The following is a 72,089-nucleotide window of genomic DNA, read 5'->3' as shown; positions in this document are numbered from 1 at the left end:
TTACCTTTGACTCTAATTGTGTATTCTCAAATCAAATGCAAACTATGGAATTGTACTGTTTGCTTGTATTGTTTATGCTTTTGGGATTTTGGTGTTGATTAGATGTCGACCAGTCTAGAGAGTACACCAGAGGTTTTGTGAGATTTCTTGTACACTATTTATGGGACTAGATGTTGTGATGTGTTTTGTGATTCATATTGGAGATTATATTTATGAGGTTTATCTTGTGGAGAAATTATGTGTACTTGGATGGGAGAACCATCTTGTTATCAAGTTGCATGTTAAGGAATCGAGTTTGATCTTTATGGGTGTTGTGGTATGGGACACAACTGTGTTTTTATGTGCTTAGGAGAGGTTGTCTAGGTATATGACTTGGGAGTGGCTTGCATAGGGGTCTGGGACCCAAAGTGGTCAGTACCAGGGTAACCTAATGCAAGTTATGTAATAAGTGATAATCTAGTAATTAAAATTTATGGAGGGAAAATACACTAAAAAGATAAGTTAGGGATATTTGATCTACCTGCCTTTAGTGCTTGTATAGACCAAGGATGGGAATGAGATGAGTGCCTCGTCTTCTTGAGAGGGCTTTCTAGTTTCCATATGTGTGATGTTGAGGGTCCGGGGTTCAGAGTAACCAGTCCAGGGTAACTCAACGCTTGAGGGTCCGGGGTCTATTTAGAGATCAGTCCAGGGTAACTCAAGCAGCCATGTGATGACACTCCCTAGTATGTAGCTTGAGTCTCCTCTGTAGATTTTGTGTATCTCTAGTGGTGTACTTACTATTGGATGTGGTGTACTTACTGTTGGATGTGTTTATTGTGGTTATTACTTTCATTGAGGATGATTGGTGATTCATGGATGATGTACTCTTGATATGTGTTTTTTTGACTTGAGGTGATTATCTTTTGTTGACTTTATCTTGTGATCTTGGTATTTGGTTTATACTTGGTTTGTGAATGATGTTTGGTTATGTGGTGTCGGTATTGGATTGAGTGTTCTTACTTTTGGATTATTTTATCTTCTTCAGTAACATGTGTTACCTTTGAGGTAGTTTTGGCTATTAGGAATTCCATGCCTAGGAATGTTTTATGTTTGATAGTCGTATGTGGATCGTTCATTATCTTCCCTGCACGGTGGGAGTGGAAGCCTGACTAGGTAACCACGCGGTCGGGAGGTAGTGCCTTCTTACCATTTGGGTCCCCCTTTACATTGCTAGCTGTTGGATGTTCGTTGCAGAAGATGTACCTTTATCATTCTTATTTCTTATCTCAGAGACTTCTTTTCCGATGATGTATATATGTTATCATATATCCTGGTGTATTGTATCTATTTTCACATACCCTACGACATGTGCAGTGGATGTTATTTAGTGGATGTACTTTCATTGTATTAGATATACTTATGCTTTGTTTATGCGATTATGTATCTGTTATTTCTTTATGATCATGAGACATTGTACTTGGAAACTTAAACTAATTAATTTAAAATCTTTAAATGTGACTCAACATAAAGGAACTCTTGAGGAATTGAAACTATATCTGTAATTGATTATGTGCATTTGATGTGTATGTTCATGTTGCTTTCGCATTAATGTTATCTTGATGTTGTTTAAACTTCAAAAAAAAAATAGTTCAGTAAACATTGTAACATGTTAGGTTTATTTCTCTTAAGTTCCCGAGCGGAGCATTACATATGGTATCAGAGCCTGAGTTTCAACATTGGGAACTCTGGGCATTATGTGCGCCATCACTTGAGCAATTAGTAAACTTGAAACTTATTTAAATGACAAACTTATATTGACATCAAACTTGAAACCAAACTGTTGAACAACAAACTCTGAAATGATACAAAATTCTAAACATGGAACTAGAAAACTTATTAAAACTTTTTGGATTATTGCTTTATGTCAATTAGTTATGGCCCTATGGTTATGATGGATTCTTAGATGTCGTTGTTGTATGTGGATGTTTTAGGAGAGATGACTTCTAGTTCTAGATCCATTGCTAGGGGTCGTAGCTCAGGACGTGGTAGAAGTCATGGGAGAGTTAGTCACCATATTCCTTCCTTGGTCCATTCAGGGGACCCTATTCAAGAAGAGGCTAGAGAGGATGCTAGTGTTAAGCATCATGCTAAGATAGAAGGACCGGTCACTAAAGACTTGGTTAAGGAGATCCTAGCATGACTACCCTTTCTGGATAGAGCTCATAATTTAGAGCATGGAGATAGAGATAGGTCCATGAGTCCTAGAGGGAGGATCCTAGAGAGCATAAGGCGGTCTAGCCAGTCCATCCAGATGAAGGACCTATTACGGGTCAAGATCAAACCTTTCAATGGAGAAGGTACTAGATATGATGCTGAGAATTGGTTGATTGCTCTAGATAGATGTTTTTCCATGCAAGACTTTGACTCTAATGTCAAGGCAAGATATGCCATCACTCACTTAGAGCTCTTTGCAGCGAATTGGTGGAGTATAGAGGAGAAGAAACTTGGGATAAATATGCAGACTGTCACATGGGAGTTGTTCCTCGAACACTTCCATGAGCAATTTCTATCAGAGCAGTGGCAACTTTAGAGGGTAGATGAGTTCCATGACTTGAGACAGGATACCAAGACTGTGGTGGAGTATGAGCGTAAGTTCTTTGAGCTTATGTCTTATGAAGGAGTTAGTGATAGCTCACCATTGATGGTCCAACATTTCATTAGAGGACTTAATGCTAACATCATTGGGGGTGTTAAGGTTTTCCAACCTAAAACCCTTAAGGATGCAATATTGCGAGCTACTTTGGTTGAGGTGAGTGTGACTTCAGGCCAAGGTGACCTACTAGGTGTTCAGGCTAGAGGGGCACTTTATTTAGGAGCATTGAGGGATAACCAGTCTCAAGGGGTTGGAAGTTCTAGAAATTCTCCTAACTCCTCTAAAGGTAATCAAGAGGAGCCGGGAAGAAAGTTCTTCCATGGTAACAGTGGTGGTTCACAGTCAGGGAACTATCGCAACTAGAAGCGTAGTATGCACAATAGGTTGGATCAAGTTCCTCGAGCTCTCAGTGAGGATGCTAGTGTTGGTAGTTGTGATCAGTCGCGTGCACCTGGAGCTCAAGGAGGCTTTAGCGGAGATTGCTACTTTTGTGGACAATATGGTCATAGAGCGACCAATTGCCCCGATCGTGGACCTTAGTTTTGTGTTGATTCATGTTTCTTTGTAATGGGCTTCCAAGAGTAAGCCTAATTCTAGGGGGGGGTGAATGTAGTGCCTGCCCCTAGTTCGCATTTTTGTTATCATTGTCAAATTCCTTAGGCTGATTTTATGCATTGATTAGTTTTAGAGATATTGGATTTACAATATTATGATATTATTTCATGTCTTGAATTACAAATGTATCGGTTATTATTGCTTAGTTGATTTCATTCATGTGTTGTTAATGGTATTTTGATGATTCCTAGTTAGTAAATGTGGTTTCTTTCATAAAAATGGTAACATGATGTCTTTAATGATGATTATGTTGTATTGATAGAGATGCATTATTATATGTACGCATTTGATGTTAGACTTGTAATTTTTACGATACTTACCCCATACTTGCATGTGTATGGTGTGCGTGTTTATTTTATCTTTCTGTCTGACATGTTTGATGTGGTTAAGGGAGGGAGTCGTAGTCACCTGCTAGTCGGGATCTACACGATGAACCACTCCCTGCCATTGTCTGTTTAGTTTAGATATATTATATACATGTACATGCTCGTCTCTTATACAGGATGCAGGTACCTGGCATCGACTTCCCTGAATTGCCAGGATGAGCGTGCCCTATTACAAATACTCAAATGGTGAGAATGGGAAGATAATGATCAGGTCCAATCCTAGCCATAAGCCTATAATACTTGTCCTGCAAGGAGGACTCGTAACAGACTGTCTACCCTTTTTAAAATCCGTGAGTCTTTTGTGCGTATGTTGTTTTGTGAGTCTTTGATGAATTTCTATTAATTAAGTCTAATTAAAAGATTAAATTAATGATTTAATTTAATGAAGATTATTATGACATTTTAATATTTAATTTTATTTAATTAATTGAGAAATTAATTAAATATAAAGAATTGAATTGGAAGATAAAAGTTTTAAGATTAAATTTAGAACATGATAATATTTATTTAATTTAATAATAATATATTTAGAGTTTATTTTTAAATAAATGCTAAATATTATTGTTATTTAAGTTAATAAATATTTATCAAATTAAACGTTCAAAATATATATTAAAAAGGAAAAAGATATTAATTTATGGAAAAGATTTAAGTTCGCATGAATGAGTTTTAAATATAAGAGATTAATTTAAAAGATAAAATATGTGAACTTGATTAAGATATTTTATTATAGTGCGCATGAGATTAAAGTTATAAATTTATTAAAGTAAAGTAAAGTGAAAAGTTAAATAAAGTAATTTAACAATTCACTTAAAGTGCAAGGAATAATAAAAGAATATTTTAATTTAAAAAGGAAATTAATTGTGCATGAATGAATTAATTAAATAAGAGAGAATTAAATATTGGAGATAAAAGTTAAAGTTTAAATTTAGAACGTGATTATATTTATTTAATTTAATAATAATATATTTAGAGTGCATTTTTAAATAAATGCTAAATATTATTGTTATTTAAGTTAATAAATATTTTATCAATTAAGTTTCTAAAAATGAAATTAAAAGTGAAAAGATATTTAATTATCATAAAGATTATAGTTCGCATGATTTATGCATGAGTTGAAAATAAAAGAAATTAATTGAAAAGATTAAACATGTGAAATTAATAAAGATATTTAATCGCATTAAGTGCGCATGAGATTTATAAGTTATAAATTGATTAAAATAGAAGTTGAGTGGAAATTAAATAAAGAGATTTAATAATCCATTTAACGTGCATGAAAATATGAAAGATAAGATAAATAAAGGTTGATTTTAAAGTTAACAAAATTGATCAAGAGACCTCTCGGGTAAATGCACAATTAGTGCGCCGATTGTAGGAAGAGAACTCCTTATCAAAATTTGAGGTTCATTTTTCAAGGGAGATTTTTTTTTGGACACAAGTTTTCACACACAGGTCTCAGAGAGTTTTTCAGACACACAGATTTTAGGACACACACAGGTTTGTAGAGAAAATCAGAGGGTTTGGAAAAGAAGGGAAGTTTTTCGTAGCTTGAAGGGTTTCACTTGTAGTAGGAATCTTTATCTAGCTACCGCCGTTTAGCATCAGATCCAGGTAGGATCTCGTGGTTTAATTTTATAGTAGTTTTCACTTTTCAAATTTCTGTTTGCTCCGTGTCTTTTGCATGTGTTGTTTTCGGGTATGCAATATTGTTCTTGTTTGAGAAATATCTGTACATGGCTTAGATGGATACTTCGTTGAATTATTTTAGAGGATTGCATAAGATTGAATAAGAAATCAAACAATACGAGAATCTATTAGATAATTGAAAGAGGGTTTGAAGTTTAAAAGTAAATTTAATTGAGAAATTCGAATGTTAGACAAACCTTTTTATAGGATGGTTTGGGAAGAATTTGAAAATTAAAATAGGACTTTGTACATTATATATTTATATATATATGGTTAATAGAAAACTCTTCTATTAGACCATAATTGCAAGATATGAATATATATAATTTATGGGGAAATGTTTTTATTTATTTATTTTGCATATTAGAAAAAAAAAATTTAATAAAAAATAAATAAATATTAAAATTGGGGAGGGGCGGATTTTATCCCAGCCCCTACCCCCCTTACCTTTATGTAGGCGGCTAAGCTGCTAACGCAGCAGGGAGTGTTGCAATAGCAGCAGTACTATGTACTGCAGTTGCGGCAGCAGCCTGCTACGACAGAGCTGCCGCCGGCTCAACAGAGGCTGCGACCAAAAGCCAGCGACTTTATTATTAAGCGCTTGGTTTTTTTTTAGTTATAATTTTATTATTGTTAAATTTTAATTAAATTAAAATTTTAAATTATTAAATTTATATTATATTAATTTTAATTTATTAAATGATTTTTAAATCATTAAATTTAAATCATATTAATCTTTTTATATAAATTATTAAATTTAGATTATATTAAATTTAGATTGTTAAGTTTAGATTTTGTTAAATTTAAATTATTATTTGTTAATAATTTTATTGATAAATCTTATTAACATTTAATAATTTAATTAATGATAGTAATATAATTACTATTTTATTTGAGATTGTTAAATAATGGAAATTATTTAAGAAGTGAATTGATTTTATTATCAATTAATGACGTTGATTTTTAATAAAATCACAATTATTTTACTCAAAGATCAATAAATATTGCTTTAATAATATTGGTAAATAGTTATGCTAAATTATTACTAAAAATTGATTTAAATCAATTAGGGGTAATTCTATACTTTATTCGAATAAATGATTGGGTTAAGTTATAAGGGAGATACTGAGAATCTTCTATACTTAAAACGTGCATCAAAACGTAAACTGAAACTTTACCTTTGACTCTAATTGTGTATTCTCAAATCAAATGCAAACTATGGAACTGTACTGTTTGCTTGTATTGTTTATGCTTTTGGGATTTTGGTGTTGATTAGATGTCGACCAGTCTAGAGAGTACACCAGAGGTTTTGTGAGATTTCTTGTACACTATTTATGGGACTAGATGTTGTGATGTGTTTTGTGATTCATATTGGAGATTATATTTATGAGGTTTATCTTGTGGAGAAATTATGTGTACTTGGATGGGAGAACCATCTTGTTATCAGGTTGCATGTTAAGGAACCGAGTTTGATCTTTATGGGTGTTGTGGTATGGGACACAACTGTGTTTTTATGTGCTTAGGAGAGGTTGTCTAGGTATGTGACTTGGGAGTGGCTTGCATAGGGGTCCGGGACCCAAAGTGGTCAGTACCAGGGTAACCTAATGCAAGTTATGTAATAAGTGATAATCTAGTAATTAAAATTTATGGAGGGAAAATACACTAAAAAGATAAGTTAGGGATATTTGATCTACCCACCTTTAGTGCTTGTATAGACCAAGGATGGGAATGAGATGAGTGCCTCGTCTTCTTGAGAGGGCTTTCTAGTTTCCATATGTGTGATGTTGAGGGTCTGGGGTTCAGAGTAACTAGTCCAGGGTAACTCAACGCTTGAGGGTCCGGGGTCTATTTAGAGATCAGTCCAGGGTAACTCAAGCAGCCATGTGATGACACTCCCTAGTATGTAGCCTGAGTCTCCTCTATAGATTTTGTGTATCTCTAGTGGTGTACTTACTGTTGGATGTGTTTATTGTGGTTATTACTTTCATTGAGGATGATTGGTGATTCATGGATGATGTACTCTTGATATGTGTTTTTTTGACTTGAGGTGATTATCTTTTGTTGACTTTATCTTGTGATCTTGGTATTTGGTTTATACTTGGTTTGTGAATGATGTTTGGTTATGTGGTGTCGGTATTGGATTGAGTGTTCTTACTTTTGGATCATTTTATCTTCTTGAGTAGCATGTGTTACCTTTGAGGTAGTTTTGGCTATTAGGAATTCCATGCCTAGGAATGTTTTATGTTTGATAGCCATATGTGGATCGTTCATTATCTTCCCTGCACGGTGGGAGTGGAAGCCTAACTAGGTAACCACGCGGTCCGGAGGTAGTGCCTTCTTACCATTTGGGTTCCCCTTTACATTGCTAGCTGTTGGATGTTCGTTGCAGAAGATGTACTTTTATCATTCTTATTTCTTATCTCAGAGACTTCTTTTTCGATGATGTATATATGTTATCATATATCCTGGTGTATTGTATCTATTTTCACATACACTGCGACATGTGCAGTGGATGTTATTTAGTGGATGTACTTTCATTGTATTAGATATACTTATGCTTTGTTTATGCGATTATGTATCTGTTATTTCTTTATGATCATGAGACATTGTACTTGGAAACTTAAACTAATTAATTTAAAATCTTTAAATGTGACTCAACGTAAAGGAACTCTTGAGGAATTGAAACTATATTTGTAATTGATTATGTGTATTTGATGTGTATGTTCATGTTGCTTCCGCATTAATGTTATCTTGATGTTGTTTAAACTTCAAAAAAAAAATAGTTCAGTAAACATTGTAACATGTTAGGTTTATTTCTCTTGGGTTCCCGAGCGGAGCGTTACAAACACAAGTTGCTAGAAGGAACTATAGATGCTGATGAACAGTCATATCCGATTGGATCAGTTGTTATTGAAGGAACATATTATCAACAAACAAGGATAATGGGTAGTGGTATTGAATTTATTGAATACAAGCCTAGAGAAAAGGTTTTACACTACAGTAATCATATTATAGCAACCAAATTACAATTTGAAGCAGTACAAAGAAAAGGACGTCGTGGAAATCAAAAGTGGAAATTGCCTATTGAAGAACATGAAAAACTTCTAGAGATAATAAAAAGTAGAGAGGATCCTAACAATACATTGTTTGTGGAGCTCTAGTTTACCTATGTAGTTATTGTGGAGCTCTAGTTGAGTTATGCCTGTATAGCTCTTATACTTTCATATTTCATATTGATAGGATATTTGTTTTATAAATTTTAGTACATTGGATCATTTATCTTGCATATGCAAAATTAGACATGTATTGTTATTTTTATTTAAATTCGACATGGATATCTCATTTAAGACCAGGTCTCTTAGGACCTCCCCTTAAGACAACCCTTTTAGTATTTGTATGTATTTGTATGTACATATAATCTTTATATGTTCTTATATGATACATTCTTTATGTTTGTATATAATCGTTATGTTATTACATGTATATGTTATATGAACTATGTTACATATTACATGTACATTATATTTTATTAATTAAATGCTGTTAATTATAGTTAATTAAGAATGTATGTCATTAAATACAGTTAATTAAGTCATTAAATAGAGTTAATTATTAAGACATTAAATATAATTAGATTAAATATAGTTAATTTAAAGGTTAAATATGGTTAATTATAGTTAATTAAGGCATGTCATTAAATAGAGTTAATTAAGTCATTAAATAGAGTTAATTATTAAGACATTAAATATAATTAGATTAAATATAGTTAATTGGATTAAATATAGTTAATTGGATTAAATATAGTTAGTTATAGTTAATTAGGTTAAATATAGTTAATTATAGTTAATTAAGGCATGTCATTAAAAAGAGTTAATTAAGTCATTAAATAGAGTTAATTAGTAAGACATTAAATATAATTAGATTAAATATAGTCAGTTATAGTTAATTAGGTTAAATATAGTTAATTATAGTTAATTAAGGCATGTCATTAAATATAGTTAATACATGATCTACATTGAATATAATTAGACTAAATATAGTTAATTATACAATTAATTAAGACATGTCATTAAATATATGTTATATTGTTATGTACATCGACCATTAAAATTATATAGTTAATTACACTTAGATTAAGGCATTAAGATGAATAACTATACATATACATGTAAACTTGAATATTGAAAATATGAATAACATATAGAAACATGTGCATAACACATACATAAGTTACATAAAAGATGAAGACATCAAAAGATCAATAAAATAGACATCTACATTAAAAGATCAATAACATACATGTGCATATATCTAGAGAATATAATGTACCCATATCAAATGTATAAAAATAGATCATGTAGATCAAATGTCTGGAAATAACATGTATAAAACATCAAAATATACATATAAACATGTATCTGGAAATAACATATAAAACATCATTTAGTGTCCATGATATAAACACGTATCTAGAAATAACATATAAAACATCAAAGTGTCCATATAAACCATGTATCTAAAAATAACATATAAGACATCAAAGTGTTTGGATATAAAATGTATGCATATGGAAATAACATATAAAACATCAAACTGTCCATATAAATATGTATCTAGACATAACATGTGTGTAATGAAATAAAAGGCCACATATGATCTAATCAACTACATCCCCCCTCCTGATCCTGGGCCTTGTCCCCAAAAGGGTCTATCAGCTACATCTGAACCCTGTGTCAAATGATAAGAAGTGAACCATTTAATTATGTGTACAGACAAATTATATCAAGATCTACATGTATATAAATCAAATATACATATATATAAATTGTAACATACCTGGGACTCACAACGTGTAGGATCTGTCAGTGTCTGCAGATCAGCAAAACATAACATACTATCACTCAAACCCTATAACACAAACACAAACACACACATATACATTAATTTAAACATATAGACATATTATTTACTATAATAAAAATAAATCTAAACATATAGAGATATTTACCGTAGCATTATGTAATGCTCTGTCGATCTGACTGATATCTGAATCATGTAATGAAAAAATAGTATCAGCATCCAAGTCAATAGTGCGACCCTGATTTGAAAGCATGGAAGTAAATAGACCAGGCTGTATGGTGCCACTGAGATCCTGAGTAGGGGGGTGTGCTATAGGGTCTTGAGTAGCTGGGGCTGGTGCTGTAGCCTGGGCCTGTGTAGCAGTAGGAGTAGTAGAAGGTGCAAGAATGTCCTCCTACCTCTGTGAATCCTCTGGGACTGTTGTACGTGACAAAATATGTCTAATCTAAGAGCTCATGTCACGAAGTGGAATCCCTGAGACTATAGATAATGCTTGATATGCATCTAAAAGATCATATGCTAAATATGATGCCAAACGATGCAATGTATCCACCTCTAAGATTGCAGAAATGTCTATAGGAGAAGGTATGTCTGCAACTCCATAATCATCATCAATAGGTGTGCTAGATGATGCAGCTGTGGGAGCAGTACCTCGAGACCGTAGCATATATCAACTACATCGATAAGATGAAATCTCATGTAACTGTGTGGCGACGGTGGCGATGCTCGAAAAAATCTGTGTTATAATTGTGTCATCATGAACACTCTCACCTGCAGTAGCCATCTGTAGACCTCTCGGCATAACCAAAAGGTTTGGACCCACCATTGCCCATTTGTTAATGGGTGCAGGAGTGTCCACGGGTCTAAATCTGTTAGAAAGTCTCCCCTGACCCTACCCAACATGCCCTGGATAATCTGTATAGTCAACATCATAGTGTAAATGAAATTCTGCAAACAATTGTTTGCAAAAATATAGGGGGAACTCATCCTTCTATGGCCATCTATGATGAGTAGCCAACCAACGAGGATACATCAATGGTGAGATGAGTGGATCAGTACACTTTGTCGCAAAGTAGCCTCTGACTCTGCGACGATCTGCATAAGATGGAAACATGGTTTTCACCATGCCGGTGGAAACCTCAGTGTCAATCTGTGTGTACTTCACAGTGCCAGTGACACTGTGAGATAAAGAAGAATAAAATGTCTCAATGCTCATATCATCAAAAGGGTTGTATGATTCAACTATCTGAATCATACGAAATAACTCCTCTTGCATCGCTATGACCTTCTCCCTATTAGGGAGGGTGGTAGAAGAGGAAAGTGAGGTATCCAAAACCTGCATAGCACAAGATAATCTCGCAACTGTATCTCTAAATAACTGCTATCTATCATGGGTGGAGGAGGTCGATCTACGTGCTGTACCAGACTCAGCACTCTGACCCCCACCACAAACACTGGCATCCCCTGAGGATGTAGAAGCACGATCCCCAAAACCGGATGCCATAATGTATATATGAAAATAAATATGAGAATATGAATGTGAAGCTACAATCTAAGTGATAAATATCTAGAGATCTGCACATGCATATATATACAAATATAAACATACAAGTCTATTTAAATTAAAATAATTAAAAGTTAAATTTAATTTGAAACACATGTACATATAAATACACAACATTAAATGTATGGTGCTAAATTCAATCATGTAACATACATATGTATTTTAAAACAAATTATCTTAGGGACCATATCTAATGTACATTGTAATGTGCTCATGCAAATGTGAAAAATAAATATTCATACATGTACATATACATGCAATAAAAATAAAATAAAATTTCTTGATTAAATGATAACTAAGTGTACACATGTACATACATGCAATAAAAAAATATAATTCTTGACTAAAATCTAAATTTTGATGTAAATGCTTTGATGATTATGGGGAGTGTAGATGAGAGTTAGGACATAGGGATAGAAAAATTTGTTACTAGATAAGTAAATGAGTTTAGTTAGCAAATGTTAGTTTACAATTTGGAACTCATGACTTAATTTAGTAGTTTGAATTAGAGTTAAGAATGTTAATAAAGTAAATGGGATATAGTTTTATTAAGGTTGATATTAGGCCAGTCTATTATATGCTAGTAAACATATGAATACCTATTACAACCTATAACAGATGTAATGACCTAGTAGGAGTCCCTAGGTTCCCTTAACATATATATGGATAAAAATACCTAGAAATGTATCATGAGGTCGTTATGTGTCATTTGGTAATGCAAGAATCATCATTACCTAATATGACCTATTATATCCTAATAATACATATTAAGACTTATTAGAACCTATAAAAAATAGTATGACCTATTATGAATCCTATGTCCCCTTAAGACACACATGTATGGATAACGTATTGAAAAATGCAGTTGACATAAGTGATCTTAATGTGTTGTTTGGTAATGTAAGACTCATTATTACCTGAAAATACCTATTATGTGCTAGTAAACATATGAATACCTATTACAACCTATAACAGACGTAATGACCTAGTAGGAGTCCCTAGGTCCCCTTAATATATATATATGGATAAAAATACCTAGAAATGTATCATGAGGTCGTTATGTGTCATTTGGTAATGTAAGAATCATCATTACCTAATAAGACCTATTATATCCTAATAATACATATTATGACTTATTAGAACCTATAAAAAATAGTATGACCTATTACGACTCCTATGTCCCCTTAAGACACACATATATGGATAACGTATTGAAAAACATAGTTGACATAAGTGATCTTAATGTGTTGTTTGGTAATGTAAGACTCATTATTACCTGACAATACCTATTATGTGCTAGTAAACATATGAATACCTATTACAACCTATAACAAACATAATGACCTAGTAGGAGTCCCTAGGTCCTCTTAACATATATATGGATAAAAATACCTAGAAATGTATCATGAGATCGTTATGTGTCATATGGTAATGTAAGAATCATCATTACCTAATAAGACCTATTATATCCTAATAATACATATTAAGACTTATTAGAACCTATAAAAAATAGTATGACCTATTACGACTCCTATGTCCCATTAAGACACACATGTATAGATAACGTATTGAAAAATGCAATTGACATAAGTGATCTTAATGTGTTGTTTGGTAATGTAAGACTCATTATTACCTGACAATACCTATTATGTGCTAGTAAACATATGAATACCTATTACAACCTATAACAGACGTAATGACCTAGTAGGAGTCCCTAGGTCCCCTTAACATATATATGGATAAAAATACCTAGAAATGTATCATGAGGTCATTATGTGTCATTTGGTAATGTAAGAATAATCATTACCTAATAAGACCTATTATATCCTAATAATACATATTAAGACTTATTAGAACCTATAAAAAATAGTATGACCTATTACGATTCCTATGTCCCCTTAAGACACACATGTATGGATAACGTATTGAAAAATGTAGTTGACATAAGTGATCTTAATGTGTTGTTTGGTAATGTAAGACTCATTATTACCTGACAATACCTATTATGTGCTAGTAAACATATGAATACCTATTACAACCTATAACAGACGTAATGACCTAGTAGGAGTCCCTAGGTCCCCTTAACATATATATGGATAAAAATACCTAGAAATGTATCATGAGGTCGTTATGTGTCATTTGGTAATGTAAGAATCATCATTACCTAATAAGACCTATTATATCCTAATAATACATATTAAGACTTATTAGAACCTATAAAAAATAGTATGACCTATTACGACTCCTATGTCCCCTTAAGACACACATGTATGGATAATGTATTGAAAAACACAGTTGGCATAAGTGATCTTAATGTGTTTTTTGGTAATGTAAGACTCATTATTACCTAACAATAACTAGTTGTTAAAATGAACATCATCAATATCTAAGTGTGGTTCATTCGGTTAGTAGAGGGCCTATGTTATGGTTAGAATGTGGTATGGGTTATGATTGTAGTTAATATAAGGTTATGTTAGAAGGTGTATTTAATGTCAAATTTAATTTCACCATAAGATATTATTGTTTCACCTCTAGATCCATCAGGTTATGTTAGAAACTGAATAATGTCCCCTAAAGGTTTGCTACATTTTTTACTAATATTTTTTTATATGTTTACCTCATAACCTAATATTTTTCTATATTTTAACCTAATGTTTTTCTAAATCTTAACCTAATGTTTTTCTATATTTTAACCTAATGTTTTTCCTAATGTTTTTCTATATTTTAACCTAATGTTTTTCTACACTTTTAACTAATATTTTTCTATATTTTAACCTAATATTTTTCCTAATATTTTTCTATATTTTAACTTAATGTTTTTCTACGTTTTTATCTCATGTTTAACTACATTTTTGCTAACAAATTAATTTAAATACCATTCTAAAATAATCTAAAATAATTAAAATAATTTAAACATATTAAAAAATAAACAATTTTAAGCATTTCACTCACAAAATACGTCAAAAACAACTATTTTAAGTACGATTAACATCTATTAATCAAAAAATATGTTTAAAAAATATTAAAAATTGGGGAGGAAAAAACCACTAACCAGTTACGGCCGAAACCCTTAACCCGCTCTCCAAACATCCAGGAACCGCAACAGTAATAATGATAGTCGCTAGAGGTTTGCAACAGTTTTTATACCGGCTCAAGGTTTCGGCCGGAACCCTTTCGACCGAACGGGTTTCGGCCAAAATGGTACGTGCCACGTAGGCATGCAAAACCGCCACGTGTGTACGGCCGGAGCCGTTACGGCCGAAACTGTTACGGCCGAAAGCGTTTCAGCCGAAACGGTACAAGATATCACAAACGGTGACAGAACTTTGTGCTTTTACCCTATTATCATTTGAATCCACTTCAACACTAACATGGGTAAGGGTTTAGGGGTGCCATGGTAGGGCTTCAAACTATGGTTTTTGATGTATTTCTTTTTGGTGGGCCCAAGTAAGTCTAAGAGCCTAATAAAGGGAGATGTGGTATAATTAGGGGTCCCTTGTACAACAATAGGCCTAGGTGGATACATATCCAAATGGAAGCGACAAAGATATAAAATGAGACCTTAGTGGAGGGGGGCAAGCATTTTCCCTTGGTTTTTAGTAAAGTCCACCCATCTTAATTGAATTTTCTAGGGATTGGAGGAGAATAAAAGGAAATGAAATAATTATATAATTTTGGATGTGATTAAGTGAGGACATCTGGTAAAAAGTAGACCCCAAATCTTCCTTCTAGGGTGAAGTTTTGTTTTCTACTTGTTTTAGAATAATAAATGTAATATTCAAAATAAATATAAAATTCATATATTATCTTTCTATTAGTTAAGAATGGAATATCTTTTTACCATTGTATCAAAGATATTGGTACCATGACATGAATGCATCTTTAGGAGTGATGATTACATTGGTAGAAGTTAAAAATGTGAAAGAATTAAAGCCTATCAAAGTCCCCCAATATTAGCCTTATGCTTCCACAGTTATTTTTTTTAACCAACATACAACCAAACTTGTAAAATGTCATATGTACTCTATAATCATTCTTGCCTTACATACAAAAAGAAGGCTCATTGCAAGTATTGCAATGTCTAAATTATAAAAGACTTTCCACCCTCTTACCAATGAAACATAATTGGACTTTTATCTTACCAATAATTCAATATAAAGTATAGGAAAAAAATACTTCTCCTCTATCAAAATCTTGGTAGGATGAGAAGAAATCCTCATAAGGAGTCATTATCGGAAACTACAATTGGAACAATTTTTGTGTTGCTATTGATGCCAAACCTTACTAGCATGACATTTGCTAACAGTGTAGAGTGCCATATTATTTGATTGATGAAGATGATTTAAAAAGAGAGATAAAAGGGTGAACTAACTTAAGGTGGTTGAGCTAAAAAGAGTAGGATGATTGAACTACAAAGGGCACTTGATTAGTTGGTATTTAACAAGGTAATATGTCATTTGATCATTGTATTAAGTTTAGGAAAAAGTTGAGTTGAAGTGTAGAAGAGATGATTGATGAAAGTCAAGAAGTTAAGTAAAACACTAGCATTACCGAATGACATGTTACTAGGTCAATGAAGAAGTTGAAGCAAAAGATTAAGGAACTTAAGTAATAGCCAAGCAAAGTAGTATTAGCCAAGTGATGGTAGAGATTGAGTGAGATAAAGGTAAACTAAAATAATGATTGAGCACAGAGATGGCTGAGAAAGTGGTGTAAGCCGAGTGAGATAGATTAGTAGTGACCAAGCTACCTAGTGATGGCCAAGTTGAAGAACATAGTGATGATCAAGTGTAAGTAAATTAATAGCTTGAGAAAGAATCAAGATTTGAGGCTAACACAGTTGAATTTATGGAATAGTCAAAAATGTATTAAAGATAAGGATTAACGAGTTGATATATTTAATGCATGATTTGAGTTTGCTAAGTGATCTAAGGTGAGGATTCAAATATAAGTTTCTAGAAGTTTCAAGGAAAGAAGTAGAATGACAAAATGATGCACAGATTCAATGAATCTAATCAAACCCTAAGATCTGCGATTATCTTTATGCAACAAAAGATTAAATCTATCTATTTAAGGAGGCATATGAGATGTTTACAGTTGTTATTGGTTGGCAAATTGTCAAGTTGAAGAACAAGAGTTGCAGAGGAAAAGTGAGAAGTTGGTGAAAGCGAGATTGCTTGAAGAGTTTCCAAGCAAATCAAAGATGGAGAGTGTGATGAAGACCAACCAATGAACTAGGAATGAGCCAAATGGATATTTGAATATGCAAAGTGAACTGTATTTTATTAGATCAACCTAGCTGGTACTTCTAACCATTATGGCAATAAAATCTTTTAATCAAGGTTGATCTAACAATCATGTTGTAAATCTTTTAATCAAGGTTACATTCTAATGGGATATTTTAAAGACCTCTAACAAGGCCACTCCTAACAGGGTGATTAAATCCTTTAACAAGGTCACACCTAATAGTGTGTTTTGTAACTTTTAACAGGGTTGGCTCTTAACTGGGCTCACTTCAAAAGAGTGAAAAAGTGGTAGCATATTACTTGGTGGTTTTTCCCAAATTAGGTTTCCACGTTAAATCTTGGTGACATCATACTTGGGTGAATGTTGTTTTCATGTTTCATGCTGTTTATTGTTGTATGTTTTTGCAAATGGTATACACTAAACAAATAGCTAAGTGTTGAGATGAATAAGTTGGATGATTGATGATTTTCCATATGGACCGAGTGGATTTATGAGTTTGATTAAGTTTCTTGAAGTTGTTAAAAGTTGAATTGGTACAATTGGACCTAAGGATAATTGATTCACCCCCTTTGAGTTATTCTAATAATTCTAATAGTCATATGGTAGGACCAAATTGAATCAATGAGTAAAATAGTTTCATCATTGTAAATATTAGCAAAAAAATAAAATATCGTTCACCACCAACATCAAATAATTTCTCCATGGAATAATAATCATCATGAGTTTTGTTTTTTATTCCTTCTTTTTATTTCGACATTTTTTGTAATCCCAACATTTCACTCAAATCTTCGCAAGCTTTTTAAACCATTCTTTTAACTTGGGTCTATCTCTCAATTGTTATAATTTCCCATATAATTTTTTAAAATTTTTTTTACACTTGTTCTTATACAATATCTTGATATAGTAACATATTGATAAGTTGCACAATACTCATTTGGTTTTATTCCTATTCTTATAGAATTTCTTGATGCATTAACATATTGATGAGTTGCACATTCTTGTGCAAAGTTGGGTGCATTATCCTACACGTTATCTATCCACATAACATTGGCTCGCTAAGATGAATCAAGATTTCCATATTCAATGACCCTTGAAAGGCATTTCTAAATGCCACCATCCAATATTCTTCAATTTATACTTGTGCACATGAAATCAATTTGATTTGTCTATATTAATATTGGAGAAAAAATATTTTCATAGATTTATTTTTGTACTTTTTGACATTTTCTTTCATCAAGTTAATCAACCATCACATAGAATTAATATTTTTGAACACAATTCTTATAACAACTTGATGAACGACATGAACACCATTGCATTTTGATAGGTAATGGATTGAAGCCTAGATCAATTATTATTATTTATTGAAATTGATTATTGTTATGTGTTAAGTTCAAATAGACTCAACCCAAGATTTCACACACAAGCTGACAGATTAAGGTTGTGTTATAGGCTCTTGCCTTTTTGGTTGATTTTATAAATGATCATTGAAATTTGTGGTCTATTTTTTATTAAAATAATTGTAAGCTTTGAATTTTAAACTTTATGATGAATTGTCAACCATCATCATTTTTTAAAACAACGTAACAAAATAATTTAATTTAATAATAATTTTTATCTACAATTTTACAATTTACAATAATTTATTGATTTCAATTCATCCAATCTACATATAAATATTTTCATTAACATTTTACTATGTTAAATTATTTTAATTATTTTAATATTCTCACTTTTAAAAATATTTGTATCTTTTGTGATGTACCATTATTTGAGATTTCGACTATGACAAATTAAAATATATAAGAAATATAAATTAAGTTTATTCTTCAATGATATGTAAATTTAAGCTCAAAATAGTCTTACACTCTATATAGATTTTAAGTGCAATTTAATATCTTCCACACGATAGGCTCGCAACAAACATTAGATTTTCACGCGCGGACACGTGAAAAACAATACAAGTGTTTTTCTTGCCACGAGGCCTCGTCATTTCCATGTGTACTGTTTTTCAAATAAGGCATGTGTGAGAAGTTTCCTAAATAATTTTAATTTATATTTATAATAATAAGTAAGATTTACATAATATTTCGTGTATATATACATATATTTCAAATATTGATAAGAAAAAGTCAAATTTTAATATTTTATTAGAATTTAGTTTATCATTTTTAAGTGAAATTAATTAAATCTACGTTAATATTATTTATAGATATTGAGAAGAGAATAGTAGTTGATGCCAATTTTGATTTGATCGATATTTTATTTTAACAAAACTCAAATCGTTTAAAAATCAATTAAATCATGAAATTAATAAATAAATTGAATCAAAATTGAAAGCTTTCTTTTGTGAGGATGTCATGTAGATGGAAAGGCTTGTCCAATTTTAGTAACAATTTGTTTTTTAAGTTTAATACCAATCCTAACTTCAAAAAACAATTATTGTTTTAAATTATGTGCCTATTAACGAACTTGCTACGACTTATCGCTTCGATCAATTTTGTCCGGAGTCCACGCGGACGTTACGCGTTCGGATCGACGCCTGATGAAATATCGATCTCTATATGTTGTCCTAATTTCTTTGCTGGAGACGGATTCAATTTTGGCTCTCTGCTGTCAGCCGTCAGCCTTCGAGTTTACGAGATAGCAAACTGGGCAGTCAAACCAGGTAATTTGTTGTTTGAAACGCACAAGTTTTTGATGGGAAGTTGAAAATTGATTTTTTCCGGCTAATTTTTTTAGACAAACTCGGATAAGTATAAAGGATACATCGGTGAAATATATGAAAATCGGACGCAATGAAGGGAAAAAAGTCCGGGGAATTTAGAACCCTTGACGTGAAAATAACCAGAGGCTCCATAGGTTCTGTAGTAGCCTTCTTTTTAATGTTTTTCAACTTGTAAGAATCTATTCAATCCTAAAACAATTTTCTTTTTAACATTAAGGATTGAAATCTTGTAAGCTGTTCATGCTTTTTTGCTTGTGAGTACACGTTTTGTTTTACACGAATATGTCTGCCACAGTTGTGCGTATCTTCTTTCTATTGGAGGGATTTGAACATGGGTTGCTCTTTCTTTAAATACACAGGACATAAGTTTTTCTTGGATAAAAAGAATATGCTTCCACAGTCTAATATGAGTAAGATAAACAATTCCTTTGAAATATCCGTGTCAATGGAAACTAAAACTCAAGAATTCAAGAAAATTGTTTATCTTTCGTTGGTTATTGAGAAAGTTGTTCACAATTTTTTTTATCTGTTTAATTCTTTTTCGGTGTAACCTTTAATATATATGGCGTATAAGGCATGGTGGGATGGAATAGGCCCTTCCTATTTTGATGGCGCTGCTGGCCTCATGAAAGATAAAATGTCTAGCAGTCGCAAATTTAAGTAGGGATTGGCTACATATTAGGAACAAGGACTTCAGTTGACACAAAGTCAAGGAACTGTATAGGTTTTTGAGGGATGATTTGTTGTACATAACAATTGTGGTCTACTTCTTGTTTGTTAGTTTTTATAATTTCTTCACATTTTAATTTTGGCCGTGAGAATCCTGAATGAATGAATGAAGGTATTTTAATAGCATCCATGAGGCCAACCTGCCTATGGGACCCCTTCATGTTCTTTTCTATGTCAGCCCGTCTGTTATGAATCTGCTTCAAAAAACTAGTTGTTTTGTGTAGTCTTATTTCCTCAAAAAGCTGATGTAAGTGGTCCTCCTAGGACCATGCACCCTGGCCAAAGATTTCATTATAATTTCCTTACATTTTGGTTGTAGCAATTCTTGAACCATGCCGCATGGCCAAAAAATTCATTCTTAATCTGACAGTACAACTATAAACTGTAAATTTTTACGGAGTGACTGATATGGAACACTCTGAGGAGATTTCACTATGCTCCTTTCATTGGACTGTTAGGGTGTATATCTTTCCTGTCAATTTTGGCCTACATTTGTATCCGTAGAAGCCTTAGTTGTAACTATGATTGACTTGAAAAATCAAAGTATAAATGAATTTCAATTAGTATGGATGTAATTGGGAAGACTGTGGGATACTAAACATTTTAAAAATATTCATAAATTTAAAGCACAGAAAAGATTTCCGCTTCATTTCAATCCAAATGAAGGGGGAAAATATTGCTTTTCAATCAGGTGCAGCTCAAAATAATCCTTATGAGTGGAAGTCTAGGGGCTGCCATAGGAACCTTATCGTGCATACTGTTTTTCATAATTTTTGACTCAAGCTCCAAACTTCCCAAAATGCAGCTGCTGTGGCCATGGCTGTAGGAGCAGCAATTAGGATTTTACAATCACAATCCATGGCTTCTAGGAAAAATGTGCTCAAATTTTTTCATACAAGTTTAAATCTTTGCATTGTACTCATGCTTGATGAAATCCTAGCCTGCAGTGGAAACATATAAAAAATTGAAACAAAGAGTGTTTATAATCAAAATTGAAAAAAACCAATTTTAATCACAAATAAATTCCAATATGTCTAGTGTTGGCAAACATGCCCTTGAATGGTAGGAAATCAGAGGACAGATTTGTGTTGGTTCATAATCCATCTTATATGGCGATTAACTTTGATAATTCACATTTTTGGCAGATTTCTGCTTCTATTCTTTAAACTGCCCTTGGGTGGTATGATGCATAACAGCTGGTAAGTTGGATATGAAATTTTATCCATTTTTCAGTTTCTCTGTCAGGTTTCCTGGGGATTTTGACCTCAAATTCTTCTGAATGCTTTAGTACTTTACCTCTTGAACGTGTCTTGTTTAACAAATCATTCACATTTACTTTTATGGATTTGTTGCTATTAGGCATGTGTTCAAATTTACTTGTCCTTGTAGCTTGTTTCTTGAATATTTATGTATTATTTTGTTTGAGGATGATTTATTCAGAAGGATTTTGCTTCTTCGTATTGTGAGACTTGTCTGATTATGTATACAAATCTTTTAGTTTAATAGGGCTTGCATTGTCTGCACTTTGTTCCTCGGGTTCCTTTTCTTTCTATCATTAAAATAAACTATAATTTTGAAATTTGAGGATTCAAATTTCATAATCATGTCTGGGTCAAGCAAATAGGAAGTATTTAGCACTAGAATAGCCGCAGCACAGGCTGGAGCAATCTTACTGTTAAATATATTTAATCCATTTGGTTCTATTTTGTCAAAATTCTCACACATTATAAACATTCAGATGCATATTTGGCAGGAGGTCTGTTGATGTACTACAACATGCAAAATTGAATTCTTAGTATTTTGAGATGAAATGCCAAATCATCTCTTGTATAAAGATGCTCATATGCTAAACAATGTATATAGAATCATAGATTGCGCGATCAAATGAGGCAACGTCAAGGTTCCGTCTTATTATGGAATTTCACTCAGTTATAGTGATATGATATGCTGGTTATCATGAAGGGACTTATGTTATTCTTTCAGTGGATACCAACTTGACTTTAACATCCTCCATCACACCAAACAACTTGCAAAGAGATGGGGTTTATAAATTGTAACTCTTAAGAATGTAAGATAATGTTGATGATGGGGTGAGCTCGAACCAGTTCTTGCTTCGCTTTGCCAACTACGTAGAAGTTGATAAAAAGCCAACTTCACAGTGCGCCAAGATCACCTGCATGCAAATAGCTTGCTGAAGAGAAACCAAAGAAGAAGAAACAAGAGCTTGGAGCAATTCAACAAAGTGAGAAAAGATATTTCACAATCAAAAAATGAAATTGCTATGTGAAAAATGATATGAATTTACAATGAGTGAGACCGAATATAAAGGTCTCAAGGAAGCTTGTAGAAGAAGCTGGAAAGTGCTAGAAGATAAGGTTGACAACTAAGTATACATCCACAAAAGGTGGAATATCCTCGATCAAGGTGAGGAGATAAGTATGACTTAGATAGAAACAAACTCCCGTGTTGTCAATAACTCATCAACTACAGCTAATAAATAAATGCATTAGCCTAAGTAAATTTAAGTAAAAGAATAAATAATTAATAAATAATTATTTACTCTTAACACCCCCCCTTAAGTGCAATTTAGGGGAATGCCTTAAGCTCACAAACTAAGATGAAATGCAGAATGGGTTCCAGCAACAAGGCCATGTTAGGTACCCATGTACAATGCAAAGAAATGTAACCTCTAAAAATGGGGAAAGAGAGAAAACCTCACGGGAAAAACCCTTCCCAAAAAAGAGGTAAGAACAAACATGTTGAAAAAATGAAGGAAGGAAGGAAGGCCTCAACAAGATCCCCCAAGGACAACTTCCACAGAAATGGCTCAAGAGACTCTCTTAAAACCATAAGTACAACCAGCCCCCCCATCAGAGATAGAAAAGACGCCAAAACCCCCCCAGAATAATGGAGCCCTTGGAGAAAGAATTGAACCAATGAAACTCCAATGCGGAGTAAATAAGGGAACAAAACAAGGGAACCCCTGAATGAGAGGGAAAACTGGAAGGCCTAGCTGATGCTCAAAGGAGAAAGTATGAGGATCCTAAAAGGGAATACCCAAGGCAGGTGTAATGGCACTGTCATGAATATCCTCTATAGATTCCGCAACAGGTGAACTTAGAGGCTTGATGAATGGAGCTGGAGGATCAAACAAAGCAGAAGAAGAATCCTGCTGAAGAGAAAAGACCTCAATTGGATGTGGTGTGGAAGTCAAAATAGGGATCTCAGGAACAATACAAAGGTTCAAGTATCCTAACTGCACCACATGATGCTCCTACGAAAGAGAAAAAGTATGCTCTGACAATGGAGATGGTGGACCAAAGTGTGAGAAGGTGTAGAGATGGGTGAAAGGATCAACTGCCCCTATAGCAATAAGAGCTCCTGTTGCACGATCCTCAATGAAAACTAAATCTGCAATGAACTCAACTGTCTTCCCTGATCCACTGCGTGTAATCTGAGAAATTGAGAGAAGGTTTGCAGACAGAGATGGAACATACAATACATCATTGAAGGTGCCATCGTGAATGCTAATTGAACCTTTCCCACAGACTGGTAGGGCAATGTTATTCCCCATGCAAATATGAGGAATGGGAGAAGCCTCAAGAGTAGAGAAGACACCATGAGAAGATGTCATATGGTGAGAAGCACCTGAATCCACTATCTAAGGGACCTGGGAATGGGATGCAATGGATGCCCGTAATGCATGACCCTGTCCAAAATCTGATGTAGAGGATGAAGATATGGAAGAAGACTGAAAGGAAGACCCTTGTGAGGTAGAAGAGGATGGAGAAGAAATAGTGCTCTTCTGAAGAAGAGCTTGCAAATGTGCAATCTGTTTCTCATAGCCATCAAATCTCTTCTGAAAACAATGTGCCTCATCATGAGATCCTTTTTGACAATAGGAACAAGTAGGAGTCTCAGTCTTCTTTTTCTCCTTCTTAGAAGAAGATGATGAACCAGTAGAAGGAGAATCTGATATCGGCTTCGGCTTCTGCTCCTGTGTATCCTTGGCAAGCAATCCTTGGGACTGTGAACCTGTAAGTGAATCCATCTGATTGATCTTGGACTATTCACGAGTTAACCGATCACAAAATGTCTCAAAAGATGGCATTTGATGTCTGTTACCCAAGGCATCCATAATGGAGTAGAAAGTGGAAGAGAAGATTTGATACTACCCCCTCAACTTTGAGAGTATCAAAAAGATATACTCATCATCTGTCTTGGTTTTCCCACATCCTTGCAAAAGTGTACGCAAAGATTTGAACTTCATCAAGAAGTCCTCAATGGTGGGAAAGCTGTCAGGGGTCAAAGAAGTCAACTCTGCATCAAGTTGCAATGCCTAGAATTCATTCGCTGTGCCAAATAAAGATTGGAATTTTATCCAAATAGCTGGTGGAGTGGTCAAACAATCTAAGTGAAATAGAAGACTATTTGAGATGTTCAGTGCAATCAATCCCATGGCCTCATCCATTTTATTCCTGTGCTGAAAAACCTCAAAAGGGCGCGTTAGAGTAGGTTGGTTCTCATCCAAACATGACCATAAGCCTCTTCACATGAGAAGCCTAGTCATTTGTGCCTTCCAAGTGTGATAGTTGTGCGACATGAGCCGGGTCACAAATCGATTTGACATTGAGAGAAGAAAACAGAAGCAGAAGGATCTTATTTTGAAGTAAATTATAGAAAAGAAAATAACCCCCCACAACTGATAAAGATATCCCTCAAATACCAAAGAAAACAACTATAGAAAGCACAAAAAACTAAGAAAAAAACCTGGATTGCAGATGCAGAGAGGGAGGAAACTGAAGCCTCTACTTCAACACCAAAAATAGGAGCTCAATATTACTCCAAACTGATTCCAGATCTGGAAATTAGACAATAAATCATGCACTTTTTAAAAAAAAAGCATTGAAATATGTGTCCATATGAGCCCGAATGAAGCCTTTGAAGGTGCAAAAAATGAGATTTTCAAGTTGTAGAAAAATTGAGAAATAGAGATGTCAAACTTCCTGCACTAATGTGTAGATTACGAAATTCTACCCCAAAACAAAAAAGAATGCTCGAAAAAATGAGTCTGTATGAGGGAGATATCGTTGTTTGAAAATCACCTCTGTAGTTATTTTTTCTGAAACGCCGCCATTGCACTTCCAAAAAATAAAGAAAAAAGCCCAAAAAATGTCAAATCTGTTATGCCAAACCCTCTTTCTCATTTTTCTCCAAATACTGAAAAATGCTCTTCCTCTTGATTGAAGAAAAATCACAAACAAACTAGGGTTTGTGTCTCCGAATCGCAGCTTCAAAAATCCTTCAGCCAAGAAGCAGTAGGGAGGCTCTGATACCATGTAAAAGTTGATGAAAGCCAACTTCACAGTGTGCCAAGATCACCTGCATGCAAATAGCTTGCTGAAGAGGAACTGAAGAAGGAATAAGAGCTTGGAGCAATTCAACAAAGTGAGAAAAGATATTTCACAATAAGAAAATGAAATTGCTATGTGAAAAATGATATGAATTTACAATGAGTGAGACCGAATATAAAGGCCTCAAGGAAGCTTGTAGAACAAGCTGGAAAGTGCTAGAAGATAAGGTTGACAACTAAGCATACATCCACAAAAGGTGGAATATCCTCGATCAAGGTGAGGAGTTAAGTATGACTTAGATAGGAACAAAGTCCTGTATTGTCAACAACTTATCAACTACAACTAATAAATAAATGCATTAGCCTAAGTAAACTTAAGTAAAAGAATAAATAATTATTTACTCTAACAAACTAGGCATAGGAGGGTTCTATCTTCTAGGGATGCGAAAATGGTTTTTAGATTGTCAATACTCGTTCAAATACCCTAATAAGGCACAATTTAAATGAACATTTCCATTAAAAGTTAAACACTTGCAATTTAGTTCAAGACTAACCTCACATTGTTACTTACAATCAACGAGTACCAAAAGGTATTAGCACTCGATCCACCATTAGTCACTATTTGACAATATATTCCATCCATCTATAACTACCTCTACTCAACATAAAATGAAATCCAATCTAAGTGAGGAGATGTAGAAACCATGCAATACTCTAAAGTAACATGAGCAATCCACCATGAAGACTAACTATAAATCAACAATTACTTTGATAGCATTATGTCAACAATTTTAGCAAGTCTCCTTCTACTTGACTATAAAACTAATCTATATTAATCTCCTCTGAAATGAATCTAATATTATTGATTTACAAATGAGGAGGCCTTGGCCTTTTATAGTTGTTCAATTACAATGAAGGGCCAAAATTGATTCAAGATCAAGGGCCAAGATTGATTAATTACAAACCTTAATTAGGGTTGCCAACACTACCATCCAATTACATAAAGGCACCGCCTTGTGGTCCAATAGGAAAATTATAATGCTTTTGAGAGCCAACGAGAAAATGCATTAGGTAGAGGCCTGATGTGGATTCCACATGTACACTTGGCATAATATGATTGAATGTGCTTGAACACATTTAACTGGAGAATTTTGATTGCTGATTACAAGTGGGTGCCACCTCAACATCCTTATCTCATAGATGATCAATTCTTTGGCGATGAGAAAAATATTTGTTGATACTAAACATTATCAAGTGCCCTCAATTGTGATGGTATATTCCCAAATTGCTTCGTCTTTTCAATTTTTTCCATCTTTTAAAATTTTTCTCATTGCCACAATTTTGAACTTGCTTGTACTCGCAAACCTGATGTCTCTTTTGATGCTAAGACTTTGATCTCCTTGGAGTGATGAAGCCTTCATGCACTTGGATCCTTCAAAGGAAAACTGGATCTCTTCTTTGATCTCAATCTTGGATTGGGATTCTTCATTTTAGCATTCATTCTTGATCTCACTTGCTTGCCTTGAATTTGCACTTATTTTGAACCTCCTTCTCATTTTAAGTTTTGAGCCCGACCTCACTACAAACTTTCAATCTCCAAGCCTCTTCAACAACAATCACCCTGCAAAACAAAGGAAAATTCAAAATATCATTAAGCTCACAAAATGATGAGTATAAAAGATATTAAGGAAATCTGAAAGCTTATGTGAAACTGCATCTAGATCAACTTTTTTCTCTATTAAAACAAATTGATTAAGAATTTTCTACTTTCTAAGGTTTAAGTTTTTCTAATTTCTGCCCAGGTTTCTCTGTCTTTTTGCAAGTTTCAGTTCTGATTTTTCCTCATTTTTATGGATGTGGAACTAACCATTCTTTTGACTGCTTGCCTTACCTTGATAGTAAAGTATAAAGCTGTGACTGCCATAGATAGTTAGTGTAAGAATTTGCCTAAGAGCAAAATTCACCCAAGAACTAAGAACTCAAACACAAGCACAACTGTAGACCAAAAATGGAGAGAGTATGATCAGAATAACAATGTATTCAATACTTGATGCATAGAGTACACTAGGAGTGCCTGAATATAAAGGCTACATGAGAGCTTCTAGAATGCATAGAAGTTAGCATCATGATATGTCATACAACCAAGCACATGTCCACCAGATATGGATTATCCTCCATTAAGCACAGAAGTAAGTGCGGTGATGAGAGGATAAGCCTAGAAGGGTGGGACACGCAAAACAGTGTTTTAGACACTATGTGCTCAAATAAAGGTGTGTACTCCTGTGTTGTCAACATGACAAATCACAAGGTGTGCAAACTCCTAAGTGTCTCACAAATAAAAATAATAAAATAATGCAATATAATTAAATAATGCATTAACCTAAGTAAACTTAAGTAAGTGTAAATAGTAAAGTACTAATTTACACCAACACCCCCCCTTAAGTGCAACTTAGGGGAATGCCCTTAAGCTTACGAACTAGGATGAAGATGCAGAATGGGTCCTGACTACTAGGCCATGTAAGGTACCCATGTACATAATGAAATGCAATCTCCCATAAAGTGGGGAAAGAGGGAAAACCTCATGGGAAAAACCCTCCCCCAAAAAGAGAGATAAAGGAGGATGCATTGATGGATGGAGTAATCAAGACCTCCCCATCACGACATACATCCAGTATATACAAAAGAGAATAAAAGAAGGAAGAGAGACAGAAGAGGCTTCCCCCCCCAAAAGAAGAATGCCAATAGGTGAACGCTCCTTCGATGAAGAAGCTGGTCCAAGAATGCAGAATGGTGTTCCTCCCCTTAGGAAGAAACAATGCCCAAGGTACAGTCCTGAAGATGTGTCCCGGCCCTGAAACCTACTCAAGTATCCCTGTACTAATGCTGAAGTTCACCCCATCCAACTGTGCTGGAAAGAATGAATGCAGATTTGTCAAGGATGTCTGTTGAACCTGTTCCAATGAACCATCTGTCTCCTCTACTGACAAGGAGCCCTCCACTAATTGCTGTTCATAAGGATCCACAATCACGCCAACCTGAGAAGATTGATCATGTAGAGAATGGACATGAGGGTCAGAGTGAGCCCTCGCAACAACTGTAGAAGTATCATCATCAATGAGAAGATGTATGGCCTCAAGTCTGTCTCCCAAGTCAAATGAAGCTGGCGCTGGAAGACGAGATGTACCATGCTGAGATGGACCTTTCACTGTGGCAATATATGCACGTGGACTGGACTGATGTGACCTCTCACTACAACTGTCGACAAAACCCCACATATCTGAACCTATTGAAGCACTATCGCTGGTGTCACTATCAATTTCCATTGTGTATGAAGTGCGGAGAGGAGTAGAGGATAAGTTGGGAGAACTTTCCTCAAAGTGTACATCCTTCTCCATAAAAATCTCATGTGTCTTAGGATCCATGAGTCTGTAAGCCTTTGCACTGTCTTAATAACCAATAAAGGTACAAGGCCTAGGTGTCGGTGCCTTGCAACTCCTGGAAGATAGGTTTGCCCATGCTGGACAACCGAAGACTCTAAGGTGACTCACAACTGGTTTTCTGCCACACCATGCCTTAAAAGGAGTTTTGCCATCTAAGGCTGGATGAGGAGAACGATTAAGAATGTGAGTAGCATTGCTAATGGCTTCAACTTCTAATGTAGGATCGAGAGACTTGGCCTTTATCATGCAACTTGCCATGGTCTTGAGAGTCCTAATCCTCATAGCTGCAACATCTGTCTTCTGCGGACTAAATGCTGGTGAGTTCTGAAGATCAATCCCCTCAATTCTGCAAAAGTTCTTAAGTCTTCTGTCTACATATCTATTCTCATTGTCCACTCTAAGTACCTTGATGGCTTTCCTTGACTTGTGTTCAACATGAGTCTTGAAGTCTTGAAGCTTATGAACTACTTCATTCTTGTGATGAAGGAAGAAGACCCAAGTGAATCTTGAAAAGTCATCAACAAATGCAAGTATGTAGCGGCCTTGGCTGACTGAAGTCACTGCAAACGGTCCTGCTAATACCATGTGAACAAGCTGAAGAACAACTGGAGCTCGAGAAGACTTCCCTTTATCATACTTCTCCTTGAGATGCATATCCACTGACCAAGATGAACACTCCCCCTTAGAAAAGTTGATATTGGGTAGACCTTTGACCATGCGTTTTGAGCAAAGTTGCTGAAGAGAGTGGAAGTCAAGGTGACCAAACCGCTCATGCCATAAGTTGATGTTTGAATTAGAGTGAGTTAACAAGGCTTGAGAAGAACTCTTAGGCACAAAATGGGAGAAGGAATAAAGCCTCCTATCATCATTGACTTTCCCAACTGCTACCAATGAATCATCTTTGAGACTGCGCACCATCACTGAATCGGGAAGGAACTCAACCTTATGACCATCTCCAAAGTGAGTGATTTGGTAAACTGATAGGAGATTGGAGCTTAGATTTGGAACATAGAGAACATCTTTGAACTCCCCATCTTCCATTTCCACATGTCCTTTCCCTTCAACTTCCATCTTAGCATCATCTCCCACGAAGATGAGTGGTACCTTTGACTGCTTCAATGAAGAAAAGTCTTCCCTTGAAGAACCCATGTGGTAAGAGGCACTTGAGTCAAGTATCCATTCCGAAGAAGAACTCGAGTTTGCCATAAGTGCTTGACCTTTACCCTTTGAAGAGTTAGGAGTAGAATCCTTAGAAGTACCTGGCACTTGTATCTTATTCTTCTTGAGTAGATTTTCTAACTCATCGATTCTTTTTGTTTTGCAATGATGCTCGTCATGATTTGGCTTTTTACAATATGCACAAAAGAGTTTGTCCTTCTTGTCATTAGTTCCCTTCTTGTTTGAAGAAGATCCGCCTTGTTGAGAGGAGTCATGTTGTGTCTCAGATTGTGTTTTCTGCTTCCACTGCTTTTTCTTGTTGTTGCTTTTTCCCCCTTGACTTGATTTGGAATCATCACTAGCCACCAAGGCTTTGGTCTTAGATGACTTGAGAAGTCCAAAATCCACCAAGTGAGATTGTTCAACAATCAACATGTCTGCAAATCCATCAAAAGAAGGCTTTTGGTAAGTAGATCCCATGGTCAACTTGTGAGTATTAAAACTAGAAACAAAGTTGGCGTACTCAGAAGGTAGCCGCTTCAGGATGTGATGTATCAACCTATCATCCTTAATGGGATTTCCACAATCATTTAGAAGTGCCCTATACTCATTGACTTTGATGATATGATCTTGAATTGTGTCATAATTTTTAGGATCTAAGAGAAGTAGATCATCCTCAATTTGAAATCCCTTTTCTTCATCCACTTTACCATACAACTGTTCAAGTTTATGCCAAGCTTCCTTAGATTCTGAACAATTTTTAATGTGAAAGAGAAGATCCCCATGTACACAACTCCTGATAACACCTAAAGCTTGTCGGTCATGAATTGTCCAATCGATGAGTTCTTTAGCATCAGTAGGTTTAGTGATTGTGCCATCAACATACAAACTATATCCTTTTTCCATTAATCTACTCCATGCAATATCTTTCCAAGTAGAATAGTTGCGTGAAGTGAAAGGACATTTAAAACCCATGATGTAGAAATGAAAGAGCACAAAATAGAGACACAAGAACACTGTACACACCCCCCCTTTCACTCAATCAAAAGACCCCCCCAAAAGAGATGCTTTGGCACTTTATAAGTAGTGCGTTTACAATGAGCCACTTGTCAAAATGAACAAAGTGGACTTTCTGATTTGGCTTTTACAACTGCCTTATAAGGTTGAAATTTGTCACTTAAGCACTGTAGCTTAGTTTTACAACAATTCTGAAAATAATCAAAGCTTTACAATGCCAAAGAAGGCCTAATTCTGAAAGTGAGAAATTTGTCCACACAACCCTAGAATCTGACTTCAGATCTGGAAAGTAGACAAAAAAATACGCACTTTCAAAAAAAACGGAACCTGAAAAAGTGAACAGATGTGCCCGTACAGAGCTTCTGAAGTTGCAAAATGCAGGATTATGCAGGTACAGTCGCCAAAAAACGCAAATTCTACAAAATCTGTGTACCAAAACCAAAAAACAACACCACCACTGGAAAATTCAAAAAATTCTACCTGATTTCAAAAAAAATTGCACCTGAATCGGAGTCTGGATGTCCAAGTTATGAGCTTGCAAAGTCAGGCTGCCAAACTGAAAAGCAATATGGAGAGGGGTCTGGAGGAAAACTGTGAAGTTAAATTTGACGGTCAAACGGCCGTCAAAGCAGTTTAAAAATGACCAGGAATGATGTCCAGATGGGCATCAAATTTAGGCTAGTGAACTGATGATGTCAGCAAAAATTTAGCCTCCTCGATGACATGGCGACCGTACCGTATGGATCGCACGGTTTGACACGTGTCAAAATGCCGGGTTCCACGGGTGACGTGGCAGTCTCGGATCGGATGACATGGGTATGCTGACTGTGCTCTGCAGACTGCGAATAGGGTGACGCCGCTTGGCGCAGGCTCGGTGTGATGTGGTTTGTTTGCGTGTCGTAGGTGACGAAGCAGTTGAGTCACTGCTGACGTGGTCCGCTGAAGTTGCAGGTCGTCGCCGGTTTTTCGTTGGCGCCTGCTGGTGGTGGGTTCGCCGATGCCAACGGAATGTGATGATTAATCCCACATTTGCTGGGAGTGCGCTTCAAGCACTGTTGATAAAGGAAACGCCGCAGAAAGTTTGCTGAAGTCTCCGCCGGGCAGCGGTGATCAGAGACCCCGCCGGTGTGTTGACTCCCGCCGGTTAATATGTATTATGCCAGCGATCGGTGCCGGTGTTGATAACCGTTGGATTTCGTCGCCGGAATTTTGCAAAAAATATTGCGAGATTTATAGGTGGTCGGGGCCTGGCTTGACTAAGAAGCCCGCAGATTTGATGAAATAAAACCTGCGAATTAAAATACCACCTAATGTGCAGTACGGGATCTGACAGCTCGTACTGCAAAAAAAATTTCTCTGACTAATGCTGAAAAATAATTTCGGAAAATAAATAAATTGCAGAGAACAAATAATGTTCAGATCTAGAAAATAAATTCAATGGATCCGAAAAATCATACCCAAATTTGCAAATTGGTGCCTTTGGGTGCCGGTTTGCAAAAATTTTTTTGCCTCATGGTTGACTATGAGCCAAGGTAGGCGTGCTTATAGTTGATTTTCACCGGTTCAGCATTCCGGACACAATGGAGAGGTCAGATCTGGTGCTGGACGCTCTCAATTTCTGCAGCACTCCGGATTCAGACTGAGGTGATGAAGCAAGCAAGAGGTCTCGAATGGCTATGTGATGAGAAAGTCTCCAAGCTCTGATACCATGTAAGAATTTGCCTAAGAGCAAAATTCACCCAAGAACTAAGAACTCAAACACAAGCACAACTGTAGACCAAAAATGGAGAGTATGATCAGAATAACAATGTATTCAAGTTTTTGGAGAGTATGATCAGAATAACAATGTATTCAATACTTGATGCATAGAGTACACTAGGAGTGCCTGAATATAAAGGCTACAAGAGAGCTTCTAGAATGCATAGAAGTTAGCATCATGATGTGTCATACAACCAAGCACATGTCCACCAGATATGGATTATCCTCCATCAAACACGGAAGTAAGTGCGGTGATGAGAGGATAAGCCTAGAAGGGTGGGACACACAAAACAGTGTTGTAGACACCATGTGCTCAAATAAAGGTGCGTACTCCTGTGTTGTCAACATGACAAATCACAAGGTGTGCAAACTCCTAAGTGTCTCACAAATAAAAATAATAAAATAATGCAATATAATTAAATAATGCATTAAGCTAAGTAAACTTAAGTAAGTGTAAATAGTAAAGTACTAATTTACACCAACCTTGTATCAATCAAATTCCCTAAAATTCTATTTGTTGGAAGATTGGTTGGAAGCATGAATGTTGATGATATGTTACATTCATGACTGAGTTTGTTATTTATGGCAACATAGATGAAAAACCTCTAGTTCCAAGAATACCAACAAAAGACTGTCAGTCTTCAAATCCTCTTCATCAGTCATGCTCCCCCAATGATGTACCTCAATATGCTGTGTACCAAATTGTTATTCCGCATACTGCCAAACTTCTTCGTTTAGCATAGTGTTTTTCATGCCAAACTTTTTCCCCATTGACATCAATGTCAAAGGTATCTGCAATCAACTATTAGAATAATCTTTATGTTTCTTTTTAATGCTCTCTATTGTATCTATGTAAACATAGTCGAGAATAGAATGTTTCTATTCTATTCGACTCTACTTTTTGTATATATAGATCGTTATGATCTCTGTTTAATTAATCAAGTATTCTACCATTTACATCTGTAACATGGTATCAGAACCATTTACGTTTTTTGACAAATCCATTTCTCTACAACCCATTTAGGGTTTCTGTTTTGAGAAATCCGAATGCATGAAATCACATTTTTTGCAAAAATCTGAATACAGAAAAATGCATTTTTTTTTTTGTGAAAAATTCGACTAAAATTGCGATTGTAAGAAGGATCCGCCAGTGTGTAGTGACTTTGGAGTAAACGCACGAACTTCTACTATCTTTGGCATGCGACCATGACCTAGATTTTGACGCCATCACTGTTTTTTGAAGCCGTTTTTCACAGATGTTTTTCTGCTGTCGTGCACTTGCTAAATCGTCATTTTTGGGTCTCGAATCTCCATTCTTTGGCGATGAATCTTCAAGCTCTAGCAATGTCGGTGAAAGAATAACCTTCTTAGTAGAAAAATTGGCTACTTGCCACTGCAAAATCGCCATTTTTGTTGCAGACTCGACCTCCATGGCTGCCCCCTGATTTTTTACCTGAAACCCTAATTTTTGGGGTCAAATTTTTTTTTCCGATCGCATATTCTTTGTGGGTTTTTGAAGATCTTAAATGGGTCTTCATCAGATTTTTGTGGGTGCCTTGTTTTTTGTGTCTCGATTTTTGAGCCAGTGGATCTGGATTCTGACAGCGTATTATTTCTGGGTTTTTCGAGCTCTCGTCCATGTACTCCAATTTTTTTGGGTCTTTCATTTTCTCACCTCAAAGTTTGTGCCATTTGAGATATTCGCATATTATGACCATCTGTATTAGCAGCACCGGAAGTCAGAATCAATTAATAGACAAGCCAATGCTACCCAACACTCAGAGTAGAAAGAATCTATCTGCCATACCTTTATGGCCAGTATACTTGCAGATCATTTGAAATCTTCTGCTTGGTACATAGATTCCGGTGCCTCCCAACATTTCACTCACAGGCATGATTGGTTTGTTGAATTCACTCCCTATTCTGACTCAATAATCTTTGGAGGCAGCGAAGAATACAATATTGTCGGCAAGGGCAATGTTCAGATTTAGTCCGGAGGAAAAAGACTCATGTTCCTCAATCTATGTTATGATCTTGGCATGAAACATAATCTTTTGTCTGTTAGTCAGATTATAAAGCACTCCCCTCAGTTGGACGTCATTTTTAGTGGAAATAAGTGTTCGATTATTGATCGTGCTTCTCGCACTACACTTGCTGTTGGTCTTGAGGATCATGGTATTTATAGGCTTGTAGATTCAGGCGATTCCCTTGAGCGTGCCTTCATCGCCAAATCCTCCGCTCTCAACAGCCTCTAGCATCAGCGATATGGTCACCTAAACATTCAATATTTAGCACAACTTGTTCGGGATAATTTAGTCCATGGACTACTTGATATCTAGACCAAAACTATCATGTTTGCGGAGCTTGCCAAGCAGGGAAGCAACATAGGACACCATTTAAGGATGGTGAATCATGGCAGGCATCTAAAGTGCTCCAGTTCGTCCACATTGATATATGTGGTCCTATGAATACTCCTGTTACTGAGAACAAGTACTTCTTACTCTTTGTGGATGATTTCAGTCGCAAAATGTGGGTATATTTTCTTAAGCAAAAATCAGATAATTTTTTTGTATTTCAACAGTTTAAAGCTCTAGTAGAAAAAGAGTCTGGTTCCTCCATCCATACTCTTAGGACCGATAATGGGGGGGAATTCTGTTCTTTTGCTTTCTCTGCCTTTTGTACTACTCATGGCATTAGATGTTAGTTCACCACACCTCACACCCCTCAACAAAACGGTGTTGTAGAGCGTTGAAACTGTACCATCATAGAAATGGCTAGGGCTATGCTAGAACATAGACATATTCCTAGAAAATATTAGGCAGAAGCAGCATCCACGGTTGTCTACCTTCTTAACTGGTCACCCACCCTTGCAGTTAACCATAAGACTCCTGAGGAAGCCTGGTCTGGTCGCAAACCTAGGATCACCCATTTGAAAGTTTTTGGCTCTCTAGCATATGTATGGATTCTTGATGCCAAACGCACTAAGTTGGATTCCAAAAGCCAGAAACTCATGTTTATAGGATACAGTTACACACATAAGGCCTATAGACTGATTGATGTAAATACTGATCGTTTAATCTTTAGTCGTGATGTTGTGTTTGAAGAGGAAATCGGACCATTTCCGCTATCTGCCTCCCCGCCGCATTCCGAGATTCAGTCTTCAGCAATCTTTGTCTTGGGTTCTTCTATTTTATATGAGTCATCTGATGCTACTGATACACCACCTCAGCCACTTCCAGATAATACAGCTCCTGCTCCTCATCCAACTATTTCGACTGCATCTGATATTGGCTCCTCGACTCTTCGACCAAAATGGTGGGCTCAAATGATTAGTGATCTTCGTCCTGATGAACTCATTGAGGGTAGAACCTCCAGAAATAAGAGCATTCAGCACAACACAGTTAATGTTGCTCTTATGGCCAACATCCACAGTATCCCTTAGCCCCAAACATATGTAGAGGCCAAAGGAATTCCAGAATGGGACTAGGCAATGGCAACTGAGCTTCAGAGTCTTCAAAAGAATCACACCTGGGTTCTATCAGATCTCCCTCCTGGGAAGAAACCCATTAGCTGTAAATGGGTCTATAAGGTCAAGTACCATGTAGATGGTACCTTGGACAAATACAAAGCCAGACTTGTTGCTCCAGGATTCACCCAGCGTGAAGGCATTGACTATGAGGAGACCTTTGCCCTGACAGCCAAGATGAGCACTATTCGCATTCTTCTTGCCATTGCAGCTCAGTATGGTTGAAAAGTTCATTAGATGGATGTAAAGAGTGCTTTTGTCAATGGTGAATTACAGGAAAAAGTTTACATGACGCAGCCCCCAGGTTTCAAGGTTGCCGGTTCAAAACCAAAAGTATGTAGGCTCTAGAAGGCCATCTATGGTCTTAAACAGACCTCTCGAGCTTGGTACATAAAGATTGATCAATACTTGGTGTTGATGCGAGTTTTGTATCACTTACATAACATTTTAGGATTTGAATATTTGATATGGGATATCAAACATGCAACTCCTCTCTTGAAAAGTTATTGCTCATGAGATATGAGAATAACTCCAATGTTCCTTACACTTGTGGATACTCACTAAGTTTTATTGATGTGATTCACTGGTAATCACGTAGGTGGCCTTACGCAAATTGTTGAGGATGACTTGTACTTTGGTGGGATGATGGAGATGGTGGTTCGGTTTGTGAAATATGCGGGTGGCAGATAATGTTGATGGTGGTGATGATGGAGTATGTGTTTTCCAATGATGATGTTGATGGGAAAGCTGTGGTAGTGGAAGGTGAATGGATGTGTTCTAATATTTGACTTACTTCTCTAACTTCTCTTTCTAGAGTTCGACTATCCAGCCACCCACTATTCTACTCCTACTCTTACGAATGGAAGGTTAGCAAATGGACGGGGATCGAACCTAATGAGAGCTGACCAATGGCCTCACTTCCACAGGTGCAATGATTCTAAGAAATAATAAACTAGTTTGCCACACAAAGCTTCCCAACTAGCCGCTGGGATGCTAGTGGTCTAGTATTGACCTCTATCAAACATTTACCAATGCCACCATACAACTATCCATCTACTTTAACCTCACTTAAACAACTTCAAATAAAATTTGCTTCAACAACTTGAAAGGAAATCTAACTAAGTGGGAGTAGAAAACATGCAATAATACCCAATGTTCTTAGTCACCATGCAAGTCTCAACAATGAAAAAGAGAGCAATTTTGGTATTATCTTTGTAACAATTTCTCCAACACTTTACAAATGAGAGCAAATGGCCTTATATAGGGGCCAAAAATACAACGGACGATGGAGATCAAAACAAGATCAACAATCCAGATTGGATCCTAAAAACCCTTATTAGGGTTGCCACCCCATCGGTTAATGAGAAGACGCCACCTCGTCAATGGACCAATAAAAAAAGTGCAAAAAGTGGCAACCAATGAGAAGGCACCAAAATGGTGGCCTATTAGAAATAGACACTTGTCCTATTCTAAAAGGAAGAGAAATTTGCCACTTGGGCTTACATCAAATGATCTTTTAATATAACTCTTCCCTTTTCTTTCATTTTCTTAGCTAAGGCAATGAACTTAGCTAGCCTTTCGTTGACTTCTTCCATAGGAGGACAAGGTGTGTGCTTCGCCCTGAGTTCCGTTGACTTCACCATGCCGCTCGCTGCTTGTAGTATCTTTTCGTGATCCTTCTCATATTCTTTCCCAAATCCAACAAAAGCACTAAAGGAGGAAAGGGTGCCCAAATGCTTTTTCTTGATAGCAACCTTTCCCAACTCATCCAACCCCGATCCAAAATCTGTCTCATTGACATCCTCTTCTTTGATATCCTCAAAATCAAGTGCCACCCCAACGTCACTCATCATAGTTGAAATAGAAGTGTCGACTCTTGGGTTGTGCCGTGCAATCTCATTATGTATTTCTTCGAGTGTTCTAAATCTGGTAGTCAATGCAACAAACCAAGATTCAACTGTACTCAATCCTCTCTCATCTACCAACTTGGCCCTTTGCAAATATGCCTCTGGTAGCCCAATGAATGCCTATAGCCTAGGAATAGCCAAATCTTTGATGGGAAGGAAATCCTTCCACTCCTCTTCGAATAATCGGAACTTGTCCCTAACAGCCACTAATGACTGGAATGTCGAGATGAAGGCAAGAAATTTCGCCCCTCTTGGATCGTATCACTGATCCAATCCCTGACTTTGTGTAGCTGGGTTGATATCTCTCATGAATTGCTCTCGCTGTCTTGAGGAAGGGCTGCCTGGTGCAGCTGTTGGATGGGCTGGCAATCTCTCCAATATCTATTCTCGGCCTCCAACTTTATTATTCTTTCATTTGCCTTCCTCAACCTTTCTTTGATTGATGCTATACCTTCCTGGACCTCCTCACACTCCATATCATCTGTATTCCTTCCCAAGTTATGTTTCACTATCTCATATTCCTAGGCCACAATCTCATCCACTGCCTTGTTGACTGTTGGAATAGCAATTTGAACTTTTCGGTGACCATCACTGTCGCTCCTAATTACCCTTGCCACCGTTTTTGCCATTTGTTTTTGGTTCTCGCTATCACCCTTTTCCATTAACCCTTGGATGTCTTCAACTGTATGGGCCGTTACCACTTCGCCTCTTGGCATAAGCATTTGCCTTAACCATAGTGGTGCAGTGCATCTCCCCAAATTTGGATTCGGTTCGACTAACAAAGCATCACCAACGGCCTCGGGTGCCTGACTTGTTGCCTCAATGTCGATTGGCCCATCTTCTTCTCTGCTAGTTTATGCCATATCATTTCCTTGTTGGTTCTCCGAGAGAGGGGAGGACTCAGTGCTCTCACTATAGCCACTTGATTTCGAATTAGAGCTCACCTCCACTGTGGCCCCTTTATCACTTGAATTGACCTCTTGGCTTCTAGCCTCAATTATACTCTCTCTTGATGGTGTTGCGTGCTGTCTCTTGGCTAGAGGTTCAGGATGTTCTTTGCCCTTCTCTACGTCCAAAACTTTCTTCTTGCCGTTTCTAACCATTTCTTGCTGTCGACTACTTCATTCCTTTGTCCGACTGATTCCTGCTTGTTTCTCTTTTGGCATCATCATCTCATAGGTAAGGGGAATCCTTTGCCTTTGCAACTTCCTTAATCTTTCGTTATACCACGACTCAGTATGTAAATCTACTGCCTTTGTGACTGCCTCCAAGGAAGGATCCTGATGGTCATCCCAATCCACTGGATTCAACTCTGTTCCTTCTACTGTATCATAATCTTCTCTTAGCACATTTCCATCATTCTCCAGTTGATCCGAAATATCAAGGCCTTTCCATCTGATAGCCCTCATCATGTTCACCGACAGCCTTGAGAAAGCCAGCTTTCTCACATGAAAGTCATCTTTGGCGTTGGCCCAAAAGTCTTCTATGGTGGGAACATGCTTGAATTCATTTCCATGAGATACCTTGATAAGAGCATTAGGATCAAATCCTTGCCTTGCTCTGTACCATCCTAGATGATACCATTCTAGTCCCTTTTCCGCAGATTCAAAGGAGGCCCGATTTGGGCAACTATCATTGCCAATTATGATTGAGAATGTAACGCCTGTTTTTCCTTTGTTTCTCATTATTCTATCATAGTGCTCAAGTTGCCTAGCCAATTCCATTAAAATTACCTTGTTGGGTGGGTACTTTGGAAATCTCTTGGGACAAACTATACTTTCTGCCACTCTGATGTATGTAAATTGCGAAAATTGATGAACCAACTTCCAAACTTCCTAATTCTTGCTTCTGCTTCTGGTGAAAGTCTCTTAGCAGGTATCCCTTGTAATACCCTTACTATTTTCATGGTGAAGGCATCACAAAATATCTTGTAATCTTTGTTGTTATGCAAATAGAGTTGTGGATAGCATTCATGCACCAAATATTGTCTTGGCCCACTACCAACTTCTCCTAAGGCCTTAAGTCCCAGACTGTTGTACAATCTAGCAATTAGGTAGAATAGATAGGAGCCCATGTAGAATTGTCTTTGGTTTTGTACGGTTCTGAGTTGCAATTCTAAGTTCTCGCTTATGATCTTAGCCCAATCAAATCTTTTTTTCCCCTTTTCAATCTCATCAATGAAGAAGTACATTTAGTTTTCAAATTGCATCCCTTGAGCTAGGCCCATGATCCGGCTGAGAAGAACAACGAGATCACCATATTCTGGTTTGAAATCTGCCATTGTGAACTTTGATGATCTGCTAACATCTTTCTTTCCCTCGTGAATCCAATTCTGCTTTAGATGCGTGAAATAGGCCTCTTGGTTATCTTGAAATGATTTGGTTGCGTCATAATCACAACCGTCATGCTTTTGTACTGGGGAATGTTGAATGTTTCTTCAATTGCTTGTTCGCCGATGTTGGCCAACACTCTCTTCCCTTCACCAGAAAGGATGGATTTACTGTTTAGATCAAATCTAGATGCACATTTCAATATCAATTCCGGACATGGCAATGTAGGATGAAAAGCTGCCGTATGTACAATTCCACTTCTATATATCCTCTTTGCCAAGGGGGACTGTCCTTCCTTTAGTCTTTCCTTCATCCGTATCATGTCCACTGTACAGATATTGGTGTCGGTTATTCTCTTCATTTTTGAGAAGAAGGGTGTTTTGGGCATCATATCCTCTTTGTCTTTCTTGGTGTTTGTCTGCTTGGGATTCTTATTTACACTAACATCTTCCATACTCGTTGCCCTATTACAGGATGGTAGAGTAGTGGACCAAAAGACAAGTAGAACCAAGGGAAGCAATCCTTAAACTAGAATGAAAGAAGGACGTCAGCTTAAAGACCCCTTGCAACTCTAAATGATAAAAATTCACTTTAACCAATAATTTTACAGCAACTTTTCGGAATTAGGACTAGACCTCAAGAACTTCAAACCCCTTTGCAAATCAGAAATTTAAACATCTAGAGCTATCCACCACTTGTCCACAAAGCAAAAATCAGACTTCCTTCATGTATCCTCTCTCCCAACAAAATCGCCTAAGTTTGATATGAAAAAATTGCAGTCCTTAAATGGAGAAAATCGGACCTTCACACAAATCGCTCATGGCACACAAATCAGGTCTGCCCTAGCAGAAATCGCCAAACAATGGAGGAAATCTGCCCCTTTGCAAAGTCTTCTAACAATGAGAATTCTGTCCCAAGAGGAAAATCGCCAAGGAATGGAGAAATCTGCCTTGAACAAATTCGCCAAACACCAAAAATCTGCTCCTTAAAAAAATTCGCCTAAGCATGGAGAGGAAAAAATGAAATGTGAGGAAGAAATGGGAGAGAGGCCTCCTCTTATACCCAACTTCTCTCTTCCTCTAAGCCAGCTGACTTGGTCCTGGAGGAGAGAAAAAAAAATTAAATCAAAATTGAGGTCCACAATTAAATACTTAGCTTAAAATTTAATTTTGCCAAAAGGAAAATTGCATTTTTAAATTGCCATTTAGCTCCAATTTGCAAAAAGCAATTAAATGGTGCCCTTTGGAGATGTTAAATATTTCCATTTAATGAGGATTCAATATTTAATACGTCATTAAAATTGGATTTTGGCTAACTAAAAGCCATTTTTCAATATTAAATTACCAATTTCATTAAAGGCAAAAAGTTTTCAAGCCAATTTTAATCTATTAAAGCCAATTCTTGCAATTTTTACCCAAATCGGTTTTGCTATGCCAATTAGAAATATTTTGACAAAAATAAAATAAAATTGCTTCTAGAGCCAAAAATTGATTTTTGCAATTTAGCCTCGTTTCCACAAAATTAAAATTTTCACCAAAGAAAAATTTGAGATTTTCCAAAACTTAACAAATTTTTTTCTTTTTGAAAGATTATTCAAATTTACACAATTATATCCAAATTTTGAAAAGAAAACGTCTAAGTACAAATTTACAATTTTATCTTACCAAATATTGCTCTTTTGAAATTTGTTCGGCCTAAGGATAAAATTGGTTGCTCTGGAAAATCAAGCGAAACTGGGTGAAAATAAGCAAAGTCTCTCCTACTGGCCTGAAGGTGGCCAAGGCTCAAAAATCTCGAAAAATTGAAAAATTGTTGGACAATTCAAAAATTCGCCAAGGCAACTAAAAAAAGGGGGTCCCCAAAATTTTTGGGGTAATGGTGTGAGAACCTCACAACACTTGGTTGCTCAGGGATTTTAGCGCAGCCTGTCAGACAATAATCTATATATTAAACACTCTGGTAATGATATTCTTTTTCTTGTTGTCTATGTGGATGATTTGATCATTACTGAGAGTTTAGAACATTTGATTTCAACAATCAAACAGGATCTATGCAAAACTTTTGATATGACCAATCTCGGATTGCTTCATTATTGTTTAGGTATTGAGGTTTGGCAGATTGACAACAACATTTTTTTGTCTTAGTCCAAGTATGCCAGAAATTTGCTTGACAGGTTTCGAATGCAAGATTGCAAACCTGCCTCCACTCCTATGGAGACAGGTCTGAAATTGTCTGCACAATCTAATTCTCTTCCTGTAGATGAAACAATCTTCAAGCAGCTAGTAGGTAGTCTCATCTACCTTACTACTACGAGACTTGATCTTAGTTTTGCAGTTAGCTACATCTCACAGTTCATGACCGAACCCCAAGACTGATCATTGGATTGCAGTGAAATGTGTGTTACGCTATGTACATGGTACTTCAGATTATGGTCTTCTTTACACAAGGAGTACTACTCCTCAGCTTAGTGGATTCATTGATTTTGATTGGGTTCAGTTGATGACAAGAAATCTACTTCTAGCTATGTGTTCAGTATCGGATTTGCAGCAGTTACCTGGACCAGTAAGAAGCAATAGGCACATGCACTCTCCTCTATAGAAGCAAAATATAGAGGAGCTGTCAAGGCAGCTTGTGAAACAGTTTGGCTCTGTTAGATGCTTGTAGATATGCATATTACTCAAGCAGGTCCAACTTCTTTGTTTTCAGACAATCAAGGAGTACTCAAACTTGCCAAGAACCCAGTGTTTCATGAACGAACCAAGCACATAGAGCTTCATTGCCATTATATCCGAAAATTAATAGAAGATGGGTCTATTCAGTTACTCTATGTTCCTATCTCAGAGCAACCAACAGATATTTTCACAAAACCCCTTGGTCCTGACAAGTTTGTTAAATTTAGGGGATCTATTGGTGTAGTAAATAGATTGAGCATTAAGGGGGGGTATTAGAATAATCTTTATGTTTCTTTTTAATGATCTCTATTGTATCTCTGTAAATATTAGAATGTTTCTAATATTTAGATGTAGTCTAGAATAGAATGTTTCTATTCTATTCGACTCTCCTTTTTGTATATATAGATCGTTATGATCTCTGTTTAATTAATCAAGTATTTTGCCATTTACGTCTGTAACATCAACATCTCTGCATTAAACTCAACAACAACTGACTAGCTCGAATGTTAAAAGACACTGTTCAAAACAATATCAAGAAGAGTCCTAGATGATTCTATCCATCACAGATACTCCCCCATATAGGAAGCATCAACATCCAATCTAGACAAAAAATGGTGCTTTGTTAACTTGGACTGATGCACTCTTGCATCTTCTACTTTGATGTAGGAAGCGGCATAACCCCAAGCATACCTCGCAAATACTCAAAAGTCTCTTTGGGAAGAGGCTTAGTGAATATATCTGCAATCTGCTCTTTAGTGCTCACATACTCCAATCCAGTTTACTTTTCTGCAACTTTTTCTCTCAACATATGATACTTAATAGAAATGTGCTTAGTCCTTGAATGCAATACTGGATTCTTAGACATATTTACTACGCTTGTGTTGCAACAATGTATAACAATAAGTTCACTGATTTCTATCCTTATATCCTTCAGCATTTGCTTCATCCAAATTACTTGATTGCAATTACTTGCTGCTACAACATGCTTTGTTTCTGCTGTACTTTGAGATGTACAATCCTGCTTCTTGCTTAACCAAGAAACCAATCTTCCTTCAAGAAAGAAAGCTCCTCCACTTGTACTCGTTTTGTCATCCATATTGCTTGCCCAAACTGCATCAGTATAAGCACTTAGAGTAAAATCATTAGACTTGCATACCATAATCCAAACTTAGATGTTCCCTTTAGATATCTAATTATCCTTTTCACTGTTGCATAATGTGCTTCTCTGGGATCAACCTGGAATCTTGCAACAATTCCAACTGCATTTTCTATATCCGGCCTTATGTGAGTTAGATATTGCAATCATCCAATCATAGATCTGTACTTCTTCTGCTCAACAGTAGGTGTCTCATCCTTTGTAGATAACTTGTGTCCAGTTACCATAGGTGTTCTAACGAGTTTGCATGTTTCCAATTCAAACATTTTCAGTAAATCCTTCAAGTACTTAGTCTGAGAAATAAAGATTCCTTCTTTATTCTGTACAATTTGCAATCCTAGGAAATATTTCATCTCCTATCATACTCATTTCAAATTCTTTCTTCATCTCTTTTGCAAACTTCTTACTTTCTTCATCATTTCTTCCAAATATAATGTCATCAACAAATATTACCAAAATCATCAAACCATCATCAGTTTCTTTCTAATATAGATTACTATCTGCCATACCCTTGCTATATCCAAGCTTTGTCAAATGCTTGTCTGATCTCGCTTACCAGGTTCTGGGTGCTTGCTTCAATCTATACAATGCTTCTTAGTCTGCATGCTATGTCCTTTGGGTGCTTGCTTCAATCTATACAATGCTTCCCTTACTCTGCATGCTATGTCCTTGTCATCTGTTAAAGGACATCCTTCAGGCTGCTCAATGTATACCTCTTCGTCAAGTTCTCCAATTTGAAATGCTGACTTGACATCCATTTGATATACTTTGAATTTCTTTTGTGCTGCATAGTCTTACTGCTTCTATTCTAGCCACTGGAGCATAAGTCTTCTCATAATCTATTCCTTCTTGCTGTGAGTAACCTTTACATACCAATTTTGCTTTGTTTCTTACTTCTGCTTGTTCACTCATCTTGTTCCTTAATACCCATTTAGTTCCTATCACATTCTTGTTTGCTGGTCTGGGGACCAATTCCCATGTCTCATTCTTTTCTATCTGTTCCAATTCCTCTTTCATAGCTTGCTTCCAATAGTCATCTTTACATGCTTCATCTGCATTCTTAGGCTCAACTTGACATATCAAACATACTTACTCTGCTTACTTGTCATCATACCTTTGTCTTTGCTTCCGGCGATTTGTTCGGATGGGTGATTCTTTATCATGTTCCTTCTTGAAATAGGAGTTGCTATCTCAACTCTTGGCTCTATTGAAAGTTCCGAGCTTTGTTCTTGCCTTTGCTCTCCTTCATTCTGCAAATTTTTTGTTAGTCTCAAGAAATACTTCGTCATTTCTTGGCTTAGTAACAACACCATCATCTGAATTGTAATCAACTATTCTCTCTTGTATTATGAATTTCTTATCAATTCTCACATTTGCACTCTCCATAATAGTCTTAGTTCTCTAATTATAACATCTATAAGCCTTGCTTTTCAATGAATAACCATGAAACATACCTTTATCACTTCTAGCATCAAACGTACCAATTTCATCATCTCTCTTTATGTAACACTTACTTTCAAATATTCTGAAATACTTAATTGTAGGTGAATGACCAAACCATAGTTCATAAGGGGTCTTGTTTATATTCTTCCTAACTTGTACTCTGTTCATAGTGTAGACTGCTATATTCACAACTTCTCTCCAAAATGTCTTGGATACATCATTCCTTGTTAACATAGCTCTTGCAGCTTCTGTAACAGACTTGTTCCTTCTCTCTGCAACGCCATCCTGTTTAGGGGTTCTTGGAGCTGATAGCTATCTTTTAATTCCGTTTTCCTCACAAAACATGTTAAACTCATTTGAAGTAAGTTCTCCTCCTCTATTTGATCTTAAACATTTAATCTTTACACCAGATTCATTCTCAACTCTATTCTTGAATATCTTGAACTTGTCAAATGCCTCAGATTGCTCCTTAAAAAATGCAACCCACATCATTCTAGAAAAATCATCAACTAGAATCATAAAATACCTTTCACCATAGAATCCTTTAGTCTTTGAAGGACTGCTGAGATCTGTGTGTACAATCTCCAACTTCGTTGTAGTAGTAAACTTCTTGCTGGGAAAAGAAGTTATGTTATACTTTGCCAAAACACACTCCTTGCCAATTGTATTAGTAGGCTTTACAATCTTCAACAAATCTCTCACAGCAAACACTTTACTAGTGCTCACAATGCTATCAAAGTTTATATGACAAAATCTTTTATGCCATAACCAACTGTCATCTACCTTTGAAACTGAACATGTCATTTTAGTAGTATTCAACTGAAATACATTACCTTTATATTTGGTTCCTGTTCCAATTACCTTTCCATCTTTGTCTTTGATCGTACATGTCTTTTTTGTGAACTGCAACTGATAACCTTTGTCTACTGATTGTCCAACACTCAAAAAATTGTGCTTTAAACCATCAACAAAGTATACATCCTCCATATTAGTTTTGCCATCAAGAGTTATAGATCCAATACCTTTAACTTAGCATGTTGCATTGTTTCCAACTCTGACAATTCTTCCATCCTGACTTTTGAAGTCAACAAACTTGTTCATATCACCAGTCATATGATGTGAACAACCACTGTCAATTATCCAATTAGATTTCTTCTCAACCTGTGATACCAAAGCTACCTTCTGTGGACTTTCTTCTTGAATTGCCACAAACCAAATTTCATCATCACTAGCACTTAATGCTTGTTCATCAGAATCGTTATCTTCACTTGCATACAAACAATCTCTATCTTTTCTAGGTTTATGATTTCCTTTATACTTTTTCTCCTTTTTAGGACACTTGGATGCATAATGACCATATTCATCACAAGTCCAACATTTAAAGATTTTCTTACCTCCTTTTTCTCTTCTTACTAGAAGGGCCACTGCTTCATAAATTTTTCTATCTTCCTCAGATTTGCTGTTGCTAGCAAAATCTCCTCTAGCACTTGTGCTCCTTGATAAGTTAGGTCGAATATTCAAGGCATTGAAAGCTGTCTCTGTTTTGGTCAATTCTTCGGACTATCTAAATTCATTCTCAACTACTTCAAATCTTCCAAGCAATATCTCCTTTGTGAAATCTTTGGTACATGATATCAACAAATCTATCATCTAGACAAGTGACTTAAATGGTGGTGTTAGAGTCTTCAATATCTTCCATATAACCTCATTATCTTCTTTGGTTCCTTCTTGAGCTTTAATACCTGTAGTAATTTCTAATATCCTACCTATATATGTTCTTACAGATTCATCTTCCATCATTTTAGCATCTTGAAATGCACAAATCCAACTTTGTAGCTTCAACTTCTTAGAATGTTCATCACCTTCAAAGCTATTTTCCAAAGCTTTCCAAATCAATTGTGAAGTAGCAAGTGATTTTGCTTGATTATACTCAATTTCAGGAAGTGTAGTCAATAGTGCTTCTCTAGCTCTAATGTCCCACATGAAAAGATCTCTTTCTGCTTCGGTGCAAATTTCTAGATTCTTTTCTTCAATGATTGTCTTCGCTGGTTTTGTCATGATCCAATATCCTGGACCCATACACAACAAATATGTTTTCATCTTTTCTTTTCTAGCTGTCATAATTTGTTCCATCAAACTTCGGACTATCTTTCTTGAACATGTTCACCATGGATCTCCCAAAGCTGTTAAAATTTTTCTTCGAGGACCTGATGCTCTGATACCAATTGTTAGAAACGATAGTCCACCAAGATAACAGAGAGCCGGGGGGGGGGGGGGGGGAGGTGTTAATTAGTTATCCAACAATTAAAACATTTATCTTCTTTAAACAAACTTAACCATTCAACTAAAGTATACAACAACCATAATAAGATGCACATAGATAGTTACACCAGATATGTTGACTAGGGAAACTCTTGATTAGAGGGAAAACCTTGGTGGGAATGATGCCCACAAGATGTACTAATATAAATATTCCTTGTTAGAGGATGGACCCTGTTAGGAGTCTATTACAACATTTAGTACAATGAGTCCCTGTTAGGAGACTTTGAATCCTTGTTAAGAGGTTTCAACCCTGTTAGGAGTTGTGCCAACCTTGTTAGGAGCTGTGCCAACTTTGTTAGGAGTTGTGGTATAATGTATGCAAGAAGAGTCCACAACCCAAACATGCAATTTCAACTACAAGAAGAGCTCATTGCTCAAACAAGTAATTTGCTGTTATCTTCTTTTTTCCTCTGCTCTTTCCTTTATCCTATCAACCGGATCAATCACTGTTAGAGCTTGTAGACCTCACGAACCTCGGATCCAAATACCAAACCTCGGATCATTCAGCAAAATCTCAGCAATGAAGTTTTATTCACTTCCGCACTGCTCTGCTCAACTTCGCATTCCGCACTTTCTGCTGCTTATCATCGATCATTCAATCATATATTCAATCTTCATGATAAAGGAAAATGTTCTTCCTTTATATCGATTCCATAAAACAATTTCTTGAGTCAGTTGTTAGACCTTCTCAATTAATTATTATAGGACCACATTAATTATTGATTTTAAATAAAATAATTACAATCAATATCATTAATTAATAATAAAATAAATCAACTTCATTAAATAACTTTCATTATTAATTAAACTTAATTAAATTAATTAATAATTTATATAAAGATAACTAAATTACATTCATTAATAATTTATTAAATATTAATAAAATCTAATAATAAAATTATTAATAAATAATAATATAAATTTAATAAAAATTAAATACAATTTAAATTTGTAAAAAATTAAAATATATAATTTTTTTAAAAAAAAATAAAAATTTCAACCGCATATAACTTGCATTTAGGGCCCGCATGGCTGGCAGGCTGTCTGCCGCAGCAAGGTACTGTTGCGTCAGCAGTACCTGCTGTCACAATAGTACTGCTGTCGTAGCAGTACTCGCTGCGATGGGGGTAAAAGGAAGAGGGGGAGGTGGGGTGTGGTCGCCCGCCTCCACCCTCCGATATATATATTTTTAATTTTTTTCTTAATATTTAAAATTCGTTTCTTTATATTAATTCAAAACAAAATCCCTCCCATGAACTTCTAAATTATATTTTTGTTATAACCATTTGCAAATTTAATCTGATAGGGAAAACTACTGCAACCCGTCAAATTTTAATTCTAAATTTTCGATTTCATTGTAAACCCCTTCCTGTTTTAAATTCTAATGTTTAAATCTACTGGACAAGGTTTCTACTGATAATTTAATCCTCACGTATACAGAAGATATTCGATACGAAAGAACAAAGGATTCAAAATAAAAGATTGAAAGATTCATGCAATGAAGTTTGGGAAACAGATTTCAACAATCACGAAGAAGACAGGAATAATAAATAACGTAATTAACTGTGCGAATCAAAACACAAGAATCTATCTAGATTTTGATGCTAAAATTGCAAACACCCAAAAGATTTGTGAGAGAAATTTCTCCTCTCAAAACCTTCTCTCTCAAAATTCCTTCTCCAAAATTTGCACTCCGTCGAAAATGAACCCTTAATTGTTGATAAAGAGTTCTCTCCTCAATTCGGGGCACTAATTGTGTGATCACCCGAGAGGACTCCTTGCTCACAACTCTTTAACTCTTTATTATCTTTCTTTTATGTTTTCATGCACGTTTAATGCAATATAAAATATCTTTATTTAAATTCACTTGACTTCTCTTTTTAATTAACTTATTAAATTTTAATCTCATGCATACTTTATAAAAATCTTAAAATTCTTTAATAAATTAATATCTTTTCCATGTTTTAATTTATTTTTGAAGTGTTAATTGATAAAATATTTATTAACTTAAGTAATATTATTTAGCATTTATTTAAAAATGATCTCTTAAATATATTATTATTAAATTAAATAAATATTACGCTTTAAAATTAAACTTATAATTTTATCTTTAATTTTTTTATCTAATTGATTTTTCAATTGATTAAATGTAATTAAATATTAAAAAATATTATAATAAATTTTCATTAAATTCAATCATTAATTTAATCTTTTAATTAGACTTAATTAATAGAAAAATCACCAAAGATCTATAGGACGAAATATGAAAACCCATTGTAGAAAACCACATACAAGATCAAACTAAAGGGTTATAATCACGAATTTACGTCATACGATGCATTCGAAACGTAATCAACTCAGATACTTGTCCTAATTTTCTAGGACAATGGGTTTAATGGTTAGGATTTGAACTCAAGAATTTATCTCCCCTCTCTTACGGTTAAGATAATGCGATAGGGTACGCTCATTTTGTCAATTCAGGGAAGTCGATACCTGGTACTTGCAATTTGCATAAGATCCACGTATGTACAAGCACATATATACTAAGCTAAACATGCAATGGTAGGAAGTGGTGCATCGTGTAGATCCCGACTAGTAGGTGACTACGACTTCCTTCTTTAACCACATTAGAAATGTATATATAAAGAAAATATACACGTACACCATACACATGTAATATGGGGTAAGTATCAATAAATCCATAAGAAAACACATATGATATTCCATCTGACTAACCATCATTAATAACTGAAATCACTGTAATAATCATCATGCATACATGAAGTATAGAGTACTAAGTGGTCTCATCATAAAATCCACTGAATATGAAACAATATCTGATAATCTCAAAAATAATGTTACTAATCATCAAGCATAAAAGTGGCTTAAAAGAGTTCGGCAATGATAACAAAAATGTAAACTAGGGGCAGGCACTACAGCATATGCCAAACATATTAGCGTCTAGGTTGTCTCATTTGTCCATTAATGTGTTTGGGACATTACATAGAGTGGGTGAATCAGCAGAGACTAAAATTTCTTATTATCCATTAATTCTTTTTAACACATTTGCAAAAGTAAACAAAAGAAACAGAACACACAATGCTCAAGAACAAGGTTTTTACGTGGAAAACCCAATGTGGGAAAATCTGTGGTAAGAATTATCTCACTATTTGGAAAATTAATTACAATAGTTTTAGGCTCTTGGCCAAGGAAGCTCACTGCACACAACCTTAGGGCAAGAAACAAGGGACTTGCTGACTGAAGACCACTTCTTCAGGGCAAGATACAACGTTTTCTGTTTACAAAGAAACATATTTGCTGAATTAAAGTGGAATGTGTCCTTTGAAAGGTTCATTACAGTTCTCTGCTTTAAATATATCATAAATTGACTTTATTATTGATAATGTGCACTTGCGGATGTTTACACTTACACCATGCACCATACACAACCACTTATTGAACTCATATCATCCACAAATTGATCTGATAGATATCCACCGCAATAATCAATTTCATCAATTAGATCAGTTTAATTAGATGAAATGTATAGAGCACAAATATTTAGTCCAAAATACTATCTCCAATGTCTTGCTGAAGTAAAACAAAATGTGTGAAGCATCACACCATGTCGGCACACTATCCTATTACTCCCAAATCAATGCCTTTATCACTGTATGTGACTGCACTCTCTGTAAACTACTCAAATCGGCTCCAACAGATTGAACTGGTAATAGGATAAGCACAAGTGATCATGTGGACCACCAATACCTGTGCTACACAACATAGCATCTCTTGATATCAACAAAAACATATCTGATATCTGCAACACAAAACTATCGAAGGCAGAGGAATGCAAAAAAATCTATCGGCAAGTACATTTTCACTGCACAGATTGACACTCAGAACTGCATCAAATCTTCTGCAAAAGGTATTAACACTTGAAACCTTAGATATAACATCTCTATACATCCACAAACATCATACTGGAACCGAAAGCCAAGATGATACAATGTGGAGCAATGCAGACTGAGATGCTGATTCTCTTGTGTGTTTACTATTCACCGGAATAGCCATACTTAGCCAAAAATTGATTCAGACACAGTCATTACTCCATAATTCCAAATTTGACATCAATCATCTAGATACTTCATTTCCAATTAATACAAATTATCTTACCACATGTGTGACATTAAATGTAATATCTTGATACAACAAAAGCATTGCGGAAACAAATATATATCTGTACTAATACTTGCAGACTTCATCATACATCAGGTTGACATCAATGACAAGAAGTTTGATACGTATGAGAACACTAGCTCATATTTGCAACAACGTGCTCATAGAGCGCTAGTATAGTGTTGCTGGAAAGGAGTGATGGAAAATCTTTAGATCTATGTCAGACATTCAGCTAAGCCAATGTACAGGACAGTGGAAGATGGAGTCGGAGGGAGATAGCAAGCTGCAAGGAACAAGTGTTGAAGTGGAACGGGCACAGGGTTCAGCTAATTGAACACACTTATCTGTTAAATTGCCTCAATGTGAAACAGAGATATGTGAATCTGCCTATCAAGACTTGTTTGTTAAACTTGCAACACAGTCAATTTTGAGGATGTTTTGAGCATTTCATGACATGCATTTGTAAATGCCTTAGTTCGTAGTTTGGTTATAGATGTTGCCCTATGATATTATGTACTAACAATAATAAATCTTTTCTAGGTGAACTATTGATGTCTCTTGTTACAATAGTTTGGAAGAGTGAGGAGAGAGTAGGTTGTGGAGATGTTGCCAACCCCTGCTTTATATGGCTATTCAAAGAGGAGATGCTTTCCTTTTGCAGGACTTAGATGAGAAGGAAAACTATGATCCATTTTCCACCACAAACTTACATACTTTCACATATAAAAACCTTATGTTCCTCACCTGCACTTGTTTACTTGTGATGGATCTGTTATTATTTTGGATAGTGAGAGCAAAAACTATACAAGGCATGATGCCCCAAGGTTGGATTGAATTATAGACTTTGTATCAATAATGTTTAAACTACAGCTAAAATAGATGTCTTCTCAATTGACAATGTATTCAGATGTATCCTCACCCAAAATATATTGCTATTTATAAGATAACATGACTATTAATTAAAAATTAGCTCTTAGAGGAAATTAAGTGTTGTCCTTGAACATTGTAAACTTGGAATCAGAATGAGGTATACTGCCATAGGCCTTGTTCATGTACTGAACAGTAGAAAGATCAAGGATCTTGTTAGTAACTGAAGTATATCGAAGTGGGCACAAGAATTAGCTTCCCCTTGAACTAACAGATCTGAATTCAAGACGATACCTTTACCCTGGTTATCTTCATCAATTTTTGTCAGAACGAATTTTGTCCCTATTTCTATATGATCAGCCAGAAGAGGAAAGCAATCCATATTAACGACAATGTCTCTTATATCAACCTTTTTTTTCCTTCACTTTGCAATGCTTTATACCAATCCCTCTCTGAAACCCCAAGTCCTTTCTTTGTCTCCTCAGTAGTATCTGAATTGTTGTTCTCCAACTCAATCTGGTAATCTTCTTCAAGTATCATCATTTGCAATTTGTTCATCCTATTCTTTAACTTATCCTCCTCCCGTTGAAAGTAATATTCTTCTCATTTTTGCAATTTTTATGTTATCCCTCCTGAAGAAACCACTATGTTCATATCTCTGTTAAATCATTTGTTTGCACATTAGGAGTTATCTGGAAAGCACTCCCACTGCTTTCAATGTAGAAAAATTATTGATGCAGGAGTTGTCTGGTAGTCTGTACAATCACACATAATATAGAAGACAGCTTATCAACATAGGAGTTGGGTGGTTGACAATCTCACTGCAATTATGAATTATGTATAGAAGACAACTTATTGTCTCATGGTTTTCTTGTTCTGTGCCTAGGGCATCTTGAGAAGATTGAAAGAGACACACGTGAGGTCTGTCATATTGGATCACTATTAGAGATGGAATTGGAAGTGTGAATGGTGATGGCACTAGTAAAAAACTCTTTGGTCTCATGTGGAAGCAAATATGTGCCATGCTTCGAGTATCCCAAGAAGATTGAATGATATATATATATATATATGCGCGCGCGTGTGTGTGTGTGTGTTTGTGTGAGGAGGTCTGTCAGTTTGCATCACTATTGGAGATGGAATACGAAGTATGAATAATGATAGGGGTATCTTAAAACTCTTGAGTCTTATGACCTTCCTGTATCACTGTAATTGAAGGAAGGTTCCAACTCTACTAAAACCCCTTCTCATCTCCCACATCAGGATTATTCACTTCCTATTCTCTAATCTCATCTGTTGAACTCTTAATCCAGTTAAAGAGTTTTCAGCAAATTCCCAACACAATTGGTGCAGCAGGATCCCCAGGGATTTCCAAATAAAGCTGGAGCAGTAGGTTGAAGTTTTACAGCTGGGCAATGAAGAGTTCTGAACGAAATACCATGGACAGAGTTGCCATGGACCTCTGTCATGTCCCTTTTCTGAATTGCCATAGAACTTTTCCCCATATTCACAATTGCATAAGATTTACAATGGGACATGGAATCTGAAGTACGAATAATTATAGAGGTCTCTCAAAAGTTAAAACTCTTTAGTCTCATGACCTTTGTGAATCACTGTAATTGAAGGAAGGTTCCAAGTATACTAAAACCCCCTTTCATCTCCCACATCAGGAATATTGACTTACTATTCTCTAATCTCATCTGCTTAAATCTTTATCCAAGCAAATAGTTTTCCACAAAGTCCCAACACAATTGGTGCAGTAGGATCCCCAGGGATTTCCAAATAAAGCTGGAGCAGTAGGTTGAAGTTTCACAGCTGGGATATTAGCTATAGGGACAATGAAGAGTTCTTAACCAAATACCATGGACAGAGTTACCATGGAACTCTGTAATCTCCCTTTTTTGAGTTGCTGTAGAACTTTTCCCTAGGTTCACCATATATAGGGCTTTCTTCAATTTTGTAATCCATAGATTGAATTCCTGCAATATTGTTAGTATTCATTGAGAGTCATAATGCCAAAATTAGATTTCTTTTTATTAGAAATAGACATATATGAGTAATGTAAATTGGCTCAATAGATTGCTAGAATTAACTTAGATAGGATTCAACCAAAGATCTGACAAGGTAAGGTGGTTTAATGAGGTATCCCAGAAACCTCCTACCCTAGGCCCAAGAGCAGATATGCCATCCCTCTTGTTCTCGTGTGGCCTATGCCATGCATATGAAGTGGTGTACATAGTGTGGGGTCCTATCACCATTTCCCTCATCTCCCCACCCCTAACTTGTCTCCCCTCATTGAGGGTTCACTTCCCATGATAGGGATTGTGAGGGGTGTTCACAACAGGGTGTCCCAAAAGTCTACCTTTCCTGAGCCCAAAGGCAGACCACTTTATCCCCCTTTGGCCCCATGGGACTCCTCAGTCACCACATGAACGGCTTCCTCAGAAAGTGACCTCATCACCATTTCCCCTGATTGGGAACCCTCAGTTGCCCTATCATGGCAGCTTATGACAGTCACAGATGACAGCACATACAGTATTTTATCAATCCTCTTATTCAATGCCTGTTTATTAAATAGATCATATGTAAAGAATTTACAATGTATTTGGTATACTATAATAGAAAACAATGATTTATTCAGCCTCCTTAACATATTGATATTGCTCGTGATTTGCAATTAAACTGTACACATGTTTCAGTATCAAGCAGACATGGATAACTCATAGTGCTGTATATACATAGTGAAATGTTTGTACCAGATATTGCTGAATATATGTATATAAAAATGGACTGATATAGATTGTGGTTATATGAATATTCTGATGTAAGATGTCTTCTTATCGATGCTTGTCTATTTTCCTTGTTTGTTGATGCTGAGAGGAGGGATTCTATCTTAAATATATTTTAAGATCAAGGGTTGTTGTTTGAGAGTCAAAAGTCATGCCCATGAGTAGATCGCACTTCTTCATCATGTAGGCTGATTGCAACATTTTACAATTCAACTTCAATGTAACTGCAGCATTTGTGTCTATTGTGCCTCTTCACTTAAGAATCTTAGTTAAGACATGATCAATCTCAATGAATTAGCAAGTGAACCCTTGCATCATTTGATTATTTGACAATCGATTATTTTATCATCATATGTCTTCAGCCAATCAATCCTATGACCAATGACCACCCAATTCACAATTCATAATTGGTGATGCTAGTGGCTGTTTTAATTCGAAACATGTGTCGGTAGATGATATGTTTTCCATAACCAATGTTTATAATATGGGGTCATGAAAGTACTCCTCTTCCAAATTTTCTGGCCCTCAAGCAACCTTAGATCTGGATGATCAAATATACCGGCTCCTTCCCAAGTTGTATCCTGGCTCCTTCCCACATTGTATAATCCATCGGTAAGCCGCTCTATTTGATGAGGTACTCCTAAATAGTCTTGTTCCTTAGTCTCTTTGACATTAAGTTTAATTTCTGGTTCCAAGATCAGTTTTCCAGGTTCCTTCATCATCAAGTGGTGGTATTTGGGGTATGGAATAATATGTTGCTCCTACACTCTTTTAAGGTGAGACATGAAATACGTGGTGGATTCTACTACTTTGTGGTAGTTCCGATTTACAAGCTACTTCTCGAACCTTGCTCAATACTTTGGGTCCATAGAGTGGGGGTTCAAGCTTTTCTGCTCCACTAGTTTTGGGTAATGATTGTTTGTATGACTGCAACCTCAAGAAAACCAAATCTACAACTTTGAAGGTTTTCTGAGTCCTCTCCTTATCCGCGTACACCTTTTCCTGGTTTTGTGCATGGTGGAGATAATGCTTGAGTGTATTCATGATGTCTGTATTTTGTTTTTATGAAATCTTTGGCTCCTAGTATACCACTTTCGAAATGAGCTGAGTATCCAAAAGATGTTGCTACATATCTATACAATGCTTAGAAAGGGCTCATTTGTATTGACATATGTTGAGTGTCGTTATAACAATACTCTCCCAAATGAAGCCGCTTAATCCATGTATTTTGCTGTCCCATAACATAATTTCTAAGATACCTCTCCAACCATTTTTTAATGGTTTCTGCTTGTATGTTAGTTTGTGGATGATAACTAGTGCAGTGGGTTAACTTTGTTCCAACTAGTTTAAATTGTTGAAGTATAGCATCAGTCGAAGTGATATTGAGTATTTGAATTCATGATTTACATGAACATTGTTTTATGTCTCATTTTATTGATAAGAATTATATATATATATATATATATATATGATTATTCATAAATCACTTATCAAATCGGGCTCTTATCATAAGAAGAGACTATTGTGTATCGGGGCTCTTGAATGCATTTGTTAATGCCACGGATTGATCAAGACGCAAACTAATTGTGTTTGTTTATTCACCGAACAGTGATCAGTTATGTCCACGTAGGGACATGACCCTACGTGGCCTTTGGCCACATAGAGTCATGTCTCTACGGGGACATGACTTTGGTTATATTTAACATAGAAGTGATCGGGGAAGACTGATATCAATCACAAGGCATACAATCCCGATGATCGTTCTCTCTCCAACAAAACAAAAATATTACTCAAGTTCGGCTATCCTTCGTTGCTGTTCAAGTTGGAATTTTGTCACAAATAGACTGCCACTTAAGTTCAAAGATCTGCACAATTAGAACAGTACACTCAAACTGTTATATTAGTAAGTAAATCTGAATCAGTACAGTCTGTAATAATAGTTTGTATCTCTATCAGAGATCCTGCATTTAAATAAATCTCTTGCCAAAATAAGTCCATGAAGCAACTGCCCTGATTGCTTACAATGTTTCGGGGTAACCCATGTAACCTGAAAATTCAATTGAAGAATACATCAGCTACTTGGAGGGCTCTAAATTCTGCCGGGATAGCCATAAACTGTGCACATTTAGTTAGGCAGTCAATCATCACATAGATGTAGTTTTATCTTGTACCTTGGTAGCCTTGTTGGCACTTGTTAAGAAGTTATTAGATTTGCTCTCGCACTTCTGGTTAGGTATGGGCAATGGTTGGAGCAGTCCCGCTGGGTATGTGTGCTCTTCTTTGATTCTTTGGCACATCAAGCAGTTCCTAACGTGTTTCAGTACATCGCCTTTAAGGCCTTTCCACGAAATCCTTTCCCTGATCTACTTATATGCTTGTAATACCCTTGGTGTCCGACTGATTGATTATCATGATAATTTTTCAAGATTTGTTTCTTCACCTTGGATCCATATGTGATGTATATTTGATCTTTATAAAGGATGAGGTAATTTATTACTCATTATCCCTCATCTTGTATCTTTCCTTCTATTATATCATTTCAGAATGAGTTCTTGGCCTGTTTTGTGAATATAGATGTCTTCCATTTTATGGATTCTATTGTCATAGAATTGAGGTGGGGCCTCCGCGATAAGGCATTGGCTACAACATTGCTCTTTCTCTTCATGTATTCAATATCAAATTCATGCTAGTAATTTTGTCACCTATCTTTTCTGCCTATGATTTAGGTCTGTTTGGCTTAAGAAGAACCTAAAACTATTGTGGCCATTTCACTATGAATATCTCGCAAATTAAGTATTGTCTAAATTTCGCAAATGTGTGTATAATCGCTAGCATGTCCTTTTCATAAATTAAGCATGGAAGTTTATGAGTGGAGCAATTAGTTTTGAGAGTCACTTCACAAATCTTTGGTAATAATTGCATAGTCCCAAAAATTCTTTGAGATGAGTTAGTCTTTGACTTTGGCCAGCTTCAAACTCCCTTAATCTTCGCTTTGTAAAGTTACCTTCTCCCCTTTGTGCATAAAGAATATTTCCAATTTTGGGAGGTCGAGTAATATGCAGCCACCTAGGGAGTATATCCATGGAGTGTCTGAAATTTCATTGTCGTCTCTCATTTTTACAATGTAAAACTTCTTGTTGACTAGGTGCTTCCCTAGGGTGACGTTTCACTGAGTGATCTTTCTCTTACACAGGGTGGTAGCTCCATTAGCCAAGGTTACTTGAAAACCTTAAATTCCTCAGCTTTTGAATAAAGTTGTGGGTTGCCCCATTATGCACAAGGGCCTTTACGTTTCTAATTTTTTATGATGCCTCGGATCCTAACGGGATTGTGTTTGGATGCTTTGGAGATGCGTGATGCATTTCCACTTTCTTTGTCATCGTCTTCATGTTTTGTTCTTTTGCTTGGGATCTCTTCATAACTTTTGAGTATTAGCTCAAGTTGGTGTGCTTGACCTTTTCTCCTACATGCATTTCCTTTCTCCCATTGTCTCCACACTTGAGGCATGTCTTATTCCTATCCTTCTTATTACATAAATGTGTCGATTTCCATATATGTTTACATCTAAAGCATACTTTTTCCTCTTGGCCACACTCATGTCCCAGTTCTCATTTTGTTTTGCAATCAAATTATAACTCTTCCCTACTTAGTTCCTCTTGGTCGCATTAAGTTAGGAATGTCCTCTTTTGTCCATCCTTCCCATGGAAATACTTAGATTGTGTCTTTGCTGCAAAATATTTGTATTTATTTTTGGTCAAGGGTGTATCAAATCTTAAAGCCTTTTGAATTGCCTTATCCAAGTTTGCGGAGTCCAAGGCACTCAGTATAGTTCTGATCTATAATTTCAATCCCTCTATGAATAGGCAAGCTAGCTTTTCTTGAGAGACTTCTGGTACTATGATTGACAACCTTTTCAATTCGATGGAAAATTCTTCCTTTGACCTCTCTTGCTCAAGTTATATTAATTGTTTGAAGTAACATTGTGGGTGTATGTAATGAAATCTCTTTATGAATTTTAGTGTAAACTAAGTGTTTATTTGTTGGCAAGCTTGGGTGGTAAGGCCATAGTGTTACTATTCATGGGCTGCCCTTGTTAAGTGAAGTGTTGCAAATTTAATGGTGTTTTCTTCTGTCATGGGGTCTAATGAGAGACAAGTGTCTAGCTTATGCACCCATGAACATGCGATGACTCTCCTTGATTCTTCAAAGTTAGGAAGGCTTATTAGTGTTCTGCAGAAGATATATCTCCAAATACTGCGAGCCTAGTAGTGTTATTATGTTTGTTAGCAAGCAAAAATCTGCAAAACATCGCAGTACCAATTAATCCCGAATCATGGAGCTAGGTGTTTTTTCCCTGAAAAAATCCTGATTTGCAAAATAATCATCGAACAAAATTTCAACATTATCTCACCTTTATATCATGTTAAAATCCCCCCCAAAAGGAAAAAAATATGAAAAAATTAATTTCAAAAATCTGCAAAACCCTGGGAAAACTTGCGAAACTACCAATTCACTTGGAGATAGGGCTGATTCTAGGATGGAATCAGCAGCAAAACTGTTTGTCATTTTGTAAGTGTGTCACAGTGGCTGATGAATCTGCTCTAAATTGCAGTGTGGTTTCAATATGAGTTGAGCTCTCTGCGTACTCTGCCCCATGGATATTGATGTGAACATGTGGACACAGTTTGTTATTTAGTTCCTGAGTTTTCTTTCTGATCTCTGAACAACCCTAATCTAAGTAGCATGAGTGACGACGACCATCAACTGAATTTGAAATGACCTCAATCTTCCTAATCATGGGGGACATGTGAGATAGTGTCAAAGTAACTAACAAATCTGCTATAAATTGCAGTGTGGTTACAATATGACCTGAACTTTCTGCATGCTCTGACTTGTGGATTTTGCAGTGAACAAGTATATAATTAGTATTACACAGTGACCCACTAATTTTAAAATTACAACTATTATGCGCTATTATAGATGGCACTTTGAAAGGGAAGGAGCAAACCCATATAGTTTGTATTAAAATTATAAAGTAGTTTGAAAATTTAAACTATTATAGACTAGTAAAAAATATTAACAGTTTTATATAGATTTATAAATTAAAAATAATATAATTCTTTTAATGTTTATATTTAATAATACATATATATTTCTATATGCTTTTTAATTTTTAATTAATATATTTAATTTTTACTCAGTAAAAGATATAATTGATAAGATGATCAAAATATCCGAAGTGCTTCATAAAATAAATCTGAATGATGATAGGTTTCAAGCTTACATACTAATAGAACAGCCTCCAAAGACATAATTATTAAGTTTTAATTTTTGTCTCCACTTAAAATAGTAGTTGAAAGCTAGGTATTGCCAAAACCGGTGGCTTGCTAGGTTTTTACTTCAACTAATAATGAATTTTACCTCATATAAAGGACTTACAATTGCTATTATAGAATATAAAGCATTATAATTTTGGAATATGATCTGATAAGCTTTCTCAAGTATTGAATAAACCGTATAAAAATCCTTGCCTCAATCACGATGAAAGTTTTAGATCACTTTTAAAAGTCTTCCATGGTGCAGGAGCACCTTGGGGTAAGGCAAAACCCTAAGACAATTTTGGCTTGTAAATGGTCTAGCCAACCATTTGAGTGAATAAGGACTAAAGATAATGTCCTAAGGTAGGTTTAGAAGGTGTGGTTAAGTAGGATTCAAGGTTGAGTCATGTTGTTAGCAATTAGGTCATGATACAATTAGAAATGCTCAAAATTGCTCTATAGGGCAAAATGTGGCAAAATGCCTAAAATGGAGTGAGAGATGTTTAAGAAAGTCCTTAGGTGTTTTAGGTCCAATTTATAAGGATTGAAACCAAACTGGACAAGTTTGGAGACCTAGAATGCAAAATTGCAAAAGTTGTCAAAATTGCTCATTGACAACTTTGCAATTTTTGCACTTTTCAAAGAAAAGGCAAGATGGGTATTTGGAACTCGAACCAAGGGCCAAGGTAGTTAGAGGAGGCTATATAAACATGAAACAACTCCTTTCAAGGGGTTGGTTGAATTATATATACGAACAGTTAATGAAACAAGAGGGGATTGCTGACAGAAAATGGAATTTTGGAAGATTTCTTGATTAGTTGGATTGGTGTGCTTACTGTTTTGGATGAAATATCTTCTTGAATTCATGTTTTGAATCTGTGCAAGGTTGTTTTGGTCAATAGTAGTCATTTTGTTAGATTTTAAAAATTATTTAGTTTTTGCATTCCTGCTGTCCAGTTTTGACCAATCAGCACCAAAAATGGCTAAAGCGTGATTTCTCATGGTTAAAAACCTATGGCCTCTGGCAATCAAGTAATAGCCTCTATAAACTATGTAAATACCAATTTTGGGAGTTGTGGGAGTCGGTCATTTTTGCAAGTGAGCTCTAGGCAAGCAAATGATAGCTTGGCAAGACACAGTGATGCTTGCAATGGAGTTTTAAGATGAACAGGGGTTTGGCATGTGCCAAACTGGAATGAGCATGGTGGAGTAGAGTGTTAGGTGTCCACAGATCAGAGGAGAAGGTTTGATACAAGGTATAGAGCATTTGGCAAGTGTTTTTGCTTTCATTGCCCTTGGAACCCTCAAAATAAGGGTTTTCTAGAACCGTACCATACGGACACAATGGAAACCTAAGACCTAGAAAATCTTCAAGCCTGGGTCAATTGGAAACAAAGTCTAGAAGGCATCAATAGGCCTTGTTCAGGGATTTTGAGTTATTACAAGTTCCTTGTTTTTAGGAGGGCTAATAGGGGCTCTTTGGGCTACTAGGCCAAACAGAGCAAGAATGGGATTTTGGTGTGATAAACATGTCAAGAATGTGCAGAATGGTTTGGAATGAGCCAAGGACCTCATGAGGAAGGTTGAACCTTGATTTTTGGTTTACTCACAGCATTTTGGTGGACTTTTGGCTTATCAGGCCCAAAAAGGTGCATAGTTTGGGTTGTGGGGTTAGAGGAGCATAAACTAAATTGATTGGTGCGTTTCTTGAGAAAAGAGGATTAGAAGACAATCCTCTAGGTGTGGGTTAGAGAAGTGACCTTAAGAAGTCTAGGAGTTAGCTTTGGTAGAGCAACAGGCTCTAGGTGAAGAAGCTCCCCATCATTCCACTTCTACTAAATTCCTAAAGTAGCTGGATCACTCTCTGAAGTTTTTTGATCTCTGTTACTATATAGACTTAGCTGATATCTGATCAGACTTAGTCAAATATATAGTGTATTTGGTGACTGGTTTCTTAAAAAGTTGACATAATATTACCTACATAATTAGCAATATGAAGATAAACAAAAATCTATTTTCTACAATTCATTGGTTGAACTCTATTTTATTTGCCTTATATATGTCTCTGTGCTGTGGAAATGCCCATAAGTGGTTTGTCCCTTTTTCTATTATATTTTTTGTTTTTTTAAATTTAATTTATTCCCAAATTTTCCCTAACAATTTTTTTCTGGTAAGTGAATATTAACAATACATAATTGTGGTGGAGATCCACTAATTCTGTTACTCAGCTTCTTGAAGATCTGTTTGTTTGGGAAATTCCTGGTGTTTTGGAAATGTTAGGTCATAATGTTGGATCTGCAGTTGGAGTTCCACCTCTACAAGCACAACCCATAGTTCGATTTTGAAGTCAAGTCATAAGGATATTTTCTTTTCTTTTCAATATTGTGTGTAATTTCTATAGATTGCAGAACCATAATACCTTAACATACATGATAAGCTACAAAATATCAAAGAATTAGGAAATTTCATCTTTGTGAGAAAACATGACAATAATTTTTCCCGACATATATTTCCACACAGCTAAGAACTTCTTGTAAGAATTTTTTTATATAGATGAAATAGCTTTGCCTTCTAAGATATATCCACTGTTGTAATGAAGACTTTTTGATTGGACAAACAAATGTCAATAATGCTTGAAAAATCAAAATGCACTGATTTATTTTCTTTTTTGTGTATAGCATATTTGTAGGATTGATAATGATAACAACCATGTGATACCTCTATTTGCTGTTTTGTGGCAAAAAGCAAGCTGCAAAATCATTGTTGTCATGAAGTATATAATATTCGAATGTTGAGATATTCTGTTAGTCTTTTTAATTTTCTTACCCATTCCTTTGGGTTTTTATATGCTGGCTAAACTTCTCCTGCATTTTCAGATGGCAGGTCAAGGTTCTGGATCTGAGCATGGTAGAAAATTGGAAAATAATTCTGACAAAGAAACACAAATTGCAGGACTGAGAACTGAACTTGGAAGCATACAATGTGGGACAGGTTGTGGTTTTGTTGATGCTGAAAGTCGTGCTGCAGATGCAAAAGAACGTGCATCATCGACAAAGAAGCTATGGATAGCTGTCATCTTGTGTTTTCTTTTTATGAGCCTTGAGGTGGCAGGTGGAATAAAGGCAAACAGTCTGGCGATTCTTACAGATGCAGCCCATTTATTCTCAGATGTGGCTGGTTTTGCTATTTCCCTGTTTGCAATATGGGCATCTGGTTGGGAAGCTACTCCCCGTCAAACCTTTGGGTTTTATCGCCTTGAGATTTTAGGCGCACTTGTCTCTATACAACTAATTTGGCTTGTTACTGGGATTCTTGTGTATGAGGCCATTGTTAGGATGCTAAATGATACAAGTAAGGTTGATGGGAAGCTTATGTTTATTGTTGCAGCATTTGGGCTTTTTGTAAACCTTATCATGATCTTCTTACTTGGGCATGGGCACAGTCATGGGCATGGACACAGTCATGGGCATGGTCATGATCATGGACATGATGATCATGGCCATGGGCATGGTGATGATCATGATCATAATCATGTCCATGGTCCCAATGATAAAGACCAACATGAACAAAAAGACAAACTTTCTGAAGGCAGTCATAAACATAGTCATCATGATGAACACAGTCACCGTAACTTGAGCATGGATGTAAACAGTCCTCGTAAGCTGGTTGTTGATGTCAACAGTCCTCACAAGTTGAATATTGTTGTTGGTAAAGATGCATCAACAGAACCTCTTCTTTCTGGCATTGAGTGTCATTCAGATGAGCAAGAAGGTGACTTCACTTACAAATGGAGGAACGTTGAAAACAAGAATTTGCATGGGGCTACACTCAGGTTAGATGAGGATATTGAAACAGGTTTGAGAAGTAAAAATTCACCACATAAGAATATAAATGTCCAAGGGGCATATCTTCATGTTCTAGGAGACTTGATTCAAAGTATTGGAGTGATGATAGGAGGAGCATGTATTTGGGCAAAACCTGAATGGAGAATTATTGATTTAATATGCACTCTTTTTTTCTCCATTCTTGTGCTGATAACCACTATCAACATGTTGAGAAATATACTTGAGGTTTTAATGGAGAGCACTCCACGGGAGATTGATGCCACAAAACTTGAGGAGGGATTGAGGGCGATTCCTGGAGTAGTGGCTGTTCATGAACTGCACATTTGGGCTATTACAGTTGGAAAAATCTTGTTGGCCTGCCATGTAAGGATCAAGTCTGATGCAAATGCTGATCAAATTCTTCATAAGGTTATAGATTATTGTGACAAGGCTTACAAAATAAGTCACGTCACCGTTCAGATTGAACGGGATGCAAACTAGTGGCAGATAGAAATTCATAGTTGAGACTGATGTCCATATAAGAAAAAAGAATTTCCCATGTCGATGTCAATATATGAGGAACTATATTTCCCAATGTTCTTGGTCAAGCCAAACTATGTTATGCCTGATGGTGCGAGGCCCTGTCTTCCCTATTGAAGGAAAATGAAGATGGCCGAGGTTATTTTGAATGCAGTAGTGAACAAATCAAGACCAACCGAATTTTGATTTAATATTATGCATCAATTATCTCTAGCTACTCTTCTAAATCCATTACAAGTCTATTTTGAATGGCACAAAAGAAATATGCAACCATCTTTTTCAAATTAGTCAAATATGAGAATGGCAATTATTCTGCCTCGAAAGAAAATGAATTTTTCATCTGCTAATTAAGGAATGTGTTTTGTAGGTTATCGAGAAGGAATTTACTTTGGTTCCACCAAACATCATATTGTTTTTGGGTTGTTGCTAGTGATTGCTATCTTGCTTGGCAGTGACCTATAATAATCATTCTCACCTTCATTTTTAAGTTTCACTACTGTTGCCAATATAAGTTTGATAGTTACAATTTCATTTTATAGCATCATTGTAACTTTACAAAGATATATGTTTTTTGAATTACACGGCATGGATTCCTATGCCATTGGAATTAACAAAGTTAATGGTAAGGTAGTGTGGCGGCTAACCATAGAGTTTCCTTTTGATGCCCTTGGTGATGGATGTAAAGGAAATAACAATAGCAAATACAATGGTAAAATTAGAGAAATAAAGAGTTTCATTTGACATATTAATAATATCAGGAGGCTTAATTTTGTGAATAATAATCAAATTAGTAAACTGTAAATTGTTTTCTAATAGAACAGTTAATTGTTTATATCGGGGCTCATTCCCTTGAGAAAACGATCATGCTAAGGCACTGAAAGAAGATAAAACCAGGGTAAGTTGCTCTTCCAGATGGTACATATCTTGTCCTAAAAAATCTACCTTTTTCTTGTGACATGTTAATATCAAATGAGAACTTTGCGCAATTGATATTTTATTTGTGTATCAGATTCACCTCATCAGAAGGGAGATACTCCACACAGATTCTGAAAGTTCCCTCTTTGAGGCTGAAACATTATACATTAAGAACTGGAAACTCCTTAGTATAATTCTCACCAGCATGGATTCCTGTCCGATTGGAATTAACAAAATTAATGGTAAGGTAGTGTGGCTAGCTGTAGAGTTTCCCATTGATGCCCTTGATGATGGATGTAAAGGAAATAACAATAGCGAATACAATGGTAAAATTAGAGAAATAAAGAGTTTCGTTTGACATTTTTACTGCATTAATAATATCAGGAGGCTTAATTTTGTGAATAATAATCAAATTAGTAGATTGAATAATAATCGAATTCGTTTACTAATAGAATAGTTAATTGTTTATATCGGGGCTCATTCCCTCGAGAAAATGAGCACGCTTAGGCACTGAAAGAAGATAAAACCGGGGTAAGTTGCTCTTCCAGATGGTACATAATCTTGTCCTAAACAATCTACCTTTTTCTTATGACATGTTAATATCAAGTGAGAATTTTGGGCAATTGATATTTTATTTGTGTATGAGATTCTCCTCATAAGAAGGGAGGTACTCCACACATATCCTGAAAGTTCCCGCTTTTAGGCTGAAACATTTTACATTAAGGGCTGGAAACCCCTTTGTACCATTCTCACCAGAATTCTCTCGCAGTATTCCCATTTCCCCAAAGGTTCTACAAACATATCTCTTGGTTCAACTGCTGCTATGCATGTCTTATCAGTTTCAATCATGAAACAAATCATAGATGGACGATTTGGCAGAGTCAAGTTGCATAAAATTGGCCTAGTTTTATGGTTTGGTGAGTTTTTAATGACTTTTACTCGCGCCAAAAACTTATAGAATTTTTGGCAAGAACTAGTCAAGTACTTATAAGTTTTATTTAAAAACTCGGTCGTAGTTTCATAACAGCCGTTAAAGGCAAAAAACGACCCAAATCAGTTTCAATTCTTCCAAACACTTGCAAACTGATTTTGATTTATTGAAGCGGATTTGAGGCGGGGTTGAACCACATTTGCAGTGGGTTTGGACCGGAATTTTTGAAGAGGATGACATCAATGATTTGAAGAGGCGGGCTATGGAGGAAGGCGTGGATTTGGTTTCACATTGGATGACATTGAGTTGAATGAGTAGTCATTGCTAGTGCTAGAAGAAGATAGAGGTAGAGCTATATCTAGGATTGAGGACAAGCCACAAACATAGTTAGACATATCAAGCAAGAAGGCAATCATGCCCAGTGCAGATTTCTAAGATTAGACCCTAGTTTTACCTCTCCCTTAGTTTTTATAAGAACAGAGAAGAGAAAAATGCAACTAGAATGATGCATTTACTTTTACTTTTACATAAATTATTTACTATTTTGCTTCCAATCATGAGTCTTCTGCGGGAGAATGTGATTTTGTACCCACTTTCTCTTTAAGTATATCTAGACTAAGTTTGTTTGTTTTGTGTTCTCATTTATTGACTTCATTGGATGTATCTTCTCATTCATTTTTGCAAAAAAATACATTTCTAATTAAATTTAAGCAATTTTTTAAGTTGCCAAGTTTTTGTTGAAAACTGATAGAGTTTTCCCTGAATTTATTTTTCAAACCTTGGCGAGTTTTTGGCTTTGGTGAGTTTTCCAACTATGAGAGTAATATCATCCTTGTATTTGTTCACAATAGATTGTGGAATTCTTACTCTTTTCTTCATCTCAGTTTGAAAATTTCTCATCATGTTAGTTATGCTACTAGTTATGTAATCCTCATAAGTTTTCCTATAATAGTGATTCATCAACTACATTATACTCTTATCAAATTTCCATTTAGATTGAGGCATGTTAGGAAATCTCTTCAAAACATGAAAGAATAGATAGGCGAGTAATGATTCAAATATGAAAGTAGCATACTTGTTCTTTATCCTTTCTAGGTTGTCAACTAGTTGCTGTCTCAAAATCTCACAAATTTACTTCTTTCTTGTCTACACACACCATATGGGCCACAGTAATGAATCATATCGACGCTTTATCTTCTCTAGAACTAGAATTCATCTTATAGGCCAAAATTTTACTAGTAAGCCTTACATCAGTTTGTTTAATCTTGCTTAACATCATTCGTCTTCCATTCCATTCTATTATTGTGTTTTCCTGCATAATCTTTTTCACATTCTTTTCATTAATGGGAATTATTCCTTTGTTGCTCAGTCTAGACACTTCATGGATTAGGTCATTGATAACTTCAATGGGTTGAACTCCAATCCAAAATTTGTTATCATGTATACAACTCAAAATAATCCTTATCTATAACTCATTACCAAATTCATGGCGAAATACAAATTGAGCAACATTAAGTTGCCTTAGGTGCTCAAAACCTTCCTTAAATGTCATGTCTTGTTTATTCACATTGTCAAATTCACTCATAATGTCTGTGTTTCCTATGATTTCAAGCTCACAGTGAATGTATACCCCGCCTCTCCATCATATGTTGGTAATTTGTGCTGAGGTGATATGTCAATGTTTTCATTTATGACAACATATAGCTTGTAGTAAAAGGAAAAAAGATAATACAAAGTTTTGCATGCTAAGACTAGAAGAGTATCTAAGTATTGTAAAGGGAAACAATGAAGAGTCATAGATATTGTTCTGGCACTCTTCAATGGAGGCACTTGAGCATGTGACCTCTTAGATGGAGATAATATAGATAGTATGGAACACATGTTTGAAAGTGCTAAAGAGGATTTGCTGTACTACTCAAGTTATAGCCATTTTACTAGGTACATGTTAGTTAGACATAATATAATAAAAGAAAGAATGGGTGCATTTTTTTTGATGAATAAGGCCTTCTTTATTAATTTATAATATTAAAGTACATATTCACAAAAAAAAGATCGGGGGATACAGGATCACCTTGCAAATTCATATAGCTAGTGGTCAGAAGACAATACAACTATTCATAAAAAATAAACATCCACCTTAGGTGGCAAGAGCAGTGCCTGCAGAGGGAGGTGGATCAAACTTATCATTATCTCCCCAACCATCTGTGGGGTGTGGGGGTGAGTCAAGAACATACCACTTGTCATTAGCTTCTTTTTCCTTTTCTTTTTCTCCTTCATCCCTAGGAGGAGAGATTGCCAGATCCAAGCGAGGAAATTTTCATTGGGAGAAGGAAGCAGGTGGCCAAGTGGGAGCATAAGCAATATGGGGCATCTAACCAACAAGAGAAAAAAGACTAGTGGGTGCCCATCTAGAGCTACACTGCGCTAGAGAAATAGAGCAATGTCGACGATGATCATTTCATCCACTAGGAGAGTGACAGGGAGCTTGGGACCTTGAGTGTATGATCGATGGGCGAAGGAGCTTCGGCCATGTTGGTGGCCACATGACGAAGAACAATTAGCAGAGATAGAGTTTGGAGGTACCCTGGAAATAGTACACAGGGTATTTCCCCAATGGTTAGCAAATCTTGAAGGTGGACCACCTCAAGCACAACCTTGTTGGCTTGCACCCAAATTTGCATCATAACATTGTTACAAATACATGCCTTAGCACAAATAACAACATTAATATCAAGAAAGTTGTGAGAAAAAAGAATAATGTTTTTAGCTTTTCAGAGGGTGAGCAAGATCTCTTTCCTAAAAGCATGCCAAATATGGGTGTACTTGAAAGAAATTCTAGGCAAATACCCTAGTAAAATCATATGCCAAGAGAAAGGTTTAGGTCTAAAAGGACTAAAAAATAATGAATCTAGGTCCAATACTGTTGAGTTAGTCTATAGAACCAAAGAATGAGGACAAAAGTTTCTAGCTGTCCACAAAAAGGACACTTGGGGTCTAGAACACCTTGGTGCTTGAGCCAAGGACCTAGGGGCAAGCCCTGGAAAAGAACACACTAAGCAAAGTGTGTAATCTTTGGCTTGGCAATGGCGGTCCAAATATTAGTGAAGCAAAATCCCCAAGTCCTTTGGGAAGATTGTAAGTGCCAAACTTGGTTGAGAGCATTAACCATTGGTGAATGGGACACTAACCACTAGTATCCCATCTTCGACTTATAGCTAAGAAGAGGAGTGCAAGGATACCACTTCTACTCTTTCCATCCTTAACAAGCTGAATTCTCATCTTATGAAGCATGTGGGGAGGCATGATAGACACCAAGACATCAAAAGTCTGTCGATCTGGATGGGCTAGGCTTGACATTACTTGTCCTCCCAAGATCTAAGGCTCATAGTAGCCCTATAAAATAAATCCTTAGGTACTTTGATGCCACACTTATGAATGTGCAAATCACTAACACCATGGATTTTAGCAAGCAAAACCCCTTCAACAACAAAAAATGGAGACCACCACATATTAGGCAGATTTATGGACAAGTTGTCCCTAAACCCATCTCCAGCCCAGTAAAGCCAGAGGTCGATTGCTGCCCAGGCTCGCAGAATACTTTTGATGACAAAAGTGCCCTAGATATGCACATGCTAAAAAATAGAAGGGTTTGAAATCCAATTCCCTTCCAGGTAGGTCTATTGACGGAAAAATTAGAGAAATTCAATGTTTGAGAAGCACCTTCCAAGCTTCGTCACTAGTAATAGCACGAATCACCCATTTGGCACAAAGAGCAATACCCTGCTTCTGGGTAGAAATAGGGCTGAGACCACCAACATCCTTGGTAAGGAAACAATATTCCCAAGTCACCCTTTATGAAAAGTCATGGCTATCATCTCCTAAAGCTTAGAGGAAATCACAAGGTAATTTCTCAAGCTTCAAGTAAGAAGCTTTAGAAGGTGCCCAACAAGAGGAATAGTACACGAGTAGTAGCCAAAACTTTGAAACAAACTTGAAATTTACCAGCCAAGGAGAGTGGTTTGGCAGTCCATTATTGAAACTTCTTCTTGATCTTAGCAAGCACACCATTCCAAAGGTCTAGAGGAGAATCTTGAAAAGAAAAAGGAATGCCCAAGAAACGAAAAATCTCTCCATGTTGAATCCATTTCTAGTTGTACTTGGAAAACCAAGGAGGTGCAGTCAGAAAGGAATGCCGGT

At 36.0% G+C, this 72,089-nt stretch overlaps 1 protein-coding gene across 3 annotated transcripts; it reads left to right on the top strand.

Annotated features, from left to right (window-relative positions):
* The first annotated feature begins 19,585 nt into the window (after positions 1 to 19,585).
* LOC149544682 (metal tolerance protein 1-like) lies at positions 19,586 to 66,259 on the top strand. 3 transcript variants are annotated; one of them, XM_089795245.1, is made up of 2 exons: positions 19,586 to 19,661; positions 64,559 to 66,259. In XM_089795245.1, exon 2 carries the CDS (start codon positions 64,559 to 64,561, stop codon positions 66,005 to 66,007), a length of 1,449 nt encoding a protein of 482 aa, XP_089651371.1. In that variant the 5' UTR covers positions 19,586 to 19,661; the 3' UTR covers positions 66,008 to 66,259. The 3 variants fall into 3 exon arrangements, with proteins under 3 accessions (XP_089651371.1, XP_089651372.1, XP_089651373.1); XM_089795246.1 differs by lacking the exon at positions 19,586 to 19,661 and adding an exon at positions 19,758 to 19,892; XM_089795247.1 differs by lacking the exon at positions 19,586 to 19,661 and adding an exon at positions 20,009 to 20,131.
* The last annotated feature ends 5,830 nt before the right edge of the window (positions 66,260 to 72,089 follow it).

The sequence above is a fragment of the Cupressus sempervirens genome, chromosome 8 (assembly GCF_028749045.1).
Source record: "Cupressus sempervirens isolate cs-2001-9-10 chromosome 8, ASM2874904v1, whole genome shotgun sequence".
Lineage (NCBI taxonomy): Eukaryota > Viridiplantae > Streptophyta > Pinopsida > Cupressales > Cupressaceae > Cupressus > Cupressus sempervirens.
This window is presented reverse-complemented; position numbering and strand designations above follow the sequence as displayed.

Bases quoted from the DNA above. Each gene is read 5' to 3' on its own strand.
- LOC149544682 (XM_089795245.1), top strand. From the start codon at position 64,559: ATGGCAGGTCAAGGTTCTGGATCTGAGCATGGTAGAAAATTGGAAAAT.